The following is a 69,184-nucleotide window of genomic DNA, read 5'->3' as shown; positions in this document are numbered from 1 at the left end:
CTGCAAGCCCCCAGCCTGGCCTCCCTTTGATCTCAGCCAGCCCAGCAGGAACCTGGGGGGGATGCCCAGGGCTGCCGCCTGATGAGAACTGAGTCAATAGAGGGAATTTTCCATAATGAGATTGTGTGGGTAGCGGAGTGAGGGATGGAGACAGCCACCCACCCCTGACTTGTCTTGTCACCCCCCCAGCTGTCTGTCCTATATGTACCCTTCCTGCTGGTAGCTCCTAGGGTCAAGCCAGGGCAGGGAACACCTACACCTGACTTGGGACTCCTCTCAGTCCCACCATGCACTGCCTGGGACTCCAAACCCCTCCTAGCCTTGTCCCAGCTGCTCACACAGCTGCAGCTTCTGAGCTGGGTCTTTGCCTGTTCAGTCAGGCTCCTGGGGCCAATGAGCAGCCTGGCGGGCCAAGTGGGGCAGGGGGTCCTTTGTTGTACCACTTCTTTGTCATCTCCGCTATTTCGGTCCTTGCAGGTCTGGGATCCAGCTCTATCCATCCTGCTGAACTGCATGTCACCCAGAATTCCCTGGGCTTTTCTTGACTCACTTCCAGCCAGGCTCTGGGTGGCCTTGTCCTGGATGCTTGTGGCCAGTGTCGGTCTCACCTGCCTGTCTTATGAGTCCCAGCTGTGGCCTTGCTGTCTCTCCAAGCCTAAATCCAAGCCAGCAGGGGACAGGGGCCCTGGGGACTGTGAACCAGAAGCCTCTGTGAACAGGTCCCTCCTGGTTGTTCAGAGGCAAAACTGGACTAGAAACTAGGGTCACAATGAGGGGGGCCCATCCCACCACTGTCCTGGCCAAGAAGCCATCATCACAGCAGAGTGTCTACCCAAGAAAACCAGGGAAGGCTTCATGGAGGAGTTGATGCTTGGCTTGATTGGTCTTGTCTGGGATGAACGGATGTGAAATGGCCTGGGCTAGTACCTGGGGCTGCACAGATTTCATAGAACCTAATATGGAGCTCACCCCAGCCTCCACGGAGAGGGGCCTGCACTGCACCCCTTGCCCCCTCAGGGCAGCCTGCTTTTTTTTTTTTTTAAGGGGCCTGCTCTGGGCTTCACTACAACGCCCCCCCTCCAGGCTGGCCAGCACCAGCCCTGGGGGCTCCCACAGGGGTGCCTGGAGGCTCCAGCTGCTGAATAATTGAAAGGGCTGCACTCTGCAGCGACGCCTCCCTCCCCGGGGCGGCTGCTCCAGGGTTGGGTAACAAACAGCCGCCAGCTCCTGCCGAGAGTTGCTTCCCTGGAGGCTGGGGAGGAAGCCTGCTCTCTCCCCGGCTCTCCTGCTCCCTCCCTCCTTCTCTCCCTGCTTCTGCCAGCTGCCCCCGAGAATCACTGGAGCTCTTCACAGGTTTGCACAGATTTGGTGCAGTCACTTACCCACCCCCCAGCCCGTCCTTTTTACCACGAATCGCTGCTGGTCTTGTATGTATGTTACACTTTTATCTATTTCTTTAAAAGGCACGGAGAGAGATATCTTTATCTGCTGCCTCACTCTACTATTACCCCCACAACAGAATGGAGGAATAGAGCGCATGGTCAGGCTAAAGCCAAGGAGCCTGGGACTGCATCAGCATCTCCCACGTGGGTGTCAGGGGCCCCAGGACTTGACCCATCACCGGCCCCCCAACCCCATCCTGGAGTGTGCATTAGCTGGAAGTCCGGTTGGGAACATGAGCCACGATTTGAACCCAAGTGCTCTGATGGCATGTGAGGGCTCTAAGTGGCATTTTGCCTGTGGCCCCAAATGGCGGTCCCGGCCCCCAGGTGGGTATTTCTGGGTGGTCCAGCTGCTGCCCACAGTGGTGGTGGAGACTCACTGTGCACCCAGCACTGCTGCTCACCACCCCCACCCCCCTGTGAGGGAATTTTTGTGCTCCTCCCATTTCAGTGATGAGGAAACTGGAGTCCACAGTGGGAGGTCTGAGGGCAGGTGCATGGGGTGGGGGTGGAGTGTTCTGGTTCCTGCAGGATGTGCCAGTCTTTAGATCTGATCCTCCTCTGGGCATCAGCAGAGCCCCTTCCCAAAATGCAAAGCCGACCACACCCCTTGGTGGCCCAGCCTTGGCTCCCCTCCTGGACCTCCGGGTACAGCCATAGCCAAGCCTCTGCTCTCTCCTCTCCCCTTCTTCAAGCCTCCCCACTCTGCCAGGACACCCTTCCTCACCTTCTGTGCCCTGCCCACCCTGACTTGTGGTTCAAGATGCCTCCTCCAGGAAGTCCTCTTGGCTGAGCTCCTTCCTGCACACAAATACTGTGATTCCCCACTGCTATCTGCTGCTTCTTTTTTTTAAAAGAAAATACTTATTTATTTATTTTTTTGTTGTTGGAAAAGCAGATTTATGATGGTCCTGTGGCTGTGGCCCTGACTCTGTAGGTTACCCCCCACCCCACATGGGCAGAGATCACAAGGGAGTGTCCAGCTCATGTGTGCCCCTGTGGCACCGCCTCCCCATGCTTGGGTTCCCTGGCTGGAGGTGTAGGGAGTGAGAGGTGGACAGTAGAGTACCCAGCCAGGGGACCTGCAAATGTCAGGGTGCAGCCTGGCCTCCATTCTCAGGCCACTACAGGGAGCAGGGGTGAGGGTGGGATTCTTGCCTCCAGCTTCCTGGGGACACCTGGCAAACACAGCTGTCCACACTTACTGTCACCAAAGCCTAGTTCCACTTCAGGCAGGGTTGTCAGTTCTGTCGCATTTGGGACAAGGTCAAAAGCAATCTTCCTCCAGGAAATTCAGGATGCACATTGCCACCCACTCCCCACCCTGGGCTCCATCTCCTCCATCATCTCAGAGCCCTCCCTGCCCAAGGCAGACATTGGCAGACCCTCCCTGGTTTCTGGTGGGCATCCCCAGCACCAGGCAGGGATGCTGAGGGCAGGGGGCACAAAAGGAGTGGCTTTAGGAAAGTGCTTGTTATGAGATCACAGATGGAGAATCCGCTGAAAGTGATGGAAAGCTGTACCTGTCTTCTTGCCCTGGGGAGGCGGGGCAAGGAGCTGCCCTCCGCAATAATGGGGCGAATGGGAGCTGCCAGACCTGGGATGGGGGTGTGTGTCAGAGAGAATCACCCCATGAATACAAAGGTGGTCCTTGGGTGGGTGGTGCGGGTGCTGACCGTGGTGTTGGAGAGTGGAGGGCTGAGGTGGGGAAGGGGGAAGAACTGGCTGAGGCCTGCAAGGGGACGCTAGGGAGGATGGGCCCAGGTCTTCCCAGTGGAGTCTCTGAATGCTGTTCACCTCTAGTCTGGCCTCTTCCCTCCACATGCCTCCTGCCCCCACTCAGCCACCTGTGGGCTCTGGGCTTCATGTACTTTCCAGCAATGTGATAATGGACCCCCCCACACACACATACACACCCGATTCTGCCCAGACTTGGTAACCAGCCAGTCTCATAAGCAAGGGCCTCTCCTCGGGTGTCTAGCGCTTCCTTGAGGGCACCACATCCAAAGCATGACAGATAATGATGACCACCAGTGCTATTCAGTACGCAGGGCACTGGGGGTGACATTCCACCTGCTTTGGAATTTGCAACATATACCTATGAGGAGGGTTGGTTCCCTTGGACAGACCAGACCACCAAGGCACAGACAGAGTATTGAAATTTTGTGCCCAAGGTTATTGAGCTCATAGCTCTGTCTCCCCACCTTGAATGAGGGACTCCCAGGGGAGGACCAAGCCACCTCCTATGACCCTTCTCTGGCTCACCAAGCTTGCTCTCTTTCATTCAGACCTGGTCAGGACACTCCTGACACCCTGGAGGCCCCAAGGTGGTGATGACCTCATTAGGTGTCTGTCAACAGCAGAGTTGCTAGAACCGACTACACCATGCAGGGCAGATGGGCAGTTGCACCTTCAGCGACTCCAGCAGGTTCCTGTGCTGTTTGTGGCCTGCTCAGGAGACACTGGCTTGTGCCTGTAGGAAGGAGGCAAGACCAAGCACCAGGGGATGAGGCTTCAAAAGCAGATCCCTTGACCCTTGAACACTTCCTGGCTGGTGGCAAAGGGAAGGCTCCCCTGTGGGCAGGCACCAAAACTTCCTGTCTCTGCGCGAGCTTGCTAGGCTCCACACCCAGGCTTGCTCTTGGGACTTGATCCAGGGCTGGGGACTTGATCCAGGGCTAGGGACAGCCTCAGCTGAACTGCGGGAGAGGTGGTAGCTCTGGCTGCTGGCTCCAATGGCGGTGTGTGTGGGAGGGGGTGGACGACAGGTTTGTTGGTGGGCATCAAAGTCAGTAGGAAAGAACCAATGAGGTCTTGGAGTCCAACATCCTCTTTGTCCCCTGGTGGGAAATATGATCGGGGAAATGGGGAGGAATACGGTTCTCCGTCTCTCAGCTAATCAGGAGGGATTTGATCAGGGTTCCGGTTAATCAGCAAGAGAGAAAGGGCTTCTCCCATTTGCAACTGTGCTCCCAACGTATGCCAAAGCATCTATGGAACAACAAGCTGGGGTCAGGGATGCGTCTCCATACATCACACCTGCCTGCTGAACCCCCGTCAGCCCTTCACGCTCAACACACACCCAGTTTCCCTTCCAAGTTCCTCCTCTACCTGGTCAGCCAAGCACAGTCCCAACCCCAAGTCTTGCCAAATGGACCCATTTTCTTCTTGAATCTGGGCCAGGTCTCACCCACTCTGTCACCATCTCCTCCTGCCCTTCCCAAAGGCACATGCATCCCACATTCTGCGTTGCACTAAAGAGCTACCACAGGACCGCAGGACCAGGAGAGGGGCCTCACCTGCAAGCCACCAGCCTCTACCAGGGAACGGCCCACATAAGATGCCAGATGAGTGTTTGTTGAGTGAATGAGTGATGCAGTGTCCGCCGCCTGTTCAGCCAACTCCCGGGATAAGAAGTGCACTCATCCTAGCAGGACAAACTTCTTGGCTTTTTAAAGCATCTGAATCTAATCAACCCAACAATCCTTCCCCGAAGACGGGTTGCAGCAGCTGCTGCTTCCTGCTGAGTATGCTCCAGGGACCCACAGCCTCCAGGTCCCACAGGAACTTACTCGAAATGCAAATTCTCAGGCCCTATGCCAGGAGCTGGGGGTGGAATCCAGTGATCTGTGTGTTTGGTTAGTTTATTTATTTATTTTACCTTTTTATTTACTTTTTTTTTTTTGAGGTAGAGACTCAGAGCAAGCACCCATCTTCTGGGTCATTCCTCAGATAGTGGCCCAGGCTGGGAGGGACTGAAGTCCAGAGTTGGGCACTCTCTCCTGGGTCTCCCTTGTAGATAACAGGGATGGAACCATCGTGATCAGCAAGGAATAATATGGGGAGAGTTGAAGTACGTCCCAAATAAGAAATTCAGTTTCCCATGGAACTGGGTATTCTGTATTGGGATCAGCCATGCTGGCCCAACCAGCATACACTTCTCAGCAGATTCAGCTACGCTTGCCCTAAGTCCTCCTCTTCCTTCTGCTATTTAAAGGGGAGGATTCCAGCTGCCTGTGTGTTCTTATATTTGCTTTTGTCTGCTCAAGATAGCACACACTTCCAGCAACCACACCAGGATCTCAACTCGTGCTTAGTCTGTGATGGCAAAAAAGCCAAAATCTGTTCTAAAAATACTGCTCTCCACTACATAGACTCCACTCCCCTTTTAGGAAGTTGGTTTCAGACTCGCTGTCCCACGCCCCCTTCCCAACTCTTTCTGCCTGCAAGTCCTGGGTCTGATTGCGGATCCCCAGTGAGTCTGCTCATCAGGCTACAAATGCTCCATCCCCTGTCGGTCATGAATGTATGGATCAGACATGGGTGAGGACAGGGCCCCGTGCTCCGTTAAACATCTGGGTCTAGCATAGCATGGCCCCACTGTTCCCCTCTTCAGGACGATGGGTTCATCAATCAACCAATCAGAACTGCAGGAATATTATTGCCCCCCCCCCCCCCCGCCAAACACACACAAGGTCATCTTTCTTTCTGAACTCTAGCAATGAGCTCATAAAAGATAAAATGGGGCAGAGTAGGGGAGTTGCCACTTAGGATACTGGCAACCCACATTGGAATGCCAGTTCTAGTCCTGGCTGCTCCACTTCCCATCCAACTTCCTGCTAATGCACCTGGGAAGGCAGCAGAAGATGGCCTAAGTGTTTAGGCCCCTGCCACCCATGTGGGAGACCTGGACAGCATTCCAGGCTCCTGGCTTCAGCCTGGCCCAGCCCTGGTCCTTGCAGGCATTTGGGGAGCAAACCAGCAGATGGAGGATTTCTCTCTATCTGTGTGTCTGCAAGGTGCAAAGTGAAATGGGTAGACAATCCTGTGTGTCCTAGCCACATTCAGACGGCATCTACCAGCCCCTGCCTTCATCCCATTTTCCTCAGTCAGTTCTGCAAAGATGACTGCTCGGCAGCCAGGCAGCCTCACCGCCTCCTGGGGCTGTAGAGAGACTTGCTGGGGGGCATGGTGGTTGGAGTGCTGGGGCTGAATTTTAGACTGCAGTAGGTTAGAGGGAAGGCTGGTAGGGTGGCTCCAAGGGCTCTCGCTGGAGCTTTGGCCCTCTCCCTTCCCTGGCCCAGAGCAGCCCCAACATTGCTTGCTCCAGGGCTCAGAGGAGCCTGAAGGTGGAGCAGGGTAAGATCTCATCCCACCGAGAGCTCACCACTCTAGAATGCCAACTGGGGCCTCGAACTCTGAATGTCCTGTGAGAAGGAGTGACTCCTGCTTCCTGGAGTAGGTGACTTCTGGGCCCTGAAAGATAAGTTGAAGTCCTCCTGTTGCTTAGAGGAGCAGGGAAAGGGAACTCCAGTCCCCAGGAAGGGGCTGGTTTTGAGAACTGATGTCCCCAATGGGATTGGACTAGAAGGGACAAAACAGGGTTCCGGGATAGCCGTAACTAAAGCTGATGGTATGTGAAATGAATGAGCCAAATGGAGTCGTTTTGGCTCTGGAAGACCTGTGCTTCTCCTTCAGGATGATGCTGTTCACCAACACACTGAGTTTCCTAGGTGTCACATGCACGTCCAGCAGTGTGTGCTGCCAGAGCAGTTGTTCTCAGTGGTAACTGAGAATGGCGTTGGACTTCTCTCTGGATGTGGAGTTCCTGTGGGTTGCAGGAGGGGCTGCATCAAGCAGGGAGGGTGTGAGACAGTGGAGGGGCCACCCTCAAATCCACTTCTTCTCACCCTGTCTCTGACTTTCTAACCATGTGCATGCTGGGCACCACACCTGCTAGGCACATAGCTGGTACTGGGAGTTAAGAACCCATGGGACACCAGCCTGGAAAATGCAATGACAATGGGCAGGGGACAGTGAGAGTGTGGTGCCAGGCAGAATGGGTGAGTGGGTGAGGGAAGGCCTGCAGGCAGTGTGACTCCTCCAAGTACTGCAGGAGTCAGGTGGCAGGGACCTCCCTCCTGGGGACAGGATTCAGGAGAGCAGTGGGCGGAGCTAGCCAGGTCCACAGGAAGCTGTGATCCAGGTCAATGGGAGGCTGTGATCCAGGGCACAAAGCATACCAGGTGCTCTTGGATTGACATGACAAGTAGCCAATGGGGAAGGAGAGGCTGCGGAGGCCAGGTGGGATCCCATGCTGGGACTTGGATTCAGGTGGCAGCAGGGGAGGGGGCCAAAGGAGGGTACAAAAGAGCCCTGCTTTGAAGAAGGGCGGAATCAGATGATAGTGGAGAAAGAGGGCTGGGGTGCCCCTGTCCCTGGCTGGAGGGTCCGACATGTGGAGGGGGTTGCCCAGGAGCCAATGCTGTGTGGCCAGGGCAGGACCCAGGGCCCCAAGGTTCTGTTTTGGACACAGGGAGTAGTGATGCTTGCAAGGAATCCAGAGAAAGCAGCTGGCAGCAGGGTGCAGGGCTGGCGAGGGACAGGGACAAGGGACATCCAAGTTTGTAGAGGGAAGGCTGGTGGCTGGAAGGTTGGCTTTGGTCTCTCCCTGTGTTGAGGGGTTATGGGTCATGATGCTTCTGGGCCCAGGAGGCCGTGGGAAGCTCAGAGAGGGATGGTTACAGCCGCAGGGTCACACAGCAAGCAGAAGAGCCCAGGAACCTGAGACTCTCGAGAAAGGAAAAAACGAAAGGAGCTTCTGTTGTCACCACCTGTCACCTCTTGTCATTCTGGCCTCTTGTGCCTCTTGGTGGCCCTGAGCCCCCATCCCACACCCAGAGGCTAGTGCAGGAGAAAGTGTGGTAGGCTGCAGATGCAGACCAGGCCCCCATCCAGGAGGTCTGAGCATGCCTGGTCCCCTCCTGTCTTCCTCCCTCCTCTCTCCTGCCCTCTCTCTTAGTCCTACTCCCTGGGAATGAGGCCTTTCTGTTGCTTAGCAACCGGAAGAACCTTGGAGAAAGGAAATGAAAATAGCTTAGGAGGTGCTGCCCCTCTGTGCAGACACAGGTCCTGAAGAGTGTGTATGTGTGCACATGTGTGTGAGTTGTGTGTATGTGTATGTATTTTGTGTTGCATGTGTGTATTATATATGTGTGTATTGTATGTGTGTGTGTGCATATGGATTGGCTCCATGTCAAAGCCACTCACCTCCATGTCACACTGACCCCCACCCCACACCCCCAAGCCTGCAGGAGGTTCAGGCTGCCTGGGAGACCAGTCTCCTTGGAACACACCCTCAGGAGCACTGCTTCCAGAACCCAGGAGGGGACAGATTGGTGGGTTTGACTGGGGGAGACCCCTGCCTGGAACACTGACTTTGGAGACATTAGCCAGATCGAGTGCACCTGCCGGCAGGGGGTGGAAGATGGAGCTGAGTGTGAACCAGCCCCCTTCCCAGCACCCCACCCCTGCCATCACCGGCATCTCTGCAAGGCTGCCCACTGGACAGAGATTGAGATGTATGTGGGCTATTTATTTATTTAAAAGGCAGAGTGACAGAATCTTCAATTTGCTAGTTCATTCCTCAGATGGCTGCAATAGCTGGATGGGCCAGACCAAAGCCAGGAGCCAGGAGTTTCTTCCAGGCTTCCCACATGAGTGCAGTGTTCCAAGGACTTGGACCATCCTCCATTGCTTTTCCAGGTGCATTAGCAGGGAGCTAGATGGGAAATGGAACAGCTAGGACTTAAACTGATGCCCATATGGGATGTCAGCTCTGCAGGTGCCAAGCCGTTACACCACCCCAAAAATAATTTCTTAAAAGAGTAAAATAGATTCCAGGAATCATAGCTCGCAATGTGTGAGCCACGACGCCAGCGGGAGCTGCGGGGGGCGGGGGGCTGCCTTCCTGTCCATAAGGTTGTTCTCCGTGGTCCCTGGGATCCTGAAGATGACAGCTCCAAGCCAGGGCCTGGGGAGGCTCACAGATGGGAAAGGTCCAGCTCCGACCCTGCTCAGGCCTGGGGGTGTGACCCAGAGGTGCAAACCTGCCGGCTCCACTAGCTGAGGGGAAGCCGATTAGCGCCATGAGGGGCCTTTAAATCTCCAGGATTAACCTGTACAGGGAGGGTTTAGCAGGTGGCTGAGAAGTGACCATCCGCCCCGGTGTCTGTGTTTGTTCTTACAGGGCGGCCGGCTGAGACCGGCGGCTACGGGGACCAGGCGTCATGTCCTCCACCGTGAACAACGGAGCATCAGGTATGCCGTCCCCGCCCGACGCCGCCAACGGCTTCCCGCAGCCCGGCGCCTCCTCGGGGGCTTGGCCGCGAGCCGACGAGGAGCTGCGCGCCGCGGAGCCGGGCCTGGTCAAGCGGGCGCATCGTGAGATCCTGGACCACGAACGCAAGCGGCGTGTGGAGCTCAAGTGCATGGAGCTGCAGGAGATGATGGAGGAGCAAGGGTGAGCGGAAGTGGGGGAGGGAGGAGGTTGCGGAGGGCGGAACCAGCCAGACCAGCCCACCTTTCATTCCAGGATTAGTTTATTCTGTCTGGAAGCTGATGGCAAAAGCCAGCTCTGCCCAAGCTCTAACCCTAGACCTAAGCCGGAGGAGCTTCCTGTGGTCATAGGCTCACACTCCCCACCCATCAGCTCAGAATGGAAAGCCACGTGCTAGCAACCACCTCAGCCCTAGAACAGAGAGTCCTGGGCACAGGACAGGATGGGAGGGTGGGGCTCTGGAGGGAAGGGCTGCCAGAGGAGGGGACACTTAAGCGGGCTCTGCAGGCTGTATAGGAGCCCACGAGCCTCACCCAGGGACCATCACCAACTGAAGGCCACTGGGAAGTGAGTGCCACATCTTGGCGGGCTGCTTGGCTTAATCAGGACCTGGTGGACCCGTGGCAGAGGCTCCCCACAGAGAGAGGGGGAGGGTTTGATGTGCAGGAAGAAAAAAAGGAGGGGTGCCCAATGGGGATTGGGCACCACACATGTAACCTGTGGTCATCAGTAGGGAATGGGACCAGCTCCCAGCCCTCGGGCTGTGCACCCCTCTTCTTAGGAGTGATGGACCAGTCCTCCCTTTTCCTGTCCTGTTTGCTCATCAGGTGACAGGCACTTCCCTGGGACCCCCAGAACTGGTGAGAGTCAAGGCAGGGATCCTGGGGTGACAGAACCCACCCTGCCCACTTCTCTGGGGAGAGTTAGCCTCAATAGCTACGTTAACCGTGCACCTGCTCCACGCCAGGTGCCACGCAAGGTGGTCTAGTTCTCACAGCAGGCTCCCATTTCACAGATGCAGATGCTGAGGCTGGGGGAAGTGTGTGACATGCCAAGATTATGGCGCTAGAAAGTAGGGGGTCCCAGGCTTTAATTGCTGGCTCCTTTATCATGCCCTGTCCCCTCCTTCCGCCCCCACACATCCCTGGCCGGGTGGAGCAACAGCTGCGAGGACTGGCTATGTGGTAACACTTGAGACTTCCTGAGTCCCCTGGGGTGGAGATGAGTGGGTCACAGAACCTCAAACTACAGAGTTACAAGGAGGGACCTAGGCCCTGCTGCACACAGGCTTACCCCAATCTCCCAGGCTGCCCTTCCTCCATTGACTCCCAACCAGGGGAACTTGGACCCTGGCCTGCAATCCCCTCCGCCACCATGTAGTTGGTGATTTGCCCCGGATTTGTCCTTGGCCTAGGTCTTCCCCACCCCTGCCAGACCCAGAGCACCCTGCTCCAGCCCAGCCAGCCTCTCTGTCCCTCCCCCAAAGGGCCCATGTGGGTTTCTCCCTGCATGGGTGACAGTGATTGAGCCAGGTTCCCAAGGAGCAGGTGAGCTAGGAGCCCTTTTCCTCTGCCTCCACTGTTCTGAGCTTGTGCCACCAGTCCTTCCTCCTGCACTGCCCGGGGTGGGGAAGGGGATGAGCCACGGCCCAGGGTTTTGGAGAAGGTTCCGGGCTTGGAGAAGAACTGGGTGAAGGCTGCATTACAGGGTGGCTCAAGTCACGTGGGGATCAGAGGCTGCAAGGAAAGACCCTGTACCCCCAAGTCAGGCCCCAGCCCTCCATGTGGAGCTACATAGGACCTCAAATCTGTACTTCTAAGACCTAGCTGGGCTCCAGGGATGCCTGGTATGGGGCACCCCTCATCCAACCTGCATTGTAATCCAATCACTTGCCAAGTCCTAGCTGTTCTCCTCACTATGTGATCTTAGGGGGTCATGTCTCTTCCATTGGTAGTGCCCCTCCCCTGTTCTGGCATCACCAGCTGCTCCTCACACCCACCGGATCCCAGAGCTGGGGTTTCTTTCCCTTGCCCTCAGCTCCCAACTCTCCAGTGCTGCTCCATCACCAGCCACTCATTTTCCAAGGCATTTTGGATGCCCCGAGGTGTCAAGGCATGGTGCCAGGCACTGTGGATGCCACAACAAACCGGACAAGTCCCCTGGCCCTCTGGGACCTCCGGGCCAGCACAGGATATAGATGAGTTCTCAGATAATCAGCAGAGCATGAACCACCTGCCGGGAACCCAGATGGGCACCAGTTGCCGTGGAAACACACACAGCACAGCATGGAGGCTGGCCGGGAGGAGACTGTCCTGCCGTAAGCATACAGTGAGTCAGGACTTGGTGCTGAGCCACGATTGTCCCCTCAGGATCAACCGGCAAGTTCATTCATCCTGTAGAGGCTGCGTCCCTGGTCCCTGTCGCTAAGGCTCTGGGAAAGGAATGCTGTTTGGCTGAATCTTCCTGGAGGAGTAGAGGGAAAGAAGTGGAGAAGTGGAGGGCGAGGAGGAAGGCACTGTGTCCCATTTTCATGGACAGGCTGAGCACAGAAGGTTGGCCTGCTGTGTGGACAAGTACAGTGATAAGCAGGGACAAACTAGGACCCCCTTGCTTTTCTGCTGCTGAGTCCAGTGTCCAGGACAATGACCTGCAGACCAGGGAAGGGGGGGAGATGGATTCTAAGACTCATCCAAAAAAAAATTCAAAAAAAAAAAAAGATTAATTCAATAACAGCTGCTAGATACCTGCTCTGTAGGAGGCACAGAACAAGGAGCTATGGGCATGGGGACAGTGTGGTTGCAGGGTGGGTACCAGCTGGGCTGGAAGGCCAGGGCACTGGCTGGTAGTGACAGACCTCAGCGTGTGGGCTCATGGATGAAGACAGATAATTCTACACTCTAGTCCCTGGCTTGGGATGTGGCTCAGAGAAGGGAGAGCTGGTAGCAGACAGGATCGGGGGCTCTGGCACTGGAACCCCAGGCCAGCTGCCTGGAGGTAGGGATGCAAGGCGGACTCCCAAGGCCGTGGTCCAAGACAAGACTGACTGAGAGAGGGAAGCTGCAGCACAGCATCCACATTACCACCCCACATCTCTTACCACATCCATTAATGTATCTTTTTTTTTTAATCACTTATTTGTTTCATCTGCATAATGGGCAGACCTGGAATAGCCTTGATGCCAAGGACCTGGCTTGGTCCTGTGATCTTGGATAAGTTACTGCAACCTGGAGTGTGGCCTACTGGGCTGGGTTTGGTGGAGGTGGGGGGCAGGAGGGGACCAGAGCCTGGCCAGAGCCCTCCGGAAGCCTGTATGTGCCCTCCACCCTTGCCCCACCAGGTACTCCGAGGAGGAGATCCGGCAGAAGGTTGGGACCTTCCGGCAGATGCTGATGGAGAAGGAGGGGGTGCTCACGAGGGATGACCGGCCTGGAGGACATATGTGAGTGTACACCTACGTGGGGTGGGTATGGGGTTTAGCTCAGGGGGTGAGGAAGAGAAGGCGGGAACTCCTGACGTGGTCCAGGATACAAGGCAGGAGCTTTGAGGACTGCTGTGTCTCAGGCTCTTTCTATGGCTCAGGAAGGGGCATGGGGGCATCCTTGATCTTGGCCAGGGGGCTCGGGCTGCACATCAGGTATCAGGAAGCCTTGGGGATGTTCTGCCTGACTATGTACGCCTCTCCAGTGGATTCCTCTGGGCTCAGGGCATCTCTAGCTGTAGACATGGCTCAGGGAAGTTGGCACCCATACGCCCAAACCAAGGCCAAAGGCTGGGCAGGTGGAGGGCATGGGCTCTGTGGAGATCATGGCGACTCTGTGGGGCAGGGGAGCTCCCGTGGGCACTAGCTCAGTCCCTGAGCAATGGAGATACACCAAATACCCAGGACCAAGCAAACCTCTGTGTGTGGCAGGAGGGTTGGTCAGGCCCCACATGGGCCAGGCAGAGCATGTTGGGTACACTTCTGAACATCCTTCCGAGTAGACCCCCCCTTTGCCATCCTTAGCCTTTCCCACCTGCCCCAGTACCCCTATGCTACTCTGGCTGCAATAGCACCCTCAGCTGATCTTATCTCCACACACACCACACCTGCTTGGGAAGCAGGCAGAGGCCCCATTGGTCTTAACTGACAGACCCAAACCCACAGCTGGGCAGAGCGTGGCTTTCCTGCTGCAGTCACTCTGGGGCAAGCAATCCCATCAGAATAGACTACCCCAGACCGTCGGTGGGGACAGAGGGTGCAGGGGGAGCATTCCTCACCTTCTCCAACTAAGCCGTTGGCTCTCTGGCCACTCCTGACTCCCCTTCCCCTGACACTTGCCAGAGCTGAGGGTCCCCATCCTGGGTCCCCTACCACATCCTCATGTCTCTCCCCTACAACTCCCCTTCCTCATCCCTCCAGAACATCACATCTGTCCCCTCCCAGCTGGGACTCCGTTGGCAGTGGGTGGATCCCAGACCTTTCCCAATGCTCTTGACTTTTGAGTGAGTGACAAATTCAGGGACCAGGACCCGTGGGGAAGCATGCTGTGGTGAGGCTCTAGTGCCTTCATCGGAATGTCTGTGCCATCTGCCCATCTTGGTGCTGGGGATGTTGCGGGGGTGGGGGGGCAGATGTGAAGGGGGCACCCATTCCCTACTCCCTGGAGGAAGAAACAGTACAGCCTCCTGAATGACATAGTTCTCAACGCCCTGCGCATGTGCAGTGGGGAAAGAGATGGAGACACATGGTTTCCTACTGAGAGGGTGGAACCAGAGGCTTCTTCTAGCCTGGGCAGCCTAAAATAGTGTGAAAATAGTCCTCCCCATGTGACTGCGGCAAGCTCAAGGATGGATGATCCTGCCATGTTCGTGCTGGCTGGGGGTGGGGGGGGGGGGCGTCCTCGGTGCTGAACCCAAGAACATCTTGGCTTGACGTATCAAGGGGCAGGACAGCGGTGATGGGAGGGCTGGTGACAGGTGGGTTGTTTCAATTCCTGTGACCTTGAAATCTGACCAAGTCTTCTCCACATCCTAGCATGGGGGTAATGGAGGGAGCGTGTAGGCTCTGGAGTTACATACCTTCATCCCATCCAAACTTCCTGAGTTCAAGGATCATCGCCCAGACTGTGGCTCCCAACGGGTGACTTGCACAGGCCTTTGACTTCTCTGGATCTCTGAATATGCAATAGGATATACAATGAGGATATTAGTACCTGCCTCATAGGAGTTTTAGGAGATTAAACATGACAACGAGTGTGAGTCACAGCAAGCACACAGCCCATGCACACCTCTGCTAGACGATCGCACCACCAAATTCACGCAGCAATGGCAACTGCTCCACTGGCCTTGACTTAGTCCTTTCTGTCTGGCCAGCTCAATCCCCTGTACTGATCGCCGCAGTCCCTTCAGAGCCTGTGGATCCCTCTGACCACCTGGCAGACCCTGTGGTGTTTGCCTCTTGATCACCATCTTCCTCTCCCTGACACCCATCCTAGACTGAATGTCGAGGCATGCAGAAATGCAACGCCCTCTTGGAGTAAAATGACAAAGCCAGGTCCAGGTCAGAGCGTCTGCAGGGTCTGCAGGGTCTGGATGATCCTCACCTTCCCAGCAGGGACAGGCTCAGTCCCACAGCTTTTAGTCCCCAGGGGTCTGACCATCCTTCTCCTCAAGGTCAATTTACTGGCTTGAGTGACAGCCTCTCGTGACAGTCTCTCCTGCAGTTTAATGGCATTTAACCTGCGACAGCGTAGATGTGACCCCACACATGGGTCAAGTGGTGACTTCGGGGGAGAAGGCACAATGTGATCAGGTGTTTAGGAACTTTCTCCATTTGGAAGACGGACCTATTGGGTGAAACTCCAGGTCAATCAGAGGTGTGCTAAGTGCCCGCTGGTTCCAGGGACATTGGAGTTGGACAACTGGGGACCAACTGGATGCTGAGTCTCTTTGGCCACAGACGCAGATCCTACAGGCTGCCTCCTCTGCCTGGCACCCAGGGCTTCCTGCACCCTAGCCCCAGTCTGGCCACCCACTCTCAGCTTCCTTTGCATGCACCTGCCATCCGTGGTCCACACACTCTCACTTCCCATCTTTGCTGACACCAAGCCTGAAACACCCAGGTCCCCTTCCACACAGATTCAATCTACCCACCAGCCAAGGCCGCCTCCAAAAGTCCTGGGATAAAAGTAAGCTCATCTCCTTTCAGGAGACACACTTTTCCTCTCCTTCTCACAGACGCCTTCAACATTCTTTGTTTTAAGAATGATAGTTTTGGGGCCTGATGCAGTAGCCTAAAGGCTAAAGTCCTTGCCTAGTACATGCTGGGATCTCATATGGGTACTGGTTCTAATCCCAGCAGCCCTGTTTCCTATCCAGCTCCCTGTTTGTGGTCTGGGAAAGCAGTTGAGGACAGCCCAAAGCCTTGGGACCCTGTACCCACATGGGAGACCTGGAAGAGGCTCCTGGCTTCAGATTTGCTCAGCTCAGGCCATTGCAGCCACCTGGGGAGTGAATCAGGGGGCAGGCGATCTTCCTCTCTGTTTTTCCTCCTCTCTGTATATCTGATTTTCCAATAATAATAATAAAAAGAAGGATGGGTCTCATAGTCATCTAGTATAATAAAATGTATGGAAGAAAGTCACTCTAATATTGTTGTGTTTATGCACAACAAACTCCAGCCTGCCCTGTAAGGAGCCAAAGGGAAGGCTCCACGCCCTATCCATCTCCATCTCAACCCCCACTGCCTTGGTCCCCAGCCCCCAGCCCGCCTGACATGTTGGCCCCATGAACAAGCAATGAGAGCTGACCCCTGGTGCACATCCCCTCCCTTTTCTATCTGGACTCATCTGTCAAGTGGCCATGATGCTCCAGGCTAATGGGAAACAGAACCCACTAATTAGCAAAAACCAGCTGGCATGAGGACCAGCCTGCACCAGCCAGCCCACACCCAGGTTGGAGCCCCAGCCACAGTGACTGGTCCCTCACACATGCTCTGCTGTGTTCCACATTCCACCGTGACACGGCTCTGCCCTTTGGAATTTCTGCAGCCAACCTGGTCTGCACCTCCCGTGGTCAGCCTAGGGACTCAGCTACGGAAGCAGTAGGAATGGAAGGGCACAAAGCATGAGATAGCTCAGAGCTGGGCACGCCACACCCACAGCAATGGCCGTCCAGCAGGGCGGAGACCACTGAACTCCTCAGTAAGTAAATTCAAGGGCTGTCCTGTTCCCAAAGCCCATTACACAGAATTTCTCTGCTTTCCTCAGAGAGCCCAATGCCACGGGGGCTCTCCCTTTCCCTCTCTGGACCTCTCAGCTGTCTCATCTATAAATTGGAGCAGGAGCAGTCTCTCTCAATCAAGCAGTAGCTGTGGACGGCATGTGGACTGCAGGGAGCTCTTTAAAAAAAAATACTTGAAAAGCAGAGTTAGAGAGAGAAGTAGAGAGATCTTCCATCTGTTGCTTCATTTTCCGAAATGGCTGCAACAGCCGGATGGCAGCTGGGAGCCTGGAATTCCATCCACGTTTCTTATATGAGTGGCAGGGACTCAAGGATTTGGGCCACCTTCTGCTGTTTTCCCATGCACATTAGCAGGGAGCTGGATGGGAAGCGGAGCAGCCAGGACTTAATGGTACTCCTATGTGTCGCTGACAGCAGCTTAACCCACAAGACCAGCACTGCAGCGAACTCTCGGCAGCGTAGAACTCTGTTCTTATTGATAGCATCAGCTGAGAGAAAGGACAGGAAAAAGCCAGAATGGTGGATCCCACCGAGTAGATGAGTGGAGCCAGGTACTGGAAGCCAACAAGATGCCTCTGCCAAGCCTGGAGCAAAGGGAGCCAGGAAAGGGGTTCCCAGGGCTGCCGCCCACAGGCTCCAGCAGGCTGGGGGTTGGGGCAGCAAGGAGGCAGGAGGGGATGGCTGCAGCAAGGACCCCCAGCAGGTACCCCACAAAGGCGGTGCTTTCACCTTGCCAAGGACCTGTCCCTCTCCACCCCCCCCCCCATTCCATCAGGCTCACACAGCCCCTTGGGGCAGGGAAGGGGTGTCTGGTGTCTGTTGGTGGGAGGTGGGGTGAGGCCTCTATGTGTCTGGAGCTTTGTAGGAAGGGAATGATGGCCCTTGGGGAGGAGGTTGGGAGTAGAAGGACGGGTTAGGGGAGTTGCAGATTTCAGAGACAGGAGCTAGGACCCCACACCCCACCCCACCCAGGGTATCTGGAGGAGGAGCAGAAATGTGTGCAGGGAGGGATGTGGGGGAGTTGGAATGTGGGGGCCAGGAGTCCCTCTCTCTTCACTCCTGCAACCCACAAAGGATGTGCTCTGCTGCCTCCCTTGCTCTTTCCGGGTACATTGGGGTGCAACTGCCCCTTGAAAAGTCAATGCGGGCTTTGCACCCTGCTTTGCCAGCCTCGCTGGCCCCTCGGGGCTGAGGCCATGATGTGGGAGGGGCAGTGTCCGGGAGGGAAGGAGTTCCAGCCAGGACACCTAGACCTGGGCCTCCTCCAGGGTCCCTTCAAGCCACAACACCCTGGGAGACCTCAGAGTGTCCCAAGAGCCCTGCCACCCCACCAGAGTTGTCAGGAATTCAGGAACCACGAGAGTTACCGGCCAGGGCTTTCCTGGGTCTTGCAAGCTTTGGCTGTTGCCTTAAGCCTAGGGGCTTGGAGGAAAAGGCAGCTGCACTAAGAGGTGAACCTCCGTGACAGGGTGTAGCTGGAGCATGCGGGCAGGGGTAGGGGACTGCGGTCCCCAGTCCCTGGGCCCCTCTGCCTACTTAAGAGTCATGCAAGGTAGTCGGGCAGCTGGGGAGGCAGCAGAGCACAGAGAGGGATGAGGACGAGGCCGGCCTGCAGAGGGGAAGGAGGAGGGGCAAGGAATATTTCAGAGAGGGAATGAATGGTCTGTGGGCAGGGAGAGGCAGGGCAGACCTCAGGGAGGGGGGCTCTGACAGGTGGGAGGACGTCTGCTCATCAAGCTAAGGGGCTCAGGGGCCGGGACCCTGGGAGGTGGGGACTCGGAGGGGCGGGGCCCTTCATGGGGGATGGATTTGCGTCACCCACCCACCCAAGCGGCTTTGCTTTTTCTTAGAGACTGGGGACTTGTGTGTGGGGAAGCACCCCTTTAAGTCACCAGGCATCTCCTCTGGTCCTCCAAGGGTAGAGGTCAGAGGTAACCTCTCCCCAAGGCCCCGCCCCACCCCCAGCCCTCCCAGGCCAGGCCAAGGTCACCGGCAGGGACCACGGGTGTGGGTGCTGAGCGTCCGTCCGTGTCCCCCGGCAGCGCGGCGGAAACCCCGCGGCTGGCCGAGGGCGCCGAGCCCGGCCTCGAGTACCCGCCTTTTGACGAGGACGACGACCCAGTGGACTGCGGCTGCCCGGCTGCCTGCTACCGCGGACACCGGGGCTACAGGTCAGCGGTGGCGGGCGGGGGCGGCAGGGGCGCGGCACGGGACCCCCCTCAACCCCCGTCCCTGCCTCTTGTCGTCGTCTAGGACCAAACACTGGTCCAGCAGCTCGGCGTCGCCCCCTCCCAAGAAGAAAAAGAAGAAGAAAGGTGGCCACCGGAGAAGCCGGTGAGGGCCTGGTGCGCTGGGGCTGGGAGGAAGGGGGAGGGCGCCAGACGATGGACAGACCCCCTTCCCTTCTGAACCCTCTTCTGATGCCACAAGTGTCTTCCCCCTTTTCAACCCCTCCCCTTCACCAAGCCCCCTCCCTGCATTGAGATAACTGGACCCAGGGACCAAGTCTCAGAAGGGGTCCCCAGGTTTAGCAGAGCCTAATCAATCTGTGATCTCCAGTCCCATTTCTATGTTCCGAACCCCAAACCCTGGGGCCTGGCAGGGACGGGGGTTTCAACTAACCCTGCCCACTTGTCTGTCTGTCTTCCTCACTGGCACCTGCCTTCAGCAAAAAACGGAGACCAGGGTCGGTGTGCAGGTCAGTGTCATGCGTGAGCAGGGCCGGGCCAGCGGTGGGTGTGTCTGAGGGTAGGCGAGACCCTATCCCTGAGGTAGAAGGGGTGGCACCTCAGGGTGACAGCCAGGATTCTTTCCACTGCTACCTTGCCAACACCCCATGGGGACCACCGCACCAGTCCTGAGCACTGGGACAGCCTTGGGGTCCCCTGCCCTGCTCTCCCCACGCCGGCTCACTGGGGACCCTCACCATGTCCGCAGCTGTGGGAGCTCCTCACCCCTGCGCAAGAAGAAGAAGAGTGTCAAGAAACACCGCCGTGACAGGTACCCTGTCTGCCATGACTGCCATAGGGCCTGGAGCAGGACAGTGCCCATGGACGGGGTCTCCCCAGGCCGCCCCAGGCAAGCTCATGAGTGCTCCTGTGTCGCCCTGCAGGTCCGATTCTGGGTCCCGGAGGAGGAGGAGGCACAGGTGAGGGGGGCTGTGGGCACCGGCTGTGGACCAAGGCAACCCCCAACCCGTCCTCGCCAGGCTGTGATGGGGGATGGGAAGGGGAAGCAGTACTGAGAAAGGAGTGGGAGGACGCATCCCTGCTTCTAAGGGGCTCGACAGAGGGCCAGCTTCCACGGAGGGGAGACCCCAATAACTTCAGACAACATTGCAGGTTCGGGTACCAGGCAGCATCCACTAAGAAGCAACAGATTGAATGTGTGGGTAGGAGACAGGGTGGGCTCCAGCAAGAGGTGGAGTTTTGAGGGTGGCGATCAGATCAGGTGCCAACCCTCACCACCCATCTGGCCATGGGGCTGGCCTCCACCTAGTAAGGATTAGGAGCCCACAAGGATGAATGGGAGAGGGGAGGAGTCAGGAACCCAGGCTGAGGCTGGGGAACCTGGGAGGAGCAGACAGCAACTGGGAAAGTTAGGGTGGGAGCGTCCATCCCAAGGTTGGCATTCAGGACCAGACCCTTCCCAGCAGCCCTGGGGTGGGGGGGGGGTCCCTAGCCCCATTCCACCTCCCGATCTGCCTCCCCGACCGTGAGAACTGGCCCAGTACCAGGCATCAGATAGGGGAGGAGTCTACAGAAACGCCGGATCCTGGGGCCACCCCTATTTCCCAGACCTGTGGAGGCCTGCTGCCCCCTCGTGGCTACCGCCAGCTGGCACAGACCCTCCAGCCAGCTCCCCAGGAGTGAGCCCGGGGTTAGACCAGCTTCAGGCTGGACTCCCCCTCCCTCTAGTGCACAATTTTGGGGTTCACTCACTTTGGGGTCTCTGAGCACCACAAGCATCGCTGAACATGGGTGAGAGGGAGGATGGGGCAAGGTCTCACAGGCCTAATCTGCAGGTGGGAGGGGGCTGGGGGTGTCTGCCCCACAGAGCTGATGGGTGGCAGGCTTGTGGAGGAGACAGTGGCCCAGCATCACCAGAAAGCAGAAAGATTGCACCAGGAGGTGGAGTACTTGCTCCCTGAACCCCTGGGGAGCTGACTTGGGCTGAACCCCAGGCGGGAGGCATAATTGGGAGTGCTAGGAGGACATGCCCCCAGCGCTGCCACTCAGGAGCTTGGACCACACCCATGGCTCCTCTGAAGGCAGCAGCACCTGCCAGAGGCAAGCAGGAGGTGACAGCCAGCTGGGGCTTGGAGAAGGGAGAAATCAGGTAGAGCAAGGTAGCGACCATGTCCAGGAAGGTGGCCCAGAGTACAGGTCCTGCCCTGGCCAGACCACACCCCCACACCACGCTGGTTATGCCTTTGTTCCCCGCAGATCTCGAAGCCCCAAGAGCAAAAGAAAAGAAAAGAACAAAGATAGGAAGAGGTGAGTTCCGCCCCAACACTCCAGCCCCATTTCCCTCTGTCCCACACACCTGCTGTGCTCTCATTGTGAGCCTGGCCCTTAGGGTCACGACACCTGACCCTCCCAAGAGTTCTGGGAATGCCCCTTGCCCAGGCAGGCAGCTGGCAGACAGAGCCAGCTCAGCTCCTCAGCCTGGCCTCCCCCCTGCCTCCAAGCCAGGGCTCCTGTCAAGCTGGACCCTCCCCACATTCATGCTAAAATCGGGGCATCTGCTTTGGTGTGGTGAGGTCAGGCCTGACGGGAGAACACGGGAACCTTTTTCAAACTCTGCAGCACCAACCCTCTTTAGGTTCTGTCTGCGGGCAGACGGGGCGGACAGGGCTATTTTCTACGGAGGGTGACCCTGGTTGCAAGTGGCTTCCCCTCCCCACCTCTTACAGGCCTCACGCAGAGTCTCCAAACCGGAGGTGCCACCGACACAGCAGCGGCAGCTCGCGTAGCCCCTCAGTGTCCTCCCAGTACAGCGGTTCCAGGTCACCCAGCAGGTAGGCCTGACTCCAAGGCTTGCTTTCATCTGCAGACAGAGCAGCCCGCAGTACGGGGGCCGACTCATTGGGGTCGGGGGTGCGGCTGTCCCCCCACCCCCGGAGCCTGCAGACTGAGGGTCGTCCCTCGTCGGCTCTCCCACCCCTCAATCTCCATCTCCGTCCTCCCAGACTGAGCCCCAAGCACCGAGATGACGGGCGGAAGACCGGCAGCCAGCGGTCCAGCGCGAGCCGGTCGGCTTCCCCGTCGGGCGGCAGCGGATGGGGGTCGCCCCAACAGAACGGCGGCGGCAGGCAGCGGAGTGCGGCGCACGGCGGCCGCCCGGGCCCGGCGCGCAGCCCGCCCGATGTACGTACGCTTCTCGGTGCCCGGGGTTCCCGCGCCGTGCCGTGCCGGGGTGGGGGTGGCCGGGCTCTGGGAGGGTAAGAGGGGAGGCCGAGGGCCGGGGTCGGCGAGCCGGTCTCTCTCGGGGTGCCTCGATTGCGCTGCCCGCCTGGCGTCACCCCGCTGCGCCTCCCCTGCTGCCTGGCCCAGGAGGGGAACGTCCTGGCACCGGAGCGCAGGGGATGCGGGTTTGCTGCGTGCCACCGGGCGCTGGAGGCGGGGCGAGGTGTGTGTGCGGCGGAGGGGTGGTGCGGCCAGCGGGCTTGGGCCACCCTGGAGCTTAGCGAGCGTTGCTAGGGGTCACAATCAGGAGTAGGATTCCAGCCAGACACAGGATCCACCCCCTCCACCCAGTCTCGGGCCGCTCCTGGGGCCCATCCCGTCCCTCCCCCTCTCACAGCCGGCCCCTTCCCGACTTGGGCTCCACCTACTACCACAGAGCTGCGTTTGTAAGAGTCGTTGTTCTTTACTGGGAACAGGAGTTCCCTAAGCTGCCCATTCCAAGGGACACTCACTCCCTTGGAGACGCCTCACCGCCCTCTCCCCCACCCCCCCCGAAAAAAGGCTGGTCACTGCCTACGCTCCAGCAAGGGCCCCCACTCCCGTGGGGGGAGTCTTCAGGCAGGCTGGTGATTGTGGCAGCTGGCACTGGAGGGTGGGCGGGTGTCAAAACAGGTTGGGGTTCTCTCCCCATGCCCTTTTGTCTGTCCCTTGCACGCAGCAGGATTGAGGCCCCTCCGAGGGGCGCGCTACAGTGCTGGTGAGGGAGGTTACTGGGTGTGCATGGGGGACTGGGGAACCGCCTGGGGAGAGGAGGCCGATGAAGCGCCTCCCCCCAACCCCAAAGAAGCCGCAGCCAGGAGTGGGAGAGCCGCTGCTCCCTGCCCCTCTGCGACCCCAGGTCTCGGCAGCAAACATGTACGTGTCGGTCAGTTCGTTTTGAGTTTTGGCTGTTTCCTTTCACTCTTTTCTTTTCTCAAACACCCCTCACTCGCAAGGAAGAAAGTCCAGACAGCTGACCCCAAAAGCTTGTTGTTAGGGTTTGTTTCTATCCAAGGACCTTTAACCACACAGCTGCGTAGGTGGCAGCTGGCTGCCGGAGGTGGGTAGCTGGACTAAGCGGGGAGGCTGGCATAGAGCTGGAGAGGGCATGCTGAGGGTGGCCTTGGCAGAGACAGGCCCCCCTCCCCGCCAGCCCCGCCCCCCCTGCAGGGAAAGTGCAAAACCTGACGGTACCCCAAGCACAACGCCCCTCCAATCAGCTGCAAGCCTCACCTGCTCCTGCCTTGGCCTCCCCAAGCAGGCAAGGGTCTTTGAGGCCTTCTTAACCCCAGGGACTCTACCTCCTGCCTCCTTCCCAGGGCCATGGAAGCCTGGGCCTGCTTGCCACCTCTTACCCTCCCTTCCCTTCCCGACTGGGCACCTGCTGATTACATCCATCCCTGAGAAGACGCCCCACCACCATCACCATGTCCTAGGGGAGACAGCAGTCTTGGCTTACAACCCATCCTCACCTATCTCCCGTGGCACTCCCAAGGTGCACTTGTGGCCCCAGTCACAGGACAGGCAGCCCAGGCCCCACTCCGTCCTGGCAGTTCCTTTTGGACCCTGCAAGGTGGGGACTTAGCAATCCACACCCAGGTCCCCTCTGGGCCCAAGAAGCCTGTCGGGGGGTGGGGGGCAAAGTGAGCCCCTTGTCAGGTGCATGGAGGTGAGCCACCATCCAAGTGTCTGCAACTTTACCTTGAAGAATTAACAACAAACATCTTTGGGGAAAAAGTACTGGGGACAGGGTATTTTCAGATACCACCTTTTTTTTCTTTTTTTTAAGAAAAGGAAGCACTCGCTTTTTTTAACCCCGTCTGTGTTTTTGTTTGTTTTTTAGCCTCCTACTCGAAAAGTGGTAATATCACAATTCCATTTCTTGTTTAGCTGGCAAAGAAGAGGGTGGGGGACAATTCCTGTGCATTTTCTGGTTGCTTTATTTTGTTTGTATTTCTTGTTGGTTTTTTTCCCCCCTTTTGTAATGTACAGAAATGCCAAGTCTCTGGGTTTGTTTGGGATTTTCCTTCTGGTTTGGTTTGGTTTTCCTATCTTCTTTGTGGTTCTAAAATTTTGCCTGTGTGTGTGTGTGTGTCCCCCAGGTGGCTTTTCAATCTCCAGTGAACATGACTCCTAGACATATAATCTCTAGACAACTTTTCTGCGTTCTTTCATAATGGAAATTTAAAAGGGAAGGTAACATGAAATAAAGCACTCCCCAGCTGTCATCCCTGGGGAGATCTTCTCAACTTTTACCTTCACAGACACTGGGAGATCCAGGGAGAAAAAAGGGAGATGGCGGCGGGGCAGGGGGCGCTTCTGAAGTTGACATGGCCAGCCCTGCAGGGGACAGAGATGGACAGGCAGCCTCCTCGGCCAATTGGCTTCCCAGGATGCTCACACAAGGGATGGCTCACATCAGAGAGGGTCAGAGACTAGCTCAAGGTCACACAGCATCTTAGAAGTGGATTCAAAAGCAGACCCCAGCCCTGTTGTAGAGAGAGCACTAGACAGAAGAGGAAACCTCCCCCCAGCTCAGATGTTTGTGACTGCTGTCCGGCTTCTTTAGCTACTCACACCCAAAGAGAGATGGGGGAATGCAGGCAACCCCCCAGCTGCTCTGGCAACACAGCCCTCATAGTTGGGATGGACACGGAGGCCCAGAGAAGGGCCGGGAGGGATCTAGGGGCTCATGGTGTGGGGTTGGACCCACCTAATGCCAAGATCAGGGGACTCCACCCCAGCCTCCCTCCTGTTGTAACATGCCCTTTAGCAGGAACTTGGAATTGGAGCAGAGCGGACCAGCAGCCCAGGCACCCTAATATAGAACACAATTGTTCCAAAGTCTGCCCTTCTGCCCGAAATCCATCACCTAACAGGCAGCTTAGGGGGACCTTTATGAGAGCTACAATGCTCCCTAGGCCTGGCTCTTCCAGGGCTCCCCAGCTTGTACCCCCCAGATAATGTTAGAGTGGGCAGGGCCAGCTGCTGTCTCCCAGGGTGAGCAGGATAGTGTTTTGTTATGTAGGCACCAGTGGTGGGAGGAAATGGTGTAGGTCCCACTCTGAATCGAAACTGTGGTTACCTTCCCTTTTAAATGCACCACCCCCATCTGTCCACTCCCACCAGTCTTATTGACTGGCTTCTCTCCTCTCTCTCTCTCTGGGTCCACCTTCTCACCCTTCCTGCCTCTCCATGCCCACGTCTCCTCCTGGCATCGCTCTGTCTTCCTCCTCCTGCTCCCTCGCTCCCTGTTGCTTTCTGTCCTTCATCTCTCTCCCCGTGATGCCAGCGCCCTCTGCAGTGCCACTTCCATCCACTGCTTTCTGCATGCTTTCCCGGGTCATCTGATATACAACAGAGTTCAGGAAAGCTTGCCTATGGGAGTTTTTTTTTTTTTTTTTAAATCCTAAGTGGTCACTTTTAAAAAGCAAAAAGAATGGGACCGGGACTAGACCAAGACCAGACCCCAACACCCTGGCTGCCCATCAGCTGCCCCATGCCCCTCCCCCATGCCTACCCCACGCAGAGACCTTCTTTCTTTTCTGTTTTTGCACTCCTGCCCCTGACCACGAGAAGGTAGGTACCGGCTCAGCTGTGCGCATTGCCCTTCTCCAGACAAGCCCGCCACTCTGCTTGGTTTAAATGTGATTCTCTCTCAGCCTTGCTCTGGTTGGTTTACCCTCCTCCCTTCCCTTCTTTTCTTTCAGTGATGACTCATTTGTATCTCACACTTTCTCTAAATGAGCTACACAGCTGTGTTTCCTGGTCTGTCCCCTTTGGTTTTCTGGACTCCCTCCCCTCTGTCACCTGACAGCTTTTCTGCTCCATCTTCTCACCCCTCCACCTGCCTCAGTCCCCCTTCCTGCTTCTTCCCCCAACCCCTTCATTTTGCTGTCCGATGCATCTCTGTGTGGTGTAGCATCGCAAGTCTGTGTCCCCTTCAAGAGCGGATCAATCCACTGCGGCGGAGCCCATTTGGTGCTAACTGCAGAGGCTAAGTCTTTCGCCCTCACACCTGGCAGCCCAGGGATTCAGGTCACACCCTGGCCTTCAGGGCCCACACGGGCAGTGAGCCGCAGTGGGATGGGGCAGCTATGCTGGGCCTCATGGCCTCACCACTGGGCAGTGTTTCAGCTGGGAGCTACAGGGCTTACAGCAGGTGAGGGTTCATGGTGGGGCCTGATCTGGCCAGCAGGGGGGCACTGCAGTTTGAGGGCCTCATGGACAGAAACAATTGGGATAACATGCACCACTGATTCTCTGGGCTGTCCCAACACTAGACTTTGACTGCCTCAAAACCTTGAACACCCTTCTGTCTTCAGGGTGTGAGCAGCTTCATGGGGGGCAGGCCCCTCAGGGTGGAATGATCTAGAAGATACAATTAGCTAGGGGGCCAAGCCAGCCCTGGGTCCTGGGACTGGTAACCCCCAGCCCCATACGGAAGGTCCCAGAGACAAGGCCTCATCCTTACAGCTACTTCCTGGAAGTAGCAACACAAGGTGGGTCTCCCAGCCAGGGGAGGGCTGACCTTGAACCTCGAAGGGCAGAGGGGCCAGAGGCCACTCATTGGGCAGGCCCCTGAGAAGGAGGGCTGCATGGAGAAGGGGAGCGACAATGCATGCAGGAGTAGCTTCCTGGAGGGGCTGCCTACATGTCCCAGCTCTGCTCTGGCACCTCCAGAGGCCCCTCCAGGACAGACGGCATGCACCCGGATTTCAACAACAGGCAGACTAAGCTCCTTCCTCACCGGAGTGAGGTCCCTCCCACAAGGTCAGGGTGGATGCCACGGAGTTCTCAGCCTTGCCAGGACTTGCCAGTGAACATCTTCTTGGACTGTAGCAGAACAGTAGGCTTGGAGGAGAGAAGAAAGTGAGGGCAGGGCAGAGTTCAGGGGTCAAGATATCCCAGGAGAGAAGCAGGCAATTGGCCACTGGGGAGAAGCCATGGCCGGGGTCGGGGAGGGGCTTGGGTCTGAGGGGCCTCACTGAGAGCGGTGGGCAGCCATCTGACCCAGAGCCCCCCTATTTTTCCCCACCACTCTGCCCTTCCCAACATGCCAGGCCAAGGCCTGGGGAAGTCCACTGGGCTCTGCCATGCTTTGGGAACACCATGTCCCTCCCCTAAGTCAGCAGTCTGGGTTGTAGCCAGGCTCCATGTCCAGGCCCTGGCTTCCAGGTGTGGTACTCAGCCCACTTGCTTGATACTCTCTTGAATGGGGGGGCCCCAGCCTCGCCAGGATTTTGGGGAGGTATTATGTGTGTGGGCTCCCAAGTACCCTTCCTGTTTCTTATGTCTGCTCACTAATACTTGTTGCCAACCTCAAGCATAGAAGAGACACTGCCTATTTGAGATTCCCTATGGCTTTCTTTCTCTTTTGCCTCCTATTAAGGGGAAAGGATGCTGAGTGAGAGAGTGAGCCCAGGGCTGGGGCCTGGCACCCGGGGCTGGGTGGCAGGGGAGCGCCTTGTGGTGTGGAGCTGCCATCCTAGAAGAGGGGCCATGGCAGTGGTCAAGAAAATGAGAGGTGCTCAGAGAGGCACTTTACTGTAGCCACTCTGCCCACTGTCAATACCTTTGCCCCCAACCCAGATGCAGCCCCCACTGGCTGTGGGCAGCTGGGTTCGCCCTCTGTGGCTGATGCTCATTGGCTCTTACAGCTGTCCATCCACCAGCTGTGCACCAATTGGACTGACTTCCTGGCTCTCCCCCTCCACAATCAGATCCTCTGGAGGGTTGCAAAAAAGCACCCAGGACAGGGCTGGGGAATGCAGGCTCCTCCTTGCAAGAGGCTGCCCTGAGCCCTACCCCTATCCTGTTGCTGGGACTCCCCGGCCTCCTCCTTGGCAAGTTGTAAAGTGGTTTACTGAGGTCATGGACACAGCTGAAGCTGACCACAGATAGACTTGGTGAAGATGAGGGGGCCAGGCATGACCTACAGACAGATGCAAGCCACCCCTCCTCCCTGCCTGGGAAAGGAGGGGTCAGTGCTGTGCAGGGAAGGAGCCGTTGGACTGGGAGGGGTGTCCAGGAGGCACAGTTCTCCCTGGAGGCAAAAGCCAGCCCTCTCTTGCTTGGTGGAGGGGGTAAGTGGAGTGGCCAAGGGCACTTGATCAGTTAACGGCAGGTTCACAGATTCCTGGTTCCCAGCCAACACCTTTCCAACTAAACCAATGTGCCCCTTGTGTTGCCCCCATCCTTGCGTCTGCCTTTGCATTGAAAAAAAAAAAAGAAGGAAAAAAAAAGCATTTGCCATCTTTCTCCCAGGTCACCACCCACCCCGCCCTGAGGTGCCCGCCCATGACCCGTCCCCCCTGGGCACTGCCAGTCCCTTGTTCTGGAGGTGGCAATGGCCTCCCCTTAGGCCAAGAGTGGGGTGGTTGCGTTTCTCTCTCTCTCTCTCTATCTCTCTTGCATTTTTTTGTGAATCTAATGATGAACTTATGCTACCACACTTTTCCCTTCTCTTACACACCTTACCTACTAAAGGAGGAAGTGCCACTTAATTGGTAAGTGGACGTTAACCAAGAGGGACTTAAAAAAAAAATCAGAACTTAAAAAAAAAAAAAAGAAAAAAGAAAAAGCAAAGAGAGAAACAGAAAGACAGTCGGGTACTACTACTGACAGCTTCGCAGCTCTCTGCAGGGGCCGGAAAAACACAGGAAAATATTAAACAGGGAAACCTCAGGTCCCTCAGGAGTTAAGACATTGGTTTTGATTTTGGTATCTAATGACATTTGTGGATTATTATTTTTTCGTTGTGTTTTTTTTTTAATGTTTTTTTTCCCCTCCCTTTCTTCGGTTCAGTTTTGAGTTAAGTTCCCCCTGCGCCCCCACCCAGCCCCGCCCCATCTGTGTGCTGTGTGATTTCCCCTCCATCCCCCTCCCAAATGACCCCTCCCCACCCCAAGCGCTGTGGGGAGGGGGTGTCCCCCTGGCTTGGTGGGCTGGCCCTGGCCGGGCCTCCCCGGCGCCACCCTCCTTTACCTCTTTGCCGGGGGTCGGGGGTCGTCTGCCCCACACTCGGAGTGGGGGAGCAATACCAGCCCCGGTGCTCGTCCTGGAGCCTCCCCCATCTCTCCCTCTCCCCCTACTGCTCCGTTCCCCTTGTGTTTTGCATGCCGAGAACCTTGCATGAGCTGCCCTGTTGAGGCCAGAGGTGGGCACTCAGGAGAGGTAGAGGCAGGGCAGGCGCGGGGACCGTGTGTGCGATGCTCCGGGACCGGTGACCCCCCCGACCCGGGCCCGGTGAAAGCCCTCTCTCCCTCTCTCCCCCCTCCCACCCGCCCTCCGCCTCTCTGTCTCTCTCTCTGCCTGTCCCCTTCCTGTCTCTCCGTGCGCGCCTGTCTCTGTCTCCTCCCGTCCCCCGTCTCCCTCCATCCCTCCATGCCCCCTCTGCCTCTCTCTCCGTCAGAAGCCCAGCTCGCCCTCGCCCAGGGCCCGAGACAAGGCGGCGGCCGCCGTGTCCACGCCGCCCTCGCGAGGGAAGGACAGCCCGAGCCCGCGCTCCGCGCCGTCGTCGCAGGGTCGCGGGGGCCGCGCGGCCGCCGGGCCGGCCCGGAGGCGGCGGCGGCGACGGAGACGGAGGCGCTCCCGGTCCTCGGCGTCCGCGCCCCGTCGCAGGGGCCGCCGGCGCGCCCGGCCCGCGCCGCCCCGGGCCTCGTCGCGCTCGCTCAGCAGGGCCCGCTCCAGCAGCGACTCCGGCGGCGGCGACGGTGGTGGTGGCGGCGCCCAGGGCCCCGGACCCGAGCCCGGCTCTGAGCGAGGTCACGGTGGACACGGGAAACGGTGAGTGGCTCCGCCCCAGCCCTGCGCTCCTCCCCGCACAGGATGCTGTCGCCCCGCTGACTGTCGCGCTCCTCCACGGATGGCCCTCTGCACACGAGCTCCCCTCCACAGGCCTCTGCGCAACCCCCTACCAAACCACCACTGATTCCAGCTTGCCCTCTAAGTTCCTCCCGGCCACACTAACCCCTACTCCTGTCAACTTCTCGGAGCGCGTTCGCCTCCTGGATCCCTCGCCCCAGAGACGCACAGGCTGGGCTCTGCCCTCTTTGCCCCCTTAGAGCCAGCCTACCTTGGGGACCCTGCCGCTGAGTCCCCAGCCCTGTGGCCGCATCCTCTCCCGCAGGACGAAGGAGCGGCCCCCGCGAGCCCGGCCAGTCAGCAACTCGTCATCCCCCGGCGCGCACGGCCGGCGCGGCGCCCCCGAAGCCAAGAGTTCGTCCCGCAGCCCCGGCCCGCACCCGCGTTCGTGGAGTTCGAGCCGCTCGCCATCCAAGTCCCGCTCGCGCTCGGCCGAGAAGAGGGCGCGGAGTCCCAGCCGCTCGCCTTCGCCCAAGAAGGCCACGGGCCGGTGAGTGCGGGGCCGTCTGGGTAGTGGTCGAGGGGCCCTGCGGTGTTGTGGATACCGGACGGCCTTCGAGCCGCGTGGCTCACAGTGGACTGTGCCTTTCTTCCTCCGCAAACCAGGGAAAAGGACGGCGAGGCCCGGGCGCGGCACGCTGAGGCCGAGGCCGCACGCGCCCGGCGCCGCTCCCGCAGCTACTCGCCTATCCGCAAGCGGCGCCGGGACTCGCCCAGCTTCATGGAGCCGCGGCGCATCACCAGGTACAGGGGGGTGGGAGGTGGCAGGGGAGGCTGCTGGTGGTGGTGGTGGCGGGGTTAGGTCCGCCTCTGCCGCACGGACCGCCCCTGTCGTGGGGGCGGGAGTAGGTGAGGGTCCAGTGTGGGCAGGTTGGGCGCACAGGAACCCGGACACCTCCCACGGTGAGAGGCTGTGCTCTGCGCCTGGCTGTTGTGCAGAGAAGCCCCGAGGTGGCTCTGAGCCCAGCTCCAGAAGGTCCTTGGCAGCCTTCTCCCCACCCCCACGACCATTGACATCTCCTTCTCTCCTTCGTCTCAAGGTCCCGCCTGCCGAGTGGCCTGTGGCCAGCCTGGGGCCCAGGTGGACCCCCTCCCCGCAGGCGGCCTGGGAGATGCCCGTGTGAGCTGGTCTGGCTCTGGTCAGCCCTCTCTCTGTCTGCCTCCCACTCTTCTCACTAACCTCCCAGCCACCCTGGGGACACTGGAGGAGGGGGCACAGCCCAGGGGTCTCTGGGAGAACCAGCCCCTCCCACGGAGGGGGGGACCCCTGCCCTAGAGGAGTTGGCTGGTTTTGTAGCAGCCCCTCTGATGGATACATTGTGTGGGTGTGCAGAGGGGAGGGTGATGTCTGGGCCGGGAACTCCAGGTGAGGCCATGGTCGGCTTTTTACCAGTCACCCGCAGCTTTCAATGACCCTGGCATGGGCACTGCCCTTTCCAAGCTCCTGTGAGGTGGGGGCTAGACTACCAAGACAAGAACATCTCCCCACAGATTGCACACCACACCCGTAGGCACTGGGGTGGGGGTCCTCAAACAGCCAGACACAAACATACACCACCACCCAACACAGCTTCCCCCCAACCCTCCACCCATCCCAGGCTGCCTCCTCCTCCCCCACTAACCACGTCTGTTTTCTTCCTCAGCATTAACTCGGCCACAGTGGCCCCTTAACCACTCTCTTTTCTCGGGGTCGTAGCCTTCACTAACTCCGGGCCAGCGGGAGGTGGCTGAGTGAGGCGAAGGGATTAGTAGTGCCAACCAACGCTGGCAAAGCCTGGGGGCGTGGGCAGCAGCAGCCAGGGTCTCCCCTGTCATCCCTTTGGAAAGCCCAACCCTTTGTGACTGCATGGGGGAGTAGGAGCGCCCGCATCAGGCTTAATGGATGCCCAGCCCACCCGTATCTGAACCAGGGCACTCATTCAGCGATTTCTGAACTTGGGGCGGGGGGGGGGGGGGCTCTGCTCTGGCAAAACCAGGGCTCCTGTCCCTGTAGGCAGGGAACAAGAAACATTAAGTCCCATGTGGAGGTAGCAGGTGACAGCTGTACCTGCCAGATACCCTTGGGAAGGGGTCATGTCTGAGGCTGGGGAATCCGGGGGAATTGAGGCAGGAAGCCCTGGCCGCTGCTCAGACAGATGGGGACTTGGGACCCGTGTGAACAGAGCTAGCCCGTAATCTGTTTTTTCTTCCTGGCAGTGCCCGCAAGCGTCCCATCCCCTATTACCGGCCCAGCCCCTCCTCTTCCTCCAGCTGCCTGAGCAGCGACTACTCCAGCCGCAGCCGCAGCCCCAGCCCAGGCCACAGCCACGGGAGCTACAGCAGCCGCAGCCGGACCCGCAGCCGCACACGCAGCCCCTCCCGAACCCCCAGTCCCAGCTACCACAGCCGCAGCAGCTCGGAGGGTGGGGGTTTCTGAGTACATGGAGACCCAGCATGGGTGGGAGAGGAGACGGGAGAGAAGGCCATGCCCCCAGGACCTGAAGGGGGCTTGCATTTCCTCCCCACACCCTCACTGCTTACAAAGAGATCCTGGGACCAGCGCGGGCAGGCAGGGCCAGGGAAGACCTGGAGAATAGATGTGCCCAGCGGGCACTTGAGGAGGATCCCACCCTACCTGCTGCCCGTACACCACATGACCAGGGAACAAAGAGCCGTGCGAACACGGGCCACCCTGGGCCACCGTCCACTTCCCGCTTGATGCCAGCTCATCAGGCTGCGGATACCACAGCCTGCTGTGTCACTTCACCTCAGCTCAGAGACACCTCAAAAAGGTGCCAGAACTGAGTGGAGGGGGAGGGGCTTTTTCCTCTCATTGGAAACAGCAACCAAGATATAAGCTAGACAGGAATGGAACTGTATGCCCCTTCCTCCAGGCACCTGCTGAGCTGGCTGTGGGAGGACCCAGCTCAGGGTTGGTGGCTGGCCCTAGCCCTACCCAGACTGGGTAGTCCCAAAGTCCCGAGAGCCCCAGGAGAGGAGGCTCACTCTGGGTCCCACATGTCCAGGGCAGCCCTCGCCAAGTGCCCTGGGCCAAGGCCACAGCAGCCAGGCCACCTGCATGATGAGAGGTAGGGAAGGGGTGGTGGGGAGGGACGGGCCACAGCTGCATCAGATCCTGAGACCAAATGGAGTACAGACCAGGACATGGAAGAGGAGGGGGATGGACATAAGGGGAGCTGCCGGCTCACACGATGAGTGTTCAGGCACAGGGACCAGGTCTGTGTGTCCCAGCCCCAGGACAGCACAGAGGCCTGACCGACTGGTGACCCCGGTGACCGGTGGCCAAGGAGCCCCAGAGTGGAGCAGAGAGGGCCCACATGGCTCTGGGGGCCTCAGGCTGAAGCTCTGGTCAGGGGAGGAAGTAGCAGTTCCAGTCCTCCTCTGCCGGCTCCCAGCCTCCTCCTTGCTGCCCTCAGGGATCTCACAAAGTCTTCCTTCAGTACAAGGGGCAGGGGCACGATGCCCCAGGCCGGTCGGGGGAGGGAGGGATTCTGGGGTCTGGCGGGGGCTTCTCCTCTCTCCATTTCCCCTCTTTCTTCCGCAGTGCGGACACAAGATTGGATTCCAATAAAACTCTTGGTGCCCTGGTGGCAGGGGGTGAGACAGCGCCTCTGATTGTGGGCACCTGGAAAGTCCTGGGATGAGGGTGGGATGTCCTTCCTGCTGATGAATGAGGAAGACCCCAAGGGAGAAGATCAAGGGGGGGGTCTTCCCTTTCCACCCCACCAGGAGCTAGTGTCCTACCCACACTCACTTCCTGGCTCACTTGGGGAGGGAAATCAACAAGCTGAGACCTCCTGGCTGTGGCCAAAGAGGCTGGAGCCTGCACATCTGCTGGGCCTTCGCATGTGGGGGTGGGCTGAGGAGGGCCACAGGAACGGGCCTTCGGCTTGAGGAGAGCACAATTCAGCAAGCCTGCGCTCTGCCCAGCCCAGCTGGGTGGTCCAAAAAAGGGGATCTAGAGTGGTGGGCTTCCTTTTTTATGTAACGACCACTCCTACAGTATGTTTTGATTTTTTTTTTCTAAAGATGTATTTATTTTTATTGGAAAAACATATACAGAGAGAAGGAGAGACAAAGATCCTCCATCTGCTGGTTCACTTCCCGAGTGGAGCTGAGCCAGTCAGGAGCCAGGAGCTTCTTCCAGGTCTCCCACACAGGTTCAGGGTCCAAGACTTTGAGTCAGCTTCTCTACTGCTTTCCCAGGCCACAAGCAGGAAGCTGGATGGGAAGTGGAGCATCTGAGACATGAACGGGCACCCATATGGGAGCCTGGCATGTGCAAGGTGAAAACTTTAGCCACTAGACTACTGCACCAGGCCCATTTTTAAAAAAGATTTATTTATGCCCCAGAACCTACTCCTTAACCCTCTTCACCCATGGGTTCTCATGGACTTGAGAGGTTTCTAGCCCAAGGTGACAGGCCAAACTGTGGGGTGAGAGTTTGTGGCCTTCTTCAGGTTTTCCAAGGAAATCTGAGTCAAAACAAGCCTTAAAATTCATTCTAGAAGGGAGAAAAAAAGAAGAGGCAAGAGGAGGAGGGCCACGTGTCTGTTTATCTCTAAGGGGAAGAAATACAATGAGGGAAATTGTTAAAAAGTTAGGGGGACACTATGCTAGTCACTGGGTCCCTGCCACTGCTTGGAAGCCCTGGACTGAGTTCCTGGTCCCTGACCCGGCCCCGCCCTGGCTACTGTGGACACTGGAGCTGAAGAGCACAGGGCCGGGGAATCTCACACTGTGTTCTACATAATCAAGCACTTAAAAACACACATAGTGGGGCAGTACGGTGGCCTAGCGGCTAAAATCTTCGCCTTGAACACGTGCCAGGATCCCACGTGGGCGCTGGTTCTAGTCCCAGCAGTCCCACTTTCCATCCAGCTCCCTGCTTGTGGCCTGGGAAAGCAGTGGAGGACGGCCCAAAGCCCTGGGACCCTGCACCCGCGTGGGAGACCTGGAAGAAGCTCCTGGTTACTGGTTTTGGATCAGTGCAGAACTGGTTGTTGCGGTCACTTGGGGAGTGAATCACTGGACAGAAGATCTTCCTCTGTCTCTTCTCTCTGTATATCTGACTTTCCAATAAAAATAAATAAATCTTTAAAATGTATTTCTTTTTATTGAAAAGGCAGATCAGATTTACAAAAAGCCAGGGAACAGGAACTTCCACTTGGTCTCCCACATGGGTGCAGGGTCCCAAGGCTTTGGGTCACCTTCTCTACTGCTTTCCCAGGCCACAAGCGGGGAGCTGGGTGGGAAGTGGAGCATCTGGGACATGAACCAGTGCCTACATGGGATCTTGGCATTTACCAGGTGAGGATTTAGCCAAGTGATCTGTTCTTCCACAACCAAAGATGAGCATAAACTTCAGTCTGAGTCACAGGGTGCCTGCACCGGCCTTGGGGCCTGCTGCTTCCCTTCCTTCAGCCCTCGTGCCGCTTTCCACCCCTCCCACTTAGGCTGTCCCAGTACTGTGTCCACCCACCCACCTCAGCCCCCTGGTCCCACCCACCTCCATCTTGCCCTATCCAAGTCCTCCCACCGGCTCTTGAAATGCCAATCTGGTCTTTCTCCTGCCATGTGCAGGATGGACCCTGCCTGCTGCGCTGCCCGCCCTCGGAGTCCACCACTCCCTTGGCCAGAGTCCCACGACCCCGGTGCAGGGAGCCCAGGGCCAGCTGCCCTGCCCTGCTCACTTCCCTCCTCATTCTGCAGAGCCTTCAGCTGCTCACATATCTGGATTCATCTAGGAACCTGTTCTTGGGCCACACTCTCCATCGCTAAGATTTATTAATCTCAAAGGTAGAGCAATATAGCTGGGCAGAAAGACCTTTCCCCACCCCCCTCTGGGAGGGGAGCTGTACATTTATTTGAAAGGCAGAATGAGCAGGAGAGACAGGAAGAGAGATCTTCACTCCTCAGTTGGCCCACAACAGTCAATTCTGGGTTAAGCCGATGCCAGGAGTCAGGCACTCCATCCAGGTCTCCCACAGGGGTGGCAGGCCCCCCTCGCCCAATACTTGCGACTTCTTCCACTGCCTTCCCTGGGACACCTGCGGCTTCCACATCCTGCGTGGTCGGCAGGGGGAAGCCTGAGACGGCGCTGGCGTGAGGCAGACACGAGAGGGCGACAGAGAAGCGAGGAGCCAGTGGGGCTCTGTCCCTCGGGGCAGGGATAGGCCCACTCATCCCAGCGTGGAAGCCCTAAGCCCGCTTCTTCCCCGTCCTTCCCCAGGACCCCAGCCGGGCCGTTTCCCCATCAGGCCCCCCCCCCGCCTGCCTGCGACCTGCTCATCTGTCTGGTCTTGGGGTCCTCTCCTGGGCGCGATGGGAGGCGGGACAGGGCTTTCGCATCCGCCTGGCTGCATTTTCCTTCCCCTTTCTCCCTAGTTGGTTTCCTGCAGCCTCAGTCCCAGGGCAGTTAGCCAGAGGACACGCCCAGTGTGCGCGTTCCTGCCTGGGAGCACGCATGCCCTGCCTCTTCGGGATGTTTCTGGAAGCCTGACTCAGCTCAAGAATTCAGCACAGTGGCTCTGTTACCCAGCACCTGCCCTTCCCTGGGCCCCACCTTACACATGTAAACCTTCTCAGGGACCCCCAACCCCCAGGGCTCCCACCCGCAGCACAAGTTACATGCTTTCTAGGGTGCTCTTTGTAGGGATGGGGGACCCACATCCATCACAGGACAGGAACGTGCTATCTCCTGCAGATCTGCGGCCCTACCCACAGCTTTTCCTCACCATCCTGGAATTTGAGCAAAGCCCTTAAGTCACACCAGGCTTAGCAGGGCCCACAGAGAGGAGCCGCCCGCCATAGTTCAGCCTGGGGGTGGTGTCTTGTCCTCCTCAATCAACCTCAACTTTTAAGGAAGAAACAGTTTGGGGGCACTGATCAAGCCTGGTGAGATTGTATCCCAGACCATCACGAGCTGGCAGTGCAGACAGAGCTGCAGTAGGCTTTAGTAAAGGGGAGATGTTTGGGTTCAGTCCAAGGCCAGAGGGCTTAGGGGTCAGAAGTTAGAAAATGATTAACATGGGCCCAGGGTGGCGACCTAGTGGCTGGAGTTCTTGCCTTGCATGTGCTGGGATACCCTGTGGGTGCTGCTTTGTGTCCGGGCTGATCCACTTCCCATCCAGCTCCCTGCTTGTGGCCTGGGAAAGCAGTGGAGCATGGCCTGGGGTCTTGGGATCCTGTACCCGCATGGGAGACCTGGAAGAAGCTTCAGATCAGCTCAGCTCTGGCTATTGTGGCCACTAGGGAGAGTGAACCAACAGCTGAAAGATTTTTGTCTCTGTCTCTTCTCTTTTTAAATCTGCCTCTCCAATGAAAATAGTAAATCTTAAACAAAAAATTTCTAGGGCCCAGCACAGTAGCCTACTGGCTAAAGTCCTCGCCTTGAACGCACCAGGATCCCATACGGGCGCTGGTTCTAATCCTAGCAGCCCTGCTTCCCATCCAGCTCCCTGCCTGTGGCCTGGGAAAGCAGTGGAGGACGGCCCAAAGCCTTGGGACCCTGCACCCATGTGGGAGACCTGGAAGAAGCTCCTGGCTCCTGGCTTTGGATCGGCTCAGCTCCAGCTGTTGCAGCCACTTAAGGAGTAAACCATCGGATGGAAGATCTTCCTCTCTGTCTCTGCTCCTCTCTGTATATCTGCCTTTCCAATAAAAATACATACATTTTTTAAAAATTCTAAAGGAAAACAACCTAATGAAATATGGCCAAAGAAGTGCTGCCACCATACCCCATACAAAAGAGGTCTTTAAAAAGTTTGTGGAAGAGGTTGGTACTGTGGCGTAGCAGGTACTGCCAGCATCCACAGGGGCGCAGGTTCAAGTCCCAGCTGTTCTACTTCCCATCCAGCTCTCTGTGAAAGCTCTTGGAAAAGCAGCGGAAGATAATCCAAGTGTTTGGGCCCCTGCACTCACATGGGAGACTCAGAAGAAACTCCTGACTCACAGCTTTGGTTCGGCCCAGCTCTGGCTGTTTCAGCCATTTGAGGTGTGAACCAGGGCACGGATGGTCTCTCTCTGCTTCCGTAACTCTGCCTTTCAAATAAATAAGCAAATAATTCTTTTTTTTTTTTTAAGTTTACAGAAGATGTATATTAAGGAAATAATATTCTGGGATGTCAAAAAAATTTTTTTGAATCAAAACAAACATCTTTGTTTTCCATGGACTTTGAGGTGTGCCCCTGGTCCACGCACACACAGCATGGAGATCGTGAAGGAGCCGCTGACCAAGGGGCTGGGGGAGGGGCGGCACGGGAGAGAAACTTGATTCACTGGAAGGAGACTTCGAGAACATCCAGTCCGACCGTCTCACTGTACAGATCAAGAGAATGAGTCACAGTGCTGGGCTCCAGCCAAGGTCACAGAGGCCTGAGGTACCCAGCTCCCCCGCCCCCCAGGGGGCTCTGCTGGACGACCTGGTGGGGTGGGGCTGGCAGAGAGAGGATGGGCCACCCCCCCTTCAGTGGTGCAGGGAGACCCTGGAGACCAGCCAGAACCAAAGGCATGCAGTGGGGCAGGCTGCAGAGTTCTCTTACGAGACAAATCGCAAAGTCTAGATCTTTCCAGAAATCCCTTATGTCCCCACCCCCACGCACTCCAATCCTGGGTCTCAGTAAAGCTGGTGGAATCCGTCAGCTGGCAGGCCTCTCCCGGGAGCCCAGGCAACGGCCTGGAAGACTCCAGCATTTTCTCTGAGGTCTGGCCAGCGAGAGGGAGGGGCTGACTCCCGTGGCTGGGACGGTGTGCGGTGGAGGTGTGGCTGTGGTCTTTACTCTGCTAGAGTGTCCCTCGAACTGAGGACTAAGGGGGATAGAATGGGGGCTCCATCCACATGAGATTGCCCAAACCCTGCAGGGGCCAGGAAGTGGAGGAAGGGGAGGGATGGGGCTATGTCCTGTTCTCTCTGCCCCCACCCCCACCGTTTCTGGAAAATCTCTAGGGGCTTAGAGTTGTTCTATCTATCCCAAGGGAAACAAAACAAAACAAAAAACCACTCAGGGCCGGGGTGCTAGAGCCAGCCAGGAACGTGTGAACCAACACACCATGGCACCCCTTGCCCAGCCTGGTTATTGGGTGGGCAGTGCAGCCCCAGACAGCCAGCCCGGTTCATCCCTGTGTTGGATAGAGAAGCGAGAGGCCAGACCTCTGAGAAGAGGCTTTCACGTCCCCCGTGGCTTGATTCTAGGTCTCCCAATCCACAATTAAAGACCCTGGGGGGGGGGGGGTCAGGGAGAAGTGCATTGGTTCAACTGGCTAACCCACCAGTATCCCATATGGAGGCCAGTTCATGCCCTGAACTGTTACACTTCCCATCCCAGCTCCTTGCCTGTGGCCTGGGAAAGCAATAGAAGGGATGGCCTGGGCCTTGGGACCCTGCGCCCATGTAGGAGACCCAGAAGAAGCTCTTGGCTTTGAATCAGTTCAGCTCTGGCCACTGTGACCACTTGGGGAGTGAACCAGCAGATGAAGATCTTTCTGTCTCTCCTTCTCTCTGTAAATCTGCCTTAGCAATAAAAATAAACAAATCTTACAGAAAAAACAAAATGACCCTCTGAACGCCAGCCAGCATGCCTGAGCCCCAGGCACCTGCCACGCCCAGTCCCTGGCTGGACACGGACCACAGCTCTGAGTGAGCCGAGCCAGCTGCATGGTTAACCCCGTTTGCAGAGGTCAAAGCATGAGCTCACGGAGAGGGAGGCTCAGATACAGGCCCAGCCCTGCGTGACCCCAAAACCCAGTTTCTCCCTGCACCAACCCTGCTCCCCAACTCCTGCGTCCCCTCCACCCTGTGATGGGCAGGGTGAGCTCTGCATGACCAAGCGAGTCCCATGGGGCACTGGGCCCTTGGTTACCCAATATCTCTCAGCTGGGGCAGTGAGGAGGATGCTCTCCCCCCTCCCCCCACTCCAGCCCTGGCTTTCGGGGAGATGAAGGCAATGATGAAGATGAAGAAAGCTTTTGTCTCCAAAGCAGACAGGCAGTCAGCTGCTACCACCATTAGCAAGCGTGGCTGGACTGGGCAGGCCCACGCCTGAAGGCACTCCTGAGCACACCTGACAGCTGGTTCCAGGGTGTGGCACCCTGGACTGGGCCCTGTTGGGCAGGCAGGGACGGGTGAGAACTTTGCCTGGCTTCTGATCTCACCCCAACTTTATAGGGCTGGCTGTACTGGCCAGCAAAGGGTCCGGGGCTTCAGGAAGCCCTGTTTCACTGCCTCCCCACCCCTTGCGTCCCCAAAGTAGCCTTTTTGTGGGTAACTTCACGGCCATGGCCAAGCCCCAGCTTGTGCCCGATGGGGAGCAGGTGGGCGAGGAAGACGTAATGCGTACATTTGTAGGCATTAAGGCGCAGCACGCTAAGCCAGTGCTTGCTGTGCCGGCATCCTATACTAGGGCGTCAGTTCAAGTCTTAGCTGCTCTGCTTCTTATCCAGCAGCCTGCTCTCCCACCTGGGAAGGGTGCAGATGGTGGTCCAAGGACCTCGGCCCCTGCCCCCTGTAGGAGACCTGGCTTAGGCCTAGCTGGTGAGGCCATCTAGGGAAATGAATCAGCAGGCGAATGATTTCTCACTTGCCTGCTTCTCTTTCTGCTTTTCAAAGGAGTGAATCTTCGAGCGGGAGAAAGGAAGAAAGAGGAACTCAGAGAAGGGAGGGGCCTTCCTGCTTCCTCAGCTCGGCCTAGGGAGTGGGAGACCCCGGGCAGGGGTTGGGGGTCTGGGCAGCAGCACCTGGTTGTGGCTGGGAGGGGGAGCAGGGCAGCAAGGCAGGGGGTGGATGCTGGCTGGTTGGGGGGGGGTGTTTTAGGGGAGACTGGGCATGAGTTTCCTGTTCCCGACCTGCACTGGGGCGGAGGGGAGAGGAAGGCAGGAAGGACAGGAGAGAGATATGCAAGGTTAGGTTACTGCAAGATCCTGGGGTGAGGTGAGGTGGGGGGTGAGGTGGGCGGTGAGGTGGGGGTAGATGGAGCAGGCCCACAGGTGAGCTCCGCTACTTAAATAGCCAAGGTGACCCGTGGCAGAAGGGGAAACTGAGGCCCACCAAGAAGGGCCCTGCCTTTCCCCCACGCCTGTCCCACTGTGGTTTCCCAGCCAGCCAACCAGGGTTGTGAGACCAGAGAGGTGAGACAAAGAGGGAAAGATTTCCCATCTGCTGGTTCACTCACCAAATGGCCACAGTGGTCAAAGCTGAGTTGAAGCCAAGAGCCTCTGAGTCTCCCACGTGGGTGCTTGGTCCCAAGGCTTTGGGCCACCTTCTCTACTGCTCTCCCAGGCCACAAGCAGGGAGCTGGGATGGGAAGTGGATCAACCAGGACCTGAACAGGTGCCCAGATGAGATGCCAGCGCTTGAAGGTGGTGGATTCGCCTTTTAAGCCACAGCGCAGGTCCCCAGCCAGGGTTTCAAAGAGAACAGATACACTGGAGAGCTAAGACCAACACCTGCCTCGGGACCCCTCGCATCCTGGCACAAGGTTGGGGATGGGGGTGCTTTGGGGCTTGGCAGAGGGGGAAACCCCACAAGCTCCACCTCCTTGTCCCTCTGTTCCAGGTAGATGACAACAGCCAAACAAGAGCGACCTGGCTTAGGCCCGAGGCCAAATCTTCCCTGGCATGAAGTCATCGCATTCCCAGCTAACTCCATTACGTAAAACACTTTCCTGGCCAGCTCCCATTTTCCGGATGGGGAGAGTGAGGCCCTGGCAGCCTTATGGGTGGGTTTAGGGACACAAGCTCTGCAGCTTATGGGAAGAACGCGGGGGTGATGGGGACGAGAGGGGGCTCACACACCTTGGGACCCCAGAAGATTTCTGGGGAGCGCCCCCTCCACGGGGGTTCCTCCCAGCTCCCTAATTCCTGGCCCTGCCACTTCCAACCTGCCCTACGGCCTACTGTGCTTGACTGCCCAGGCTTCAGGGCCCTGCCCAGGGCACTGCTCCAGCCCTCAACACCCCCACCGGCCGGGGCGGGGGCGGCGGCTGCGGCTCCACGCATTTGTCTTCCCAAACAAGAGAAGGTTCCAGATGTGGGCAGAACCTTCCCCGCCCCGCCCCACCTCGCCTCTCTGGGGGAGGAATTCAGGGGGCGGAGCGGCCCCCAGCTGATCCTGGCCATTAATAGAGACCTGAGGCACCGCCTGCTAAAAATACCCGGCTGGAGGCCCATAAAAGAGCCGAGGGGAGCCCCCCGGAGTACGACACCGCTCTGCACCCTCAACCCGGACGCAACTCAGCACACAGCTCCGCCAGCATGACTGAGCGCCGCGTGCCCTTCTCGCTCCTGCGCAGCCCGAGCTGGGACCCGTTCCGCGACTGGTACCCGGCACACAGCCGCCTCTTCGACCAGGCTTTCGGGCTGGCGCGGCTGCCCGAGGAGTGGGCGCAGTGGTTCGGCGGCAGCGGCTGGCCGGGCTACGTGCGCCCGCTGCCCGCCGCCGAGGTCCCCGCCGTGGCCGCGCCCGCCTACAGCCGTGCGCTCAGCCGGCAGCTCAGCAGCGGCGTCTCCGAGATCCGGCACACTGCTGACCGCTGGCGCGTCGCCCTGGACGTCAACCACTTCGCCCCCGAGGAGCTGACGGTCAAGACCAAGGACGGCGTGGTGGAGATTACCGGTAAGTGAGACGTGTCCCCCCTATTCCGGCCACCCTGCCACCTCCCCGGGCTTCTCCCGGCCGGCATGGACAGTTGGAAACCAGAAAGCCGGAGCTTTCCCGTGCGTCCCGCCCCGGGCCGCGGCCGCAGGTGCCTTCTCGGCTTTGTTGGGACCTTCGTGCCCCCCCTCGGTGTCCAGCAGAGCCCCGTACCCACCTCCTCAACCCCAAGGAAGCAGCGCCTTCCGGGAGCCGTCTGTCCACTTCCCCAGCCCCGCTCGGGCACCGCGGCCTCGGGGGCGTGTGCGCCGCTCAGTGTGCGCTTGTGCGCACGGCTCCCTCCCGCTCCCAAAGCGCAGACTGGAACTTTCCAGAAGTTTCTGAGGGTCCCGGACACTCAGACGCCCCACCACACTTCCTAAAGAGTTCTCTCTCGTCTGTATCTTCACTGAGCAGGCCGAGGTGGTGGGAGAAATCCTCTCTTTTTTCCCCTCCCGGCCTCTGAGCTTTTCTCTGTTCGCCTTCACCCCCCCACCCCCGCAGGCAAGCACGAAGAGAGACAAGACGAGCACGGCTACATCTCCCGCTGTTTCACCCGGAAGTACACGTAAGTCCTGGTCCCACTTTGTGTGTGTCTGGAAGGGGTGACCTTGCGTGGAGTGTCCGCCCCATGCCCCTCCCCCACTACCTGCACCTCACCATGTTAACTCCTTGCTGCCTTTTTTTTTTTTTTTTTTTTTCCTCTCCCGACCTGTCCAGGCTGCCCTCTGGTGTGGACCCCACCCTGGTCTCATCCTCGCTGTCGCCTGAGGGCACGCTCACCGTGGAGGCCCCGCTGCCCAAGCCGGCCACGCAGTCAGCTGAGATCACCATCCCGGTCACCTTCGAGGCCCGCGCCCAGCTCGGAGGCCCGCAGGCCGGCAAGTCCGAGCCGCCGGCGTCCCAGTAGAAACTTGTAGAAACTTCCTGGGCATCACCCCAGCCCTTCCCCGCACCCACTTGTATGCTTTTTTGATACTGTTACCTTCTGGTTTTGCTTGGGGTTTTTTTTGCAAATAAAGTTGAAAGCAGCTTCTTGCTCCTGCCTCAGATGCTGGTGTTTGGGGGAGAGCGTCACGTGGCGTCGCTGTGGCTCAGGGGCGTGCTGGGTCCAGGAAGGGGGTGGCTCAGGTGTAGCTGTCCCTTTGGGTCCCTTTGTCTGCCGAGAGGAAGGGAGTGGTTGTAACCGGTTAACATTTCCAGGCCAGGTATGGGAGTCCAGCTGCACCTGGAACAGCTGTGGCCAGCACCCCCTCGGGCTGGGGAGCTTTGGGCCAGCTGAGAGTGTCTTCAGCTTCAGTGTTTGGTTGTCCTCCGTGGACGGGTAACAATTTCAGGTGATTCTGAGCCAACCCAGACAGCCCCTTGGAGGAGGATGGTGCCCACGAGCCAGGTGCCCACGAGCCAGGGGTGGTGACATGCAGGGACTTTGGCTGAACTGGCCCAGGTAGAAACGACCATCGCCTCCCCCTCCCCCAGCCTCTGCCTAGGTCCAAAGAGGGAGCTAGTCTGGCCACCTTCAAGGTCTCCCAGGAAGTTGGGGGTGTGGCAGTTCCCTGGCAAGATCTGTCACACCCACAGCCTTATTTTCCCAGGACTGCTGCTGGGAGAGACTGGGAAGGGTGTGGAACACAACACACACACCACCACCACGATCATGAAGGGTGTGGAACACACACACACACCACCAACCTATCACCACCCTCCCCCGCCAGCTCCCGTGTTAATGAAAATGGCCCACAGGGATCCTGTGTGTGCCTGGCTGGCAGCTCACGGTGCGGCTGCCACCACTGGCTGCCCTTCTGTCTCCAGTCCAACCCCCTCAACCGGCCACCCTTCTCCTGGGAGACACTCCCACGCTCCCAGCACCCAGGACCTGGACAGTCAGGCCTTTGGCTCTCGCCCCTGGCTCTGCCCAGAGCTGACCAGGCCTGGTGGGGGTGGGCAGGGCAGGCCCCACGGCTGTCTGGGTGTGTTCAGCAAATCTGCCCTGGGGTGCCCTTACAGGGTAATCCTCCGGGAAGAGCTACAGTTACTGCTGCTTGACAGCTGGGAACAGCAGGTCTCAAAGACTGAGACTTGCCAGATAAGGTCCTGGAGGGGGCAGGAAGGGACACCCTTGGGGAGGTGGGGGCGGGATGCCAGGGCTGCAGCTGAGAGCCTGCTGCCTAGGGCTGCTCTGGAGACCCAGGGGGCAGCCCTAGATGGGGAGAGCTGCCCAGTGTGTGTGTCGGAGGGGGGCATCTCGGGCCCATGGTCTAGAACAGGTAAGGGTCAACAGCCTGCAGTGGTCCAGGGCCAGTCCCTAGAAGTGTTGGAGGTCCCGAGCCCCGCCTAGGGGCACAGGTGAAAGGACTGGAATGCCCTAGAAAGTTACAATGGTTGGTGCCCACTAGTCCTGCCTTGGCCACCTGGAGGAAGGGGACTGGCCTCAGAGGACATGTTGAGGGGGTATTTTCTCTTGGATAGTTGAGCAAGGGCTGGGAAGCACACACATGCAGCCTGTGTGATGAGCGGACTCCCATTGACAGGTTTGGCTAGGGGACCAGGCCAGATCCCTGCTGCAGAAAAGCTCCCAGGGGAGACAGGTGTGTGAGGCATGGGCCGGGCGGGGGCTAACGTGGCCCCCCAGGACAGGGCAGGGTCACAGAGTGCAGGTGGGGCAGCAGAAGAACCTCTCCATCTGTCATGTCACCCATTCCTTGTCCGTGGTTCCCCACCCAGCCTGTGACCGAGCTCTCAGCGAGCCAGCCTGGGCAGACTGTGGCCTTGGCTGCTAAGAGGCAAATTGCTTCCAGGTCTCGTCATCCGGGCATGCTGGGCCATGTGTGATGCCAGCATCCAACAGGCAGTCCCGGCTCCTCCACTTTTTTTTTTTTTAAAAAGAAAGGTTTATTTATTTTTATTGGAAAGTTAGATATACAGAGAGGAGGAGAGACAGAGAGGAAGATCTTCTGTCTGATGATTCACTCCCCAAGTGAGTGCAATGGCCAGTGCTGCGCTACTTTGAAGCCAGAGGCCAGGAGCCAGGAGCCTTTTCCGGGCCTCCCACATGGGTGCAGGGTCCCAAGGCCTTTTGGCTGTTTTCTGCTGCTTTCCCAGGCCACAAGCAGGGAGCTGGATGGGAAGCAGGGCCACTGGGATTAAAACCAGCGTCCATATGGGATCCTGGTGCGTTCAAGGTGAGGACTTTAGCTGCTAGGCCAACGCGCCAGACCCCTTCCTCCACTTCTTGAACCAGCTTGCCGCTAATACATCCAGGAAAGCAGCAGAGGATGGTCCAAGCTTGAGCCCCTGCACACCCATGAGGGAGACCTGGACACGGACCTGGACCACGGACAGAGCCTAGGAGAACTAGCGCCAGGGATTGGTCATACAGCTGAGTGTCCCAGCTCCTCTGGCCTGTTGGCAGCCACCCTGGCACAGAGCAGGCAGGACAATGCAGGGGCCAGGTCTCGGTGAATCTGCCTAGATGCCCTACACCTTCCCCCGTCTGCCCACGCCCACAGGTATACACTGGCCTCTGCACTGCGGGACACTCCCAGGGCTCGGCATTTAGGCTACTGTTGTATGCCAGGGGGGAAGTGGTTCTCGGGAAGGTGGCCAACCCTTCTACGAAGCCCCTCTGAGGCCTGGAGTGTGTATAGATATGGGGTGCAGGACAGCAGTTGCCTAGGTCATGTCTAGGGCGCCCCCTCCTGGCCAAGACCCAGAGTTTCCCCAACCCTGATCCAAGGCCTTGCATTCCTGTAAAGTTACGTGGACTGCACCTGCCCAGGGTCTCCCAGCAGGTCAGGGTGGTCCTTGAAGCCCTGGACTTTGAGGAGGTCTACAGCATGCCCTTGAGTCCTCCAAGCACTGGTTTTCTTTCCCTGCTTCCTTCCGCCCAGCCAGCCAGGTGGCCTCATGGCAACTCCCGAGTTTGAGCTGCATTCTCACTCACTCCCTCCACTGTCAGCTGCTTGATGCAGGCAGGGAGGACTGGCAACATGGAAGCACTCCCGCCTTGCCCGGGCCTGGCTCAGCAGGAAACAGAAGGGCGGCTGCCCAGGTCTCAGGTCCAAGCCCAGGGTTTGGGAACGCCTCCCTGGCTGCCAAAGGAAGGTCAAGTGTTCAGCCAGGTAAGCTCCTGGCTCCTGGGGCAGAGAGGAGGACCAGGGCTGGAGAAGCAGATGCAGACACAAAATAGATTTTCCCTGGCATGTTCCGTAACCACAGACACAGTGTGGCTCCGACAAGCTGTTCTTCCCTGTCTGTGCAAACAGCAGCGCAGGCCAGGCCTCCCCAGCCCATACCTTTTTTTTGCTCCCTGGGAAAGCCCTTCCCACAGGAAGTAGAACCTGGGGACCTGAAGCCTGGGTGTGTAGCTATCACCCGCATAACTTCATCTGCAACACAGGACCAGGCTTGTTGGTCTTGTTTACCAGGCGCTTCTAGTCCCCAAACTGTCCTAGCCTGTGCCGCTTTTCTGCCCCTGACCTGGGCTTAAACTCTCTACACAGAGTGGAGTTCCACTGTGAATGTGTCATTTCTGTGGCTTAGGCACAAGAATACTTTTTATCCCCCTGCCAAACTGTCCATTGTTACTTTATTTCCTAGGCTAAAATGATTGCATCCTCACAAGGCAAACAGATGAATTTAAACCTCCCACAGCCCGGCCCCTCCCACCCTTCCTTCCCAACCGGGACACTTGCCAATCGGATATGCCTACGGACCTGGGACCTAGCCCTGCCCCGCCTCGCCCTACCCAAGGCAGCAGTGAGCGCAGCTGCTGCCGCGACACGCAGGGGCAGGAAGCTGGCCTCCCACTCTACCCCCCAACCCCCCGTCCCACCTAGACTGTACAGGTCTATAGGCACAGGGTGGGGTCCGCAGGGGGAAGCTTGGGGTTCCTCCAAGGCCCCCTAACAATGGGACACTTGGGAGCAAGACAGGGGGGCTCCATGCAGGACCAATAAGGGTCTGGGGTCTTAGGGCTGGCACTGGGAAACCCTTTTCGCAAGGTTTGCCCAGCCTGAAAGGGGCTGAACCGTGGGATCCCTTGCAGGGGTCCTGGAGTCCCGAAACAGTGATCGGTAGGTGGGAGAACGGGTGACCCTGGGGAAAAACTCCACTTGCCCCCCCAGGAACAGGTGGTAGCCCTTGGAGGGATTACCACCTCAGAGGCGGCAGCCCGGGCTGGAGGGATTGTGCTAAATCCAGGCAGGAAATCTGAGCCCACCTGGGTCAGGCCTGGAACGAGGTGTGGGTGTGTAAGGGGAGCAAGACAAGCACGATACTGCCCCCTGCAGGATGCCCGAGGACACTGCTTCCGCACGACTCCCGGGGCTCATGGCAGCGAGCGAGCGCCCCCTGGTGCTAACTGCTGGCATTTCTGCCCAGGTCTGGGGTTCCTGCCAGGCCAGGAACTCTTCGAGAACGACACCCCCTCCCCAACGCTGCGTTCACACACCCTCCCTGCCCGCGGCCCGTCTCCAGAAAGACCCCAGCTCACCCCTGTCCCCACCCTGCCCTGTGGCATCTGCGCTGCCAGGTGGTAATTGTTGTTGGTTAGTAATCAGTGGCTTATTAAAGCGGCCAACTCTGAGGCCACACAGAGGAGGCCAGAGGGGCTGTGGGTCTGCCCAGCTTCAAATCTGGTTGGCCGCTCTGAAGGCCAGGAGAGAGGAATATTAAAGGCAGGGTGGGTTTAACCCACCTGCACAGCGAGGTGGGTTAGGGTCTGGCCCCCCGCAGCTGCAGGACCCCAAGCAGGTCTGTCCTCTACTTTGCTGCTCGGTCGGGGAACCTGGTCAGATCCAGGGGTGCGTGGGGGGCGGCACGCAGAGGAGTCAGCCGTCCCACACCCGCGCTCTCACCAAGGGGTCAGACCTCCCGACCAGGTCGCTCGAGGCACCGAGAGGGTCCTGAGAGCACAAGGAGCATGACGACAGGCGGAGGGAGGCGAGGCAGAAGGACTTCCTCCGAGCGGAGCCCGAATCCAGCCCCTGAGGCGGCGGAGGCGGGCAGACCTCCGGAGCACCTAGCAACAGGCCAGCCATTGGCGGAGCCGAGGACGGAGTGACCTGTGATTGGCTCTCGCGGTGACCGACACCTCGAGGGGCGGGGCTTGAGCATTGAAGCCCGGGCGGCCGCGCCCGGCTCTCGCCCAGCCTCGGGGGTCGTGCGGGCGGGGGTCGACGGGGGGCGTCCACGTGTCCGGACCCGCGGGACTAGGCCGGGCGTGTGGAAGGCAGGCTGCAGATCCCCTTGCCTGAGGCATTGCGAAGCCTGTGGCTGGCCATGTGGGGGTGGGCGTCGGCGATGGGTCTGGGAGCCCCCCAACCTTGTAAGGCAGAATGCCTTTAAGGCTCAGAGCCCACAGAAAGCTGGGGGACAGCAGTTTGTTACCCCGAGATGGAGGGCGGGATTGCAGGCTTAGGGCCAGGGTGCAAAACAGAAGACACCCCTTCGCCCATCCAGGGCCTGGAGGAAGCCTTCTGTCAGCGGGTGGTGGGACTGACAGGTGCTGGTGCTCTAACCCCACCCCGGCCCAGCAGCGGGATGCCACCCTGCTCCTGCCTCAGCTGCTAGGACGCGAACCTGCGCCCATATGCGGGGCGTTCAAGGTGAGGATTTTAGCCACTAGGCCACCGTGCTGGGCCCACGTAAAAATCTTAACAAAGGATGAAGGTAGCGAGTAGTCAGAGTGTATGTGCCCAAGGATGTTGGGAAAACCAAGGTTGAACGTTCAGTGCCCGACACCACCTAGCTACGCATGGCGTTTCATATTGAAGAGGAATTCAGTGAGCTTGGGATCCAAGTTTACAAATGGCAAAGCACACTGGGGGGCGCGCAGGCAGCAGACGAAGACCCAGGGGGCCCTGTCCCCCTGTATGGAAGGCCCAGACGGAGTTCCTGGCTCCTGTCTTTGGCCTGGCCCAGCCGTGGCTTTTAGGTACTGAACCAGCAGCTGGAAGATTTCTCTTTCTACCAAAAAGCTGTTACGGTCCTTAAATTCTGGCCCGACTTCCAGCCCCAGCACTGCAGCTGTCACCTTGCTTTACCACCTCAGCCATCCTTCCAACCTTCCTCCGTATGGGGCCACGGTCACCTGCTACTCGGACGGACCCAACTTCCCGACGCCCTAACTGGAAAGGGCAGGCTAGGGAGCCACCATCGTGCTTCCTCCTGGAGAACATTCCGACGAGGCTCAGAGGCCGCAGAGATGTCAGCTTGCACAACCACGAACAGGGCTCTCCAGCTGGCTTTGGGAACTGGCCCACCATCTCCAGGGCATGTCAGTAGGCAGAAATAGCACGAGTACTGCGTCTACACTGCGCAGCGTCCACCTCCCAACCCCCCATGCCATCACCTCCTTCATGGAATGTTTTTTCGGGGACTCGCCCCCCACCAAACACAGTGGCTATTCACTCCCTCATAACCACTCACTCTCCTTTCACCTTTATCTTATTGCTTCACACTGTTATTTAAAGGCAGAGTAGAGATCTGTCAGTGGTCTGGTTCGCTCTTCTAACAGCACCGACAGCCAGGGTGGGGCCAGGCCCAAGTTTGGAGCCCAAGACACGGTGAACTGGGCTTCCCAGGAAGGAACCCAGGTGCCTGTTCACCTGCTGTCGCCTGAGGTTGTGTTGACCTTAAAGCCAGGATCAGAAGGAAGAGCTGGGACTTGAACCCAGGCACTCGCATGCCAAGCAGCATCAAAAAAAAATTTTATTTATCTTTATTGCAAAGTCAGATATACAGAGAGGAGGAGAGACAGAGAGGAAGATCTTCTGCACAATGATTCACTCCCCAAGCGGCCACAATGGCTGGAGCTGAGCCAATCTGAAGCCTGGAGCCAGGAGTTTCTTCTGGGTCTCCCAAGCAGGTGCAGGGTCCCAAAGCTTTGGGCCGTCCTCGACTGCTTTCCCAGGCCACAAGCAGGGAGCTGGATGGGAAGCAGGGCTACCGGGATTAGAACCGGTGCCCAAATGGGATTCCAGGTGTGCAAGGAGAGGACCTTAACCACTACGCTATCACACTGGACCCCAAGCAGCATTTTTACACTCAGCATGCCAAACGGCCATTCAGTGTCTAGTTACCGATTTGATACCAGCATTGCTAGGTTTGGTCCTGGCTTCCAACTCAACAGAAATGATCAAGACACAAGGCAAGCAAAGGAACAAGATTCCCTCGAAAACAGGTTCACAGTGTGGGCAAGCTACAGAGAGGAGCTACAATGACAGGGTGTTGGTGCCGGGCTAAGCTTAGAACTGTTCACCATCAGTAGCTTTTCAGGGAAGGACTGGAGGCCTGCTCCCACCCTTGCCCTTGGAGGGAAATCTCAGCTGTGTCACTGCTGTCAGGTGCAGGGATTAAAAGTGGGCATGCATACTATGATTTCATTATAAAGAACCTGAAGGTCCAGTTGGCAGTTGTATTGATATTTCAGGACACACTGGTGCTTTGTGGGGAAGGGGAGGCCTGCATGGAAAGGGGTGGGACGGGACACAGTAGCTATAGTTGTACCAGGAGTTGGCAATACCCAACCCCTCCTTGCCCCCATCAACCTAACTCTCTATCCTGAGAACCAATGCAATGAGGCTGTTTGAACCTGGTTAGAAATCCAGCTGAGACATATGGGAGACACTGAAGTGGCATGTGAGACCTCCCCCCCCCAGGCAAACTCCAGTCCCACGGGTGTCCGGATTCCCGCACCTGTAATAGGCAGAGACCTGGAAGGAACAAGGGCGGCACAGGAAGGATTTCTGGGTTCTCTCTCTTCTCCCCAAAGAGCCTCAGGGCCCCCAGCAGATGCAGCCTGGTTGTCTTGACCTGGTCCTGGTTAGCACCTGCGCTTCCTGTCACGAGGTGTTGGCCATTCCTCCACCGTCAGGAATGTGCATGCTAAGAGCCGAAGCTGCTGTAGGCTGCACAGCTGTGGCCCGCTAGGGCCCACGACCCGGTGACGGGGGTTGGGGGAGGACTCACTCTGGTGCCACACCCTACGGCTGCCACAGGATGTCTTGAGGGATGCACCAGCTCACACAAGTGCCTGCAGCCATCTGTCCACAAGGTGTCACCATTCCTGAAATGAGATTTCCAAAGTTCTCAGCTGGGTCAGGAGGTGTCTCTCTCCCCACTGTGTGTCACTGCCTTGCCCGGGCTGCTGGGGCGGGCACAGGCTCCCACAGGGCAGGGTGGCGCTCAGCCTGGCATCGCTCCTACCCAGAAAGCCACCTTCTTGTGAATCCCACACTGGGAAAACTGTGACCTAGCAACCTTTGGCACTGGCAGGTTGCTGGCCAAGGAAAAGGAGCCAACAGTTTACTTACAAGTACTTTTTCAGTGCAAAGCATCATCTTGTCCTAAGAGGTTACACAGGCCACCAGACCGGCCAACTCACTGACCACACACTGGACTAGGAAACCTACAATCCCTACCCAGGCTTGGTGACTCAGTGGTTAGGGGGCAGCACACCAGTGTGTCCTGGGTCTTACCTCATTCTCCCTAAGTGGCCAGGAGCTTCACCCAGGTCTCCCGTGTGTGGGGGGTGGGGGATTAGGGAGTTTTCTGCAGGCGCATTAGCAGGGAGCTGGATCGGAATTGGAACAGCTGGGACACATGGAGTGCCAGCATAGCCGCCCACCACCTCAGCTTTTAACCCAGCTCCCTGCCAGGGTGCCTAGGACGGCCACCCCCCCCATTGAGACGGCCCCATCTCCAGCCGCAGCCAGTGCAGCCACCTGTGGAATAGCAGGTCTGTCTGTATCCTTCACTCTGCCTTTTCAATGAATATTAAAAAAAATAATAACTTAAGATCAAGAAGGGCCATGACTCCAGCTTAGCCAAAGTCCGTCTGCTCTCCTGAAACAGCCCTTGTCATGAATGTCACCGACGCCGGCCCAGCTCCCCACGTGCAGACGCAGTGTGGCCCCACCCAACCTCATTCCCTGGCTGCACCGTGGGAGGCAGGGGTGGGGCAGGGAGAGGAAGAGAGAAAGAGAGAGAAAGCACGCTTGGGTCCCACGGAACCTTCCAGAGTAAAGGCACAGCACCACTTATGGAAAGAAAAACTCGCACGTCACAGGGCGTCAGATCTGTAAGTTTATTTGCTCAATGTACGACAGCTACATAATGACTCACATTCATGATATTCCATCACTGAGGAAAACTGCTAAGAATGGTCCGTGTGGGAAAGAATTCCTTAGAGAAACACGGAGCTGGAGAAAAAAAATCACTGATTAGACCTTGAAGAGAGTTCACCGCGGACCAGGACAAGAAGCACAGGCGCACTCGGGGGGCGCGCGCGGCGGCCCCCGACACGGCAATAGCTATAATGTCACCATGACAAACACCAGACATCGAGATTAAGCTAACACTGGTGTTTCTTTTGCTCCCCCCCTTAAAAAAAAAAAAAAAAGAAAAAGAAAACAAAATATAGAACTGCATGTCACTATAGCAACAACCAAAACAGATCAATTGCTTACGATCACTATTTGATAGAGCAAACTTTACCCCCAAAAGGAAAAAAATTAAATAAAAAAAAAACCTTAGAAAAAATTTTTTGAAGACTTAATTTTTTTTGTCATAGGAATACGTAACACCTACAGTATAAGTTAATAAATTTCAAGCTACTGTATAGAAATACAACACTAGCATGCACAATATCGTATCAAGAGAGTAATGGAGGAGTGTTCATTTCACCAGAGACGGTATCATAGGCAAGTGCGTTTCTTTAAAAATAAAGAAAAGGAAAGAAACCTTTTGAGCTGCTTAAATGCCAAGTCTCCCATCCCCTTTATTTTCCAGCCCTCGGATAGGGTTTTTCTCTCGCGCAAATCTAAAAAAGCAGCCAGAGCCAAAGCTGAAATGGAAAGGAAAAACAGGGTAGGTTTTGTAATTCCAGTAAATCACTTTTAAATGCTACAGGAAGGACACTGCTCAGTGGACACGAAGATGGATCGGGCAGAGCCCCGGGCCCTCCACTCCAGCTGAGCAGGGGCCACCCACGCGACCCCACAGCTCCAACGACATGCGTGCCCGCTCCTCCTCCGTGCCCTGTATCCTCGCCAACACGCTCCTACGGGTGAGCTCCACCTGCCAGCCTCTTCCCCCGTCGCTGCTCACATCTGAGCTAGCCTGACACAGCAGAGGAAGTCCTGGAGTCGCTACCTAGCTCGGGAGTTCACACGGGTACTGACTTCCAAACACACAACACACGCACACACACCTGAACACACATGCAACAGGTCACGTTTGTACAGACAGACACACGCCTAAAGCTAACTCAACAGGGTTCTGGAAAGAGTAATGCCATTTCCTTCAATTCCAAGATGTGTGCAACTGCACAAGAGAGAAAGTGAACCCCTGACTGCCATGCTTCGTGATAAACCGCTGAAAACTCGAGTCGACATTTGCCGGGGGGGAAGGAAAAAAAATGGAACTAAAAGATAACATGCATTTTTCCACAATTTTTTTCAGAAGGCAGTAGGCATGGTCTTCAAGATCTCTTGCTCCAAAATTAACTCATCTTTTAATCCTATTTTCCAAAAAATAATAATTAAAAACAAACAAACCAAAAAACCCAAAGATCATCACGAAGCCCTGCCTGTGTCACCTGGCAATGACTTGGTTTCCCTTCCTGCTTTTCAGGTAGGAGGAACGGACACGAACGAGGCAGAGATGAACAGAGCGAGCCCCTCCTGTCAGGTTCTCCTAGCACCTGAATTTTCACACCCCACCCCACCAACTCACTCCGGAGCTTTCTGGGCCCGGCTGTGGGCCCTGAGGCACCAGGGACAGGTGGGGAAGACGGAGGGAGCCTATGGCGTCAGCAGGGAGGAAGAGGGATGAGGTGGGTTGGTGGCTGCTTCAAAAGCAGGACCTTCTCCGGGAAAAAAAAAAAAATCAACACGAGAAATGACATACAGACCTGAATTTTCTCAATTTTTGTGGTGTTTTATGTTTCTATTAAAATGATCAATAATTTTTTTGTGTGCGTGGTGGATTTACCTTAAGAGGAAAGAAGGACCCCTCCCCCCCAAAAAAATTTCCCACAGCCACCTGCTGAGCACCTGCTGCCAAGCCTGATGTAGCTTTGGTTCTCCTCAGGCCAGTCTTGGGGAGACAGAGAAAACAGCAAAACCGACCCGGAGAAGGCAGGACAAGGATGTGAAGCCAAAATAACTAGCAAAGAAAAACACACAGTTGATGGCTTGATGTTACGTATGGCTGTAATGTAGAAATACTGTAAACTGCGATTTAGTGTTAATACTGTCAACTCATCCAAGACTGCCGAAAACCAACGAGGCCTAAACCGTCAGGAGGCACGCACCTCACGTTCCTTAGGGTCTGTGCGTTTGGGGTTCAGGCCGTCTCCCTGTCTGGTAGGTAGAGCACACCCTGAAAACACACACAGCTCAAAGAGATGAGATGGAAAGTACCAGAAACTTAAGACAAGAGCGTATGTACAGAGAAGTCCTTACTGGAACCACAGAACTTACTGAGTGAGGGCCACTCCACTGAGGCTTGCTTTTCGTCTTAAACCCTTCTTCCTAGCAAATAAGTTAACTTAGAGACAGCTCCACTCACATCCATCTACAGAGCAGTCCGTGGGCCCGTGGGAGGCTGCTCCTCCCACACCAGCACGGCTAGCCTGACTTTCCACTAGTGGTAATTTGGCAAAAATGTCAAAGAGGCGATCCAAGACAGGACAGGTCGTGGGTTTCTCCCTGGGAAGGTTAGCCCTCCCTCTCCCTCCCCCACCCGACCCCCAACTCATGGGAAAAAAATAAAGACTGCAGTAGTAGCATCCGCGTGCGCTGCGAGTCCACCTGGGGCCTTAATTGTTGCCCTCGCCGCCGTCGTCATCTTGCTGGTCGCTCGTCCAGAGCGTGAGGTTGTCGCGCAGCAGCTGCATGATGAGGGTTGAGTCCTTGTAGGAGTCCTCGTTGAGGGTGTCCAGCTCGGCGATGGCGTCGTCGAAGGCCGTCTTGGCCAGGTGGCACGCCTGCTCGGGTGCATTCTGGATCTCGTAGTAGAACACGGAGTAGTTGAGGGCCAGGCCCAGGCGGATGGGGTGCGTGGGCTGCATGTGCTCCTTGCTGATCTCATGCGCCTCGCTGTAGGCCTTCTCCGAGGACTCCACCACGGTGGCCCGCTTCTCGCCAGTGGCCACCTCGGCCAGGTAGCGGTAATAGTCCCCTTTCATCTTCAGGTAGAACACCTTGCTCTCGTACTGGGTCTCGCTGCAGTTCTTGATCAGGTAGTTATCGAGCAGGCTCAGTACGTCCTGGCACACAGCTTCCAGCTCCTTCTCGATCTTCTCACGGTACGCACGCACCATCTCGATCTTCTTCTCATTGCCATCGGCGGACGTCTTCTGCTCAATGCTGCTGATGACTCGCCAGGAGGACCGGCGCGCCCCAACGACATTCTTGTAGGCCACAGAAAGCAGGTTGCGTTCTTCATTGGACAACGGCTCATTGAGCTCTGTGACCTGGCGGGGGGGCAAGGAGAGAGCGTGGTTAGGGAGAGACGCCCTCAGCTCTAACAGCCTCACTGCTCACAATCCAACATGCACAGGAGAACCTGGGGGCCGGAGGGCTGCAGGTGGATGAGCAGCACGAAAGGGGAAGCATGCAACCAGGGGACCCTGGACCCCCCAGCTTCCTCCCAGAGAAGGATTTTGTGTCTCCGCCGCAGGCTGTTCTAGCGAGCTGTTGAGCTGAGCTCTCAGGTAACAAGCCCATTTGAAGTGCACAGGGTCAAATTTCTCATGACATTAAACACACCATACCTACAGATTTTCTAAGTATACATGGCTGACATTCCATTCCTTGGCAATTTTTTGTGGAAACAGAATGCTGGCTCCCTCCTAAGGTTGCACAGTTGCATCCAGTCTTGGTGAACACACACTGAACCAATTTCAACTTGACTGCTGATGCTCACATGGGCTTTTCTGCTTGTATGTGAAGACTACGGTGGGCATAACAGCCTCTGAAAGGTGATCCTATCTGGGGCTGGAGCTGGGACTGCCCAGTGCAATATCTTAGCAGCTCAGGTATCAGGTGCTCATAGGAGCATGTGCAAAAACACAATTAGGAACACATAAGGGAGAAACACTTCGAGCTGAGTGAGGGGCTGGCAAGAATGAGGATGACTTCCAATACAGGCACGTCTCATCAAAATGCCAACAATAAATGAAGCCCTCAACATCACATTTCAGGTGCCCAACCACCACATGCAGTCACTTACACAAAGGACAGCACTATTGCTCCTGCCTGTCCCAGGTCACTCAGCGCCGCCCCTCTGGTTCACTGCAGTTCCCGTGGTGCCTAAGCCTCATTTACTAACTCAACAGCTGAGTCCCAGCAAGCCATATAACCTACCCTCCTGCCCCAGCCTCGCCATCAGTCCTCTAGCAGCACACTGCGTGCGTGCAGCTGATCCTCTGCCCCGCCTGGCGAACACTCCTGCCACTCATCGCAGTCAAGGTCCCAGGCGGGCCGGCCTCTATGATGTCACCCTGTTCCAGGGACTACCTCCCCGATTCCTCACTGTTCCTGATGTGGATCAACTGCAACACACCAGGATCTTCAAAAGAATCATGGAAATGTGTATTATGGGGCAGGGGGGAGTCTATGCAAGGATATCATAATTTTTTTTTAGAAAAATAAACCATATATATAGATATATATTTTAGTCTTTGAGCCATTACACTAGGCCCTGAAATAAATCTTTTATATATATATAAATATAAATCTTATAAATACATATATTTATATATATTTAAAGATTTATTTTTAAATAAATCTAAATATAAATATATAAATCTAAATAAATTTAAATAAATAAATCTAAATAAATTTAAATATAAGTTTTATATTTAAATATATATATTTAAAGATTTATTTCAGGGCCTAGTGTAATGGCTCAAAGACTAAAATCTCACCCTGCAGGTGACTACATCCCATATGGGCACTGGTTTGAGTCCCAGCTGCTCTACTTCTCTTTCAGCTCCCTGCTTGTGGTTTTGAAAAGCAAAGGAGAATGGCCCAAGGGCATGCGCACCCAGAGAGAGACCCCAAGAAGCAGCTCCACATTTCAGATCGGTTCAGCTCCAGCCACTGTGGCCATTTGGAGAGTGAACCAGTACATGAAAGGTCTTTGTATTCTCTCCATAAATCTGATCTGTCTTTCTAATTTAAAAAAACAAAACAAAACAAGCTTAAATTATCTTAGGGCCTTGTGGCTGAAGTCCTTGCCTTGCATGCGCCAGGATTCCATATGGGCACCAGTTCATATCCCAGCCACTCCATTTCCCTTCCAGCTCCCTGCCTGTGGCCTGGGAAAGCAGCACTATTTGGCCCAAAGCCTTGGGACCCTGCACCTGCATGGGAGGACTCAGAAGAAGCTGCTCCTGGCTCCAGATTGACTCAGCTCTGGCTGTTGTGGCTAGTTGGGGAATAAACCAGTGGATGGAGGATCTTCCTTTCTGTCTCTCTGTAAATCTTCCTAATAAAATAAATATTTTAAAAAAGAAATGAGTTAAAAAATTATTTGAGGCCAGCACTATGGCATAATAGGCTAAGCCTCTGCCTACCGTGCTGGCATCCCATATGGGTGCTGGCTTTAGTTTCTGGGCTCCTGTGCCCACATAAGAGACCTAGAAGAACCTGGCTCCTGGCTTTGTATCAGCCCAGTTCTAGACCTTGTGGTCATTTTGTGCAGAGAACCAGCAGATGGACTATTCTGTCTCTCCTTCTCTGTGGACTTCTGCCTTTAAATAAAAAGCCCCACTGACCCCATATCCCCAAGGACATGATGATGGTGGGCCTTTGCACAGGTGCAGAACTGGAAACATAATCGGAAGGATATCCTGATCTATTCTGGGGGTGTCTGGGATATCCACATCTCTCCACAAGCTGCATTAGTTACAACTACATTCCACTTTTATAAAGGGGCTGGGGGCAAGCTTGGAGAAACAGGTTGCAGTCACTACGTCAAGCATAATCTAGCTGCTTAGAGATGATGAGAAAAAAACTCAAATAACCAGTTTTTGCAATTCATTCTTTGCCTACACCTGGCTTACTAATGCTTGCAATGCACAGCCTCCAGCATACACTAGTCTCTCTCTCAACAACCCCCACCAGCACGCTTTCCTGGGACCGCTCCTCCCCTTCCTGCCTTGGCTGGCTGGCGTGCCCCATGTGGTCTGAGCAGGAGGAGGTCCAGGAGAGGTGCTCCCAAGGGTGTGTGCCCTTCTAGAGTCAGGCAGGGGGCAGTCTCTCACCCCAGAGGGCCCTGCGTGCAGCCCTAACCCACCCCTGGTGCCAAGTGAGAATGACCTGTGTGCCACTGCCCGAGCACACCCTGGTCATCTCCGTGCACTCCTACCCTGCAGGAGTCCACCCCATGCCCACTCACAGGCTTCTCGCCCTCAGGGACTGCACCAAGGGTCTCTTGTCCCTGCCTCCTCTCCAGCACGCAGGGCCCTCTGGGGTGAGAGACTGCCCCCTGCCTGACTCCAGCACGAGGCACCACTAGCACATGGCCGGGGAGAAGCTCCCCAGCCCAGCTCCTCAGGGCCCCCAAGGTACAGGACGAGACTCCGGCTCTGCTCAGCGACTGCACAGATGCCAAGGCCGCCTTGCAGCTGAAGGCCACGAGGATCAAGTTCTGGCCTTTCCCTTCAATCATGCTGTCCCTGTTTCAAGAACCAAGAACTATTTGAGGTTCTAGTGACCTCACTGCAACATGACACCGCTAGGCCAGGGCTCCTCCTGCGGGGAGCTGGGTTGGTCCCCAGGCGGCAGAAGGCATTTGTGCCCAGGGCATCCACTTGCCACAAATTGGAACATGAGGATTGCAAAAGGCCACCATCACCTTTAGTACAGTAACTCGAGCGCACTTGGAAGGTGCCCAGGCACTTCCTGCCAGTGAAGAACCAAGTCAGAGGGAAGAGCCATCAGCTCTAAAAGCTCTGTGGCCTGAGGGGGCTAGCACCTGCACTGTGGCACAGAGGGTTAAGCTGCTGCTTGCTAGTACCTCGGAAGAGCACAAGTTCAAGTCCTAGTTGCCCATTTCTTCTTCGTTTAAAGATTTATTTATATTGGAAAGTCAGATATACAGAGAAGGAGAGACAGAAAGACCTTACGCCCACTGATTCACTCCCCAAGTGGCAACAACGGCCAGAGCTGAGCCACTGTGAAGTCAGGAGCCTCTCTTCCGGGTCTCCCAGGCCTTGGGCCATCCTCTACTGCTTTCCTAGGCCATAAGCAGAGAGCTGGAAGGGAGGTAGAGCAGCCAGGATACAAACCGGCACCCATATGGAATCCAAATGTGTGCAAGGTGAGAACTTTACCCACTAGGCTACCGTGCTGGGCCCAGCTCCATTTCTAATCCAACCTCCTCCTAATGGGCCGGGAAGATGTCTACGTACTTGGAACACAAACACAAGTCCTGCTCCTTGGCTCCAGCCTGGCCCAGCCCTGGTTGTGGCCGTCTGCAGAGTAGAAACAGCAGTGGAAGACCACTCTCTCAGTCTCTCCCTTTCAAATAAAGACTGCTTATAGTGGGCCCTACATGGCTGTTAGCCATTCTCCCGGGGAGGACCCAGAGGACGGCTCCCCCGCCCAAGGCCTGCCCCTTCAGGTTCTCTGAAAGTTGACCAGTTCACCCAAGGTCCTGGGAGGACCAGGTCATCTCCAACTGTCTCTGCTGATCAAGAGCCTTAAAACTCAAGAACATAAACATCAAAGACAACTGCTGACTTATTCAACATGATATTTGAATTAATCCTTTTTAAAAAATATATATTTTGGGGTTGGCACCATGGCTTTGGATCCACTCAGCTCTGGCCATTGTGGCAATTATTGGGGAGTGAACCAGTGAACAGATCTTTCTCTCTATGTATTTGTCTTTCATGTGAAAATAAATAAGTCTTAAAAAAAAAAAACACCCACCACACACAATTCTGTAAAAACTCTACCATGGGGTCCCTCTGGCCTGCAATCCAGTGACTGGCTCTGCCATCGGGCCCAGCTTCCTGCCCAGGCACACTCTGGGAGGCCCAAGTACTTGGGACCGTGCCACCTATGCGACAGAGTTCCCGCTCCAGCTCTAGCCTGGTCCAGCCCCTGGCTGCTGAGGGAACTTGAGAAGTGGACCAGCACATGAAGTTTTTGTCTCTTTTCGCAAAGTAAGATGCAGATGAATTTCAAAGAAAATTTTCAGCAGAAGACAACCAGGCTGTGCACGACTCTCGCTCCACTACTCCAATCCCTGTGCCCACTCCTCAGAGACAGTGGTGACTGCTGATCAGTTGGGGACTGTCATCCATGTGGGAGACCCTCTTTGAGCTCCTGACTTCCCAGCATCAGGACGGCCCAGTCCCACAGGTGGGGAGTGAACCAGCAGGTGGCAGCTTATCCTTCCTTCGCAGTATCTAAACTTACTGGGTCTAAATTCCACACACTTTCCATTCAAGTGTTTTCTCAGTTTGTCTTGGCTGGACAGCTTGCCCTTCCTGGCAGCTTGCCCAGGCCAAGGAGCGCAGCCCCATGTCTGAAGGTGACATCACCGTACCGCAGGACGCAGCACCTCCACTCCCAGCACAACAGAGTATGCAAGAGGTCGCACGCTGGGGAGGAAGTTGGGGTGCAGCAGGCTCAGCAGCCCCCTGGGAGACTGGCATCCTCTCCCAGAGGGCCTGGCATCAGGTTCAGCTGTGGCAAACCATTTGGGGGAAGAAACCAGCATATGCAGAACCACTTTTCCTCTCCCTTTTGAATAAACTAAACTGAAAATCCTGTGCACAAACGTTCACAGCAGCATTAGACCTAACATGCGGTCACCAACTTGTGTCAGCAGTCACAGCAGTGATGAGTAGGCGGTGCAGTATCTAGCCCAACCCTGGACTGTCCACTTCGGCATCTAGTACACACCACCTGGATGCCCTGGGGACCACTCTGCCATATCAAAGCCCACCACATACCGTATGACTTGAGTTATAAGAAATATCCAAAAGAGATGCATCTATGCAAACACAAAGTTAGACTAAGGAGGGAAGTGGCTGATTTTCTAGGGAAGGGGAGGGTGTGGCTGCACAGCAAAATAAGCTTGTTCTTTCACATCATTAAAATTGTTCTAACAAGTGGTTAAAGGTCCTCGCCTTGCACACCCGGGATCCCAAATCCCGGCAGCCCCGCTTCCCTTCCAGCTCCCTGCCTGTGGCCCAGGAAAGCAGTCGAGGACGACCCAAAGCTTTGGGAACCTGCACCCACGTCGGAAGAGGCTCCTGGCTTCGGATTGGCATAGTATCGGCCCGTTGCGCTCACTTGGGGAGTGAATCATCGGACGGAAGATCTTCCTCTCTGTCTCTCCTCTCTGTATATCCGCCTTTCCAATGAAAAAATAATAAAAATAAATCTTTTAAAATTGTTCTAAAACGAGCCCAGCTTGGTGGCCTAGCAGCTAAAGTCCTTGCCTTGAACACATGCCAGGATCCTATATGGGTGCCGTTTCAAATCCCGGCAGCTCCACTTCCCATCCAGCTCCCCCCTGCCTGTGGCCTGGGAAAGCAGTCCAGGACGGCCCAAAGCCTTGGGACCGTGCACCCGCATGGGAGACCTGGAGGAAGCTCCTGGCTTCAGACTGGTGCAACACCGGCTGTTGCGGTCACTTAGGGAGTGAATCATCAGACGGAAGATCTTCTGTCTCTGCGTATCTGACTTGGCAATAAAAATAAATCGTTTCAAAAAAACGTTCTAAAGTGTATTGTGGTGACGGTTATGCAAGTCTGGGCCACTAAAAAAAAATTATATGCTTAAAATTGTGTGGTAAGCAAATTGAATGTCAACGAAAGTTACTACAAACTGCTTCTCTACCAGTATGTGGGGCCTGTAGACGCACCGGGCAGTGGGCTGCTGGCCCCACTGTCTGATGAGCTCACCAGCCCGCACACTGCTTCACGACAGAGTGAAGTGCTCTGTGGAGCCGTGCACTGCGCCAGCTCCTGTGGGCCGTCCTCCCCGAAGGGCTCCCAGATGGCTCAGTGGTCCTCAGCACCCCCTCCAGACAAGAGCAGGAGGACCAGAGCTCATGTTCACTGCTGTCCACAGCAAACCTGAAAACGGAGGAGACTTTTACTTCCCCACAGATTCAACACCTCCGGCTTGGAGTGAAAAAGTCAAGGAAATCCTACCACAACTACTCTTTTCTGCATCACAGCATCCTGACCGCAGCCACCTCAAGCCCGCCCTCCCTGCATCCCAGGGCACACACCTGGGACCTGGTGTCACCTGCAAGCCTTCCTCATGTCAGGGCCACCTTCATGGCTCCACAGGGTTGCAACCCCCTCCCACTCCTGCTCTTCACACAGAGCCTAAATTCAGGTATAACGAACCACGTCTTTAATCCCATCTTGTTTCCTTCACAATCAAGGTTCTACAAAGAAATCTGGACATCTGGGCACGCTGAGTCATCACAGCAGTCAGCATCCCATATGGTTGCCGATTTCAGCGTCAGTAATGAACCAGCAGATGGAAGCTCTCTCTCCTTAACTCTGCCTTTCACACAAATACATAAATCTTGCAAAAAAAAAAAAAAATTAAGGCTGACAAGGTGAGACAGTTGATGGCTACAGTCAGGGTAGACTAGGCAGTGATACACGCACTTTGGTCATCATTTATGCACTTAGAGAGCTGCCGGGACATAAATAGGCTGAAAGCCAAGAGCTCCATCCTGGCCTCCCGCATGGGCGGCAGGGACACAGGCACCTGGGCCACCTCTGCCACTCTACTCAGGGCATCAGGAGGGAACCAGATTCCAAGTAGAGCAGCCAGGACCCAAACTGGCGGCACCCTACAGGATGCCAGCATAGCAGACAAAGGCTTTCCCGGCTGCTCCCCAGTGCTGGAAACATACCTGTTGGCATTCCTCAGACCACTCTCCACTTACTGCCTCTTGCTCATTCTGAACACCACTTCTGTGACAATAAATCCTGCCTGGCAGCATGCAGAAGCAGGGGCCTTCCCACCACGCCAGGCATGGCTCTGCAGAGTATCCCCAGCTGGCAGATCAGCCTGCTCAGCAGCAGGCCTAGTCCTTGTTCACTGCTCACTGACTCACCAAGGAACCACCAGCACCTCTCCAAGGCTGTCCACACAGTAACCCGTAACCAAGCCAGATGCGCCTTGGGGCATCTTCCCACACACAGCCAGGATCACAGCCCATTACCCACCCTGCCCTCCTCACCCCACCAGATACCCTTTTCTTTTAAGCTGCCTCCCTTAAGCCTGGATGGCCATAGCCGCCTTTACCCTCCCTCTGCCTTCGTGCCCTCTGACCCCATTGCCCTGCTTCCTGTGGTGTCCCCTGGTGTCTCTCGTGCCCAAATGACCTTCCCTGGCTTAAGGAATAAACCCACACTCCGGAAGGCCTCAGAGGAATCGGTCCCCATTAACATCCACAGACTTCCTGCTAATCACACACACACACAGCCCTAGGGAAGCCTGAGTGACAGCAAGCCATGGGTGCATCCTGTATGGAACCTGCAGTTGGACATTTCTGCCTCCGGCCACCGTTCCCCTTTCCCGAGGAAAGCTCCCCTGATGCCCTCTGGGGCTACAATGTGCTCTTTTGACTTCTCTGCCTTTGGAGGGGAGCTCCACGGCTCCTACAGAACACATCCTCCCACAAATGTTCAGAAAGCAAGTTACCATTTGTATAAAAGGAAGGACAGGGCCCTTCCCGGGCACTGGTTCATTCCCCCAATGCCCATCAGGGCTGGGGCAAGCCAAAGCCAGAAGAGTCTCCCACAGGGGTGCCACAGACCCAACTGTTTGAGCTGTCACCTGCCACCTCGCTGACGGGACAGGGCTGGAATTTGACACAGCATGCAAGAAACCACTCAGCAGCTCTGCTGCTGCGCCAAAGGCCTGCCCTGCTTTTTCAGACTGTTCATTTATCTGAAAAGTAGAAGGACAGATAATGGCTGGGGAGGGCAGGCACACAGCTCCTCTGCTGGAGGTCTGCACCATCACAGGCTGCAGGAGCTCCATCTGCATCTCCTACATGACTGACAAGGACCCAAGCATGTGCACACTATCACCTGCTGCCTCCCAGGGTGCACGTCGGCAGGAAGCGGGAGGAGGTCTTGAGATCCCAGGCGAGCCAGGATGCTACGCAGCAGCTTAAGCCACTACACCTCCTTTTCTGATGGACTTAAACACTTGTTTTCCGGGACTGGTGTGGTAGCTGAGTGTCTTAAAAGTCCTTGCCATGCCTGTAGCAGGATCCCACATGGGTGCCAGTTCATGTCCTGCCTGTCCCACTTCCCTGCTTGTGGCCTGGGAAAGCAGTCGAGGATGGCCCAAGTTTTTGGGACCCTGCACCCACATGGAAGACCCAGAAAAAGCTCCTGGCTTTAGATCAGCTCAGCTCTGGATGCTGCAGCCACCTGGGGAATGAATCAGCACATGGAAGCTCTTCCTCTGTCTCTTCTCTTCTCTCTCTATGATATATATATCAGACTTTGCAATGAAAATAAATAAATGTTTAATTTTTTTTTAAATTGGGAAAGGCAGATATACAGAGAGAAAATACAAGACAAAGATCTTTAGTCTGCTGGTTCACTCCCCAAGTGACCACAACAGCTGGAGCTAAGCCAACCCAAAACAAGGAGCCAGGAACTTCCTCCAGGTCTCCAACACACAGGTGCAGGGTCCCAAGGTTTTGGGCCATCCTCAACTGCTTTCCCAGGCCACAAGCAGGGAACTGGATGGGAAGTGGAGCTGCCGGGACACGAACCGGCACTTATATGAATCCCAGGGCGCATGCAAGGTGAGCATTTAGCCACTAGGCTACCACATGGGCACTAACCTGTCTTCTTTACCAATACACACAGATGATGGCTCAAGGGCTGAGAGCCCTGCCACCCACACAGAGACCCAGATGGAGTTTCAAGCTCCTTTGGAGTTTAGGCTGACGCAACCCCGACTGTTGTGGACAGCTGGGGGAACAAACCAGCAGATAAAAAAGCTCTGACCTTCAAATTAATGGAAACAAAAAAAAAAACAACCCATCTCTTCAAAATGTAATTAACACAAAGTATACAAGATGATGGGGGGGGGGCAGGGAAGCTGGATGTGTGAGGGCTTTTGTAGTATTTATATTCTTCCTCATTTTTAATGTTTGAAACTCTTCATTAGTTTTAAAAAAAAAAAAAGCAGAGTGACAGTCCTGCCTTACACAAGCTAGCTGTGTGACCTCTCCACAGCTTCACACTCGAGGCAGTGGGCACCTTCTGAATTTTCAAGCACGCATTTGCAATACTCAAGTATTTCAAAACTTCTAGGAGGGGTCAAGTCAGCACTGAGTAAAGCCATTGCTTGCAATGGTTCCAGTCCTAGCTGCTTTGCTTCTGATCCAGTTTCCCAATAAGGCAGAAGATGGCATAAGGAGTTGAGCCCTTGCCACCCATGCAGGAGGGACCAGATGAAGCCGCTGGCCCCCAGTATCAGCATGGCCCAGCCTTTCCTATTGTGGCCATCTAGGGAGCGAACCAGCGGATGGAAGATGGATTCATCAATCTTTCTCTCTCTCATTGTATCCCTTTTGTTCTGCCTCTCAAAAAAAGCAGACCTTAGAAAAAACAAACAAAAACAAGAGACAACACGCAACAAATTGGGGATGGTTCCAAGAACCTTAAGGATCATTCTAAGTTTTTAGATGTTTGTCCAGCAAGGCTACTTCTGGGTCCAAGTCTTTTTTTTTTTTTTTTTTTTTAATTGGAAAGGCGGATATACAGAGAGGAGAGACAGAGAGGAAGATCTTCCGTCCGATGATTCACTCCCCAAGTGAGCGCAACGGGCCGATACTATGCCGATCCGAAGCCAGGAGCCTCTTCCGGGTCTCCCACGCGGGTGCAGGGTCCCAAAGCTTTGGGCCGTCCTCGACTGCTTTTGGAAGGGAAGCGGGGCTGCCGGGATTAGAACCGGCGCCCACATGGGATCCCGGGCGTGCTAGGCGAGGACTTAACCACTTGCGCCACCGCGCCGGGCCCTGGGTCCAAGTCTTAATATATATATCGCACTTAAAGCAACAGCCCTGGTAATACAATGGTTTTGTTTATAACTGTAAAGCTGGAAACAGCCAAAATAAAAGCAACAAAAAATCTGGGAAATTAACCCACAGGACTTAGTCAGCCCCTGGAGACACAAAACAGTGATGGGAGGTCACCGAGGCCACTTGCAGCAGAAAAGGCAAGGGGTGATAGCAATGCGGGGGGGGGGGGGCCTTCATTTGGGGTCTCTGCAATGCTGTTTGCTGTTCATTCCTAGCATCCTAAATCCTACATTTCAGACTTCTCCGGCCAGTCCCATTAATAACATCATTCCAAAAACAGGTCCCCTTTGAAAAGCACAGCATCTTAACTCCAAAATATTCTAGAAAATTCCCTCCCTAAACACTTGCCCACCCCTGGCCCGCTAAGTGTCCTTGCCCTGAGGTGTCCCTGTCTACTGTTCTTCCCCTTTTTTGCTAACGCTCGCCTGCCTGGTTTCTCAAAGCTAGCTGCAGGGTTTCCACAGACAGTGGGCACCATCTGAAAATACCCACCTGCCGCTGCCTGCCCACTACCGACAGACCACTTGCTGCTTCACCTCAGAAGGTTCCAGGAGCATGTCTGTTCAGAAGCAATGTCGCAAAAAATGTTGAGGCTCATTTTTGCCGCCCTAACGCGCCAGCAGCACCCCAGGCAGCTCTGCTACATCAAAGTTCCTGAAACTCAAGAGCTTCCCTGAAGCAACAGAACCGGGTGCAGGCTTTTGGCACCACAGCCCGAACCCGTTCCTGAACCGGAGTCCCCATTCCACTCCACTCAAGGCCAAATTTCTTCCCTAGCAGGCAGCAGGTGATGGCTACAGCTGGAGGCATTTGGGAAGTCAACCAGTGGACAGGGCATTTTGTGTCTTCTTCCATATCTTCCAAATCAGTGAAATCTTTAAAAGGAGCCCAGCATCTCATCAAACCTTCCCAAGTACCTCTACTCCACTGCAGCCACTCTCACCCTGGGACTCATCCTTGGCGCCTGTTCCTACCTGTTGTTCAGCTGGCCACTGCCATTACCATCTCGGTCCCAGCTCAAACACCCAACTCCAGCGACACAAGTCATGTGCCTGGGGTCCTCCTCACCAAGTCTGCCCTTAGATCTCCCCAAAGGCTGAGAGACTAAGGCCGTGCATAGCAGGATCGATGATTCATTGGGAATTTCTTTTTTTTTTTTTTTTAGAGATTTATTCTATTTTTATTGGAAAGGCAGATATACAGAGAGGAGAGACAGAGAGGAAGATCTTCCGTCCGATGATTCACTCCCCAAGTGAGCGCAACGGCCAATGCTATGCGGATCTTAAGCCAGGAGCCTCTTCCGGGTCTCCCACGCGGGTGCAGGGTCCCAAAGCTTTGGGCGGTCCTCGACTGCTTTCCCGGGCCACAGGCAGGAAGCTGGATGGGAAGTGGGGCCGCCGGGATTAGAACCGGCGCCTATATGGGATCCTGGGCGTGCAAGGGGAGGACCTTAAACACTGTGCCATCGCGCCGGGCCCAAGAATTTCTTAATACCTTATTAAAATTCTACAAGCCAAGGCCAGTGCTGCAGTAAACCTGTGGCCTGAGACAGCAGTATCCCATACGGGCGCCAGTTTGAGTTCTGGCTGCTGTCACTTCCAATCAGCAGGAGATGACCTATACTTGGGCCCCTGAACCTACCTGGGAGACCCCAGAAGCAGCTCCAGACTCCTTGTTGGGCCTCACCTACTCCAGTTGTTGTAATTGGGGGACTGCATGAAAGATCTAAGGAGTTCATGTAAGTAAGTCAATTTAGAAACATAAAACAAATCTATACTCTTTAAGTAAATGGACTTTGTTTATGTTAAAATTAACACTTTCTTGGGCAGGGCGCAGTGGCCTTGCGGTTTAAGTCCTTTCCTAGAACGTGCCAAAATCCTATATGGGTGCCAGTTTTAATCTCGGCAGCTCCACTTCCCATCCAGCTCCCTGCTTGTGGCCTGGGAAAGCAGTTGAGGATGGCCCAAAGCCTTGGGACCATGCACCTGCGTGGGAGACCAGGAAAAACTCCTGGCTCCCGGCATTTTGTTTTCAAAGACTTATTTATTTTATTATAAAGTCAGATATATAGAGAGGAGGATAGAGAGGAAGATTCTCCATCTGATGATTCACTCCCCAAGTGAGCACAATGGCTGGTGGGTGCACTAATCCAAAGCAAGTAACCAGGAACTTCCTCTAGGTCTCCCATGCGGGTGCAGGATCCCAAAGCATTGGGCTGTCCTCGACTGCTTTCCCAGGCCACAAGCAGGGAGCTGGATGGGAAGTGGAGCTGCCGGGATTAGAACTGGCACCCATATGGGATCCAGGCTCTTGTTCAAGGCGAGGACTTTAGCCACTAGGCCACGCT

The 69,184-nt window shown here is 56.3% G+C and overlaps 3 protein-coding genes across 3 annotated transcripts in view; 2 read left to right on the top strand and 1 right to left on the bottom strand.

The window, feature by feature from the left end:
- Positions 1-9,511: 9,511 nt before the first annotated feature.
- On the top strand, positions 9,512-32,511 carry LOC121168001 (serine/arginine repetitive matrix protein 3-like). Its single transcript, XM_040997754.1, has 14 exons — positions 9,512-9,744; positions 12,899-13,000; positions 18,825-18,953; positions 19,036-19,116; positions 19,451-19,480; positions 19,720-19,782; positions 19,895-19,930; positions 21,228-21,278; positions 21,698-21,802; positions 21,974-22,151; positions 29,644-30,017; positions 30,361-30,585; positions 30,702-30,839; positions 32,292-32,511. The coding sequence occupies exons 1-14, from the start codon at positions 9,512-9,514 to the stop codon at positions 32,509-32,511; spliced, it is 1,965 nt and encodes a 654-aa protein (XP_040853688.1).
- Positions 32,512-41,893: 9,382 nt separating this feature from the next.
- Positions 41,894-43,761, top strand: LOC121167978 (heat shock protein beta-1). Its single transcript, XM_040997708.1, has 3 exons — positions 41,894-42,705; positions 43,228-43,291; positions 43,444-43,761. The coding sequence occupies exons 1-3, from the start codon at positions 42,345-42,347 to the stop codon at positions 43,631-43,633; spliced, it is 615 nt and encodes a 204-aa protein (XP_040853642.1). The 5' UTR covers positions 41,894-42,344; the 3' UTR covers positions 43,634-43,761.
- A 9,038-nt stretch (positions 43,762-52,799) lies between these two features.
- LOC121167977 (14-3-3 protein gamma) overlaps positions 52,800-69,184 on the bottom strand; it is a 23,355-nt gene continuing 6,970 nt past the window's right edge. Inside the window, exon 2 of the mRNA XM_040997707.1 lies at positions 52,800-56,206. Coding sequence (XP_040853641.1) covers positions 55,550-56,206 — 657 coding nt within the window. The 3' untranslated portion in view covers positions 52,800-55,549. The remainder of the gene's footprint in view (positions 56,207-69,184) is intronic.

Source organism: Ochotona curzoniae, unplaced genomic scaffold (assembly GCF_017591425.1).
Source record: "Ochotona curzoniae isolate NIBS_2020 unplaced genomic scaffold, NIBS_Ocur_1.0 patch437, whole genome shotgun sequence".
Taxonomy (NCBI): domain Eukaryota; kingdom Metazoa; phylum Chordata; class Mammalia; order Lagomorpha; family Ochotonidae; genus Ochotona; species Ochotona curzoniae.
Note: the sequence above shows the minus strand (reverse complement) of the source record. Positions and strands in the feature narration are given on the sequence as shown.

Coding starts and splice junctions, on each gene's coding strand:
- LOC121168001 (XM_040997754.1), top strand. CDS start 9,512: ATGTCCTCCACCGTGAACAACGGAGCATCAGGTATGCCGTCCCCGCCC. Junction 19,117..19,450: donor GGTGGCCACCGGAGAAGCCG/GTGAGGGCCTGG, acceptor ACCTGCCTTCAG/CAAAAAACGGAGACCAGGGT. Junction 30,840..32,291: donor GAGCCGCGGCGCATCACCAG/GTACAGGGGGGT, acceptor TCTTCCTGGCAG/TGCCCGCAAGCGTCCCATCC.
- LOC121167978 (XM_040997708.1), top strand. CDS start 42,345: ATGACTGAGCGCCGCGTGCCCTTCTCGCTCCTGCGCAGCCCGAGCTGG. Junction 42,706..43,227: donor CGGCGTGGTGGAGATTACCG/GTAAGTGAGACG, acceptor CCACCCCCGCAG/GCAAGCACGAAGAGAGACAA. Junction 43,292..43,443: donor TGTTTCACCCGGAAGTACAC/GTAAGTCCTGGT, acceptor CGACCTGTCCAG/GCTGCCCTCTGGTGTGGACC.